The 72,089-nt window shown below is 37.7% G+C and overlaps 1 protein-coding gene and 10 non-coding genes across 11 annotated transcripts; 6 read left to right on the top strand and 5 right to left on the bottom strand.

Annotated features, from left to right (window-relative positions):
• Positions 1-1,602: 1,602 nt before the first annotated feature.
• Positions 1,603-1,684, bottom strand: TRNAL-UAG (transfer RNA leucine (anticodon UAG)). Its single transcript has one exon. It is a non-coding gene; the product is annotated as a tRNA-Leu (tRNA).
• Positions 1,685-19,005: 17,321 nt separating this feature from the next.
• Positions 19,006-24,657, bottom strand: LOC100029586 (olfactory receptor 6S1). Its single transcript, XM_001379260.3, has 2 exons — positions 24,610-24,657; positions 19,006-19,977 (listed from the first exon to the last, which is right to left on the bottom strand). Exons 1-2 carry the CDS (start codon positions 24,655-24,657, stop codon positions 19,006-19,008), a joined length of 1,020 nt encoding a protein of 339 aa, XP_001379297.3.
• A 10,557-nt stretch (positions 24,658-35,214) lies between these two features.
• TRNAL-UAG (transfer RNA leucine (anticodon UAG)) lies at positions 35,215-35,296 on the bottom strand. The gene has a single exon. It is a non-coding gene; the product is annotated as a tRNA-Leu (tRNA).
• A 6,476-nt stretch (positions 35,297-41,772) lies between these two features.
• Positions 41,773-41,862, top strand: TRNAY-GUA (transfer RNA tyrosine (anticodon GUA)). Its single transcript is given in 2 exon segments — positions 41,773-41,809; positions 41,827-41,862. It is a non-coding gene; the product is annotated as a tRNA-Tyr (tRNA).
• A 5,408-nt stretch (positions 41,863-47,270) lies between these two features.
• Positions 47,271-47,352, bottom strand: TRNAL-UAG (transfer RNA leucine (anticodon UAG)). Its single transcript has one exon. It is a non-coding gene; the product is annotated as a tRNA-Leu (tRNA).
• Positions 47,353-47,625: 273 nt separating this feature from the next.
• TRNAP-AGG (transfer RNA proline (anticodon AGG)) lies at positions 47,626-47,697 on the top strand. The gene has a single exon. It is a non-coding gene; the product is annotated as a tRNA-Pro (tRNA).
• A 446-nt stretch (positions 47,698-48,143) lies between these two features.
• TRNAP-UGG (transfer RNA proline (anticodon UGG)) lies at positions 48,144-48,215 on the bottom strand. The gene has a single exon. It is a non-coding gene; the product is annotated as a tRNA-Pro (tRNA).
• Positions 48,216-49,501: 1,286 nt separating this feature from the next.
• On the top strand, positions 49,502-49,583 carry TRNAL-AAG (transfer RNA leucine (anticodon AAG)). The gene has a single exon. It is a non-coding gene; the product is annotated as a tRNA-Leu (tRNA).
• A 939-nt stretch (positions 49,584-50,522) lies between these two features.
• On the top strand, positions 50,523-50,595 carry TRNAT-UGU (transfer RNA threonine (anticodon UGU)). Its single transcript has one exon. It is a non-coding gene; the product is annotated as a tRNA-Thr (tRNA).
• A 393-nt stretch (positions 50,596-50,988) lies between these two features.
• TRNAP-AGG (transfer RNA proline (anticodon AGG)) lies at positions 50,989-51,060 on the top strand. The gene has a single exon. It is a non-coding gene; the product is annotated as a tRNA-Pro (tRNA).
• A 4,554-nt stretch (positions 51,061-55,614) lies between these two features.
• Positions 55,615-55,686, top strand: TRNAP-AGG (transfer RNA proline (anticodon AGG)). The gene has a single exon. It is a non-coding gene; the product is annotated as a tRNA-Pro (tRNA).
• The last annotated feature ends 16,403 nt before the right edge of the window (positions 55,687-72,089 follow it).

Below are 72,089 nucleotides of genomic sequence, written 5' to 3'. Positions count from 1 at the left end.
GAATTCCCAACTCTTTCAAAGGATTAAATATCGCCCATGCCCATGTCTTTTGGGACATGAAATCCTGGTCTGAAGGGATTATATCTGATGTGAAGCATCCTGAGAAATATAGGTTTGCCATTATCTGATAGTCAAAATTTGTTGCCTGAAGGGGAAAGTACCAACATTATATATACTAATTTAGGTTTCTTGTTCTTATTTCCATCATATGAAAGCATATGTGAGATACAACCAGGAGTTAATTAGCTCTTCTGGTAATGTACACCAAACTTTATGGCCTTTAAAATTTTAAATGTGTATTGCTTTTGGATCCTACATAAAGGGAGCTGGTTTGTTTACAAACGTTCCAAATAAAAACAATCAGATCCTAGGTATAATTGAATATGTCAATCATGAATAAGCTAGCTAAGGATGAATATTCAGCTTTGTCAGTTCTTTTGATGCTTTTTGGCTAAAACTGTGGATTCACAAGACACTTTTGGCTTTTCCATCTCCACATTCACTCTTCCTCTGAGAGAAGGGGCCTTATCTGACCAAATGTATTTCAAATGTAAAGTTTTGGGTAAGAGGCTCACAGCTTCCATACTCCAAGGAGCAATGAATGTGATCAAGACAACTTTCATTTGACTCCACACACAAAAACTCTGATGAAAAACACTCATAGAAGTCCACGAACTGATAAAGAAAAATATAAAGGACAAATAATTCCTGAGGACCTCTCAAAGAGAAATTAATCTTTGAAATTCTATGGGATCCCTAGCCCCAGAGTTTCTTTCAGATCCAGTGTCGCCACTGGACTCCTCAAAAGAAGACAAACACACTTTGGAGATGCTGGATAAACCATCACCTTTCTGTTGTATCTGCACAGCACTGGTTTGGGGGACATTAATCCCGACAGATTTAACCTTCCAGCCCTGGGACTGAACTGTCTTGACTGGGAACTGAGTACAAACTTTCTTAAGCAATTTAAAAAGTCAGCTCTGAACAGACCAGATACACCTCTTTAGAGGCCAATCTCCCCCCCCCCTCCCCCCAGGCCATTTGGCTATCAACCTTGTCATCATGTTTTAATCTTCCACTTTCCTCACTGGAAGTGAAAACTGTGCTGCCCCCATCTGCCAAGGAAGTTACATTGCTAAAGTTATCCTTAAAATGCCAAGATTTTATAATCATGAGACCATTCTCCCCGCTCAGCACCTTCTGCCCTTCTGGAGCTGCATATCTTCGGCAACATCTAACACAATTTCTCTGCTTCTGCTTGGATTCTTATTCCTTCTGCGATCTGGGTTTCCCATTAAAAGGAATGAAATAACAACTGATTTTAATTATTTCAAATTGTATTCAGCCTCGCTGGACCCTGCCCTCATCCATGATCTTTCTACACAAACCCTAAGGTCTATTGCTTAACTTTAATCCTTCCTCAACCTTTCTAACATTAACCTGATAACAACTCTAACACTTATATATAGATTATTTTCTTTTTTCTCTGTCCTTGGAGTTCTCCATCCCCTGAAAGAATTATATCTTTACTCACTCAATCCCCAATCATTAAATACCAAGATTTAAAGTACCGATTTAAGAACCTGAAACCAAAACGCTTACTGGCAGCGGTGGGATTCGAACCCACGCCCCCGAAGAGACTGGAGCCTAAATCCAGCGCCTTAGACCGCTCGGCCACGCTACCCCGACATCGCAGTCGTCTATTTTTCTTTGTTCTCTAAGACTAGTCGATTACGTTTTGAGGTAGTAAAAGAGGAAGGACGAAACAAAGAGATCCGCAAAAATTTATTTAGTAAAGAGATCCACTAAAATTTATTCAAAAAATTGTTATGTGTTTATAGAGAGGGGGCGGGGAAGGCAGAATAAGAGGAAAAGAGGGAGAGAAATGAAAGAAGATTCCAGTCAGGAACATTCACAATCATCAGCTGGTGTTTTTGTACCGAGAGGAAAAATCTCAAAGGACACTAGCAAATAAGCCTGACACTACTGCACAGATTAAGAATTTTATCTCTAGCCACATTTTCTTTAACTCCTTAGTTTTGATCTTACGAAAAGAAATCTGTTACTTTGCTCAGTAATGGGGACGACATTACATTTTTTGGTAATCCATCTTACTCTTGGTTTGTTTTCAATGTTGATAATGAACTGAATTGGCTCCCTGATGGAGGAGAGAATGCTGAACCTGGAGTCAGGAAGGTTTGTGTAGAAATTTGACCTCATATATTTCTGAGTTATGGGATTCTGGGCAAGGTACTCATCTTGTCTGACTCTGTTTTCTTACCTATAATAATAATACCTACTTCCCAGGTTTGTTGTTGGGAATCAAATAAAATAAAGGACGTAAAGTGCTTTGCAAGTCTTTGAACACTCTGGGACAAAAAGGGCATCTAATCACTTTTTCAGATGAGAGTCCTTCAAACAATTTAAGACAATAACTACATTCCCCATCCCCTAAGACTACAGGCTAAACAAGTCCAGTTCTTTAAATTAATATTCATCTAAAAATATAAACTACTGCAGGATCCAGCAAGCTAAGGCACATCTATCACTCTCTCCACTGAGTTCATCTCCTCTGCAACAATGCATTTGGTCTAGACATGGCTCAGTTTTGAGTAAGGCTGAACACCCAGAAAAGGAGTCACATTTATATACTTATACTCTGTCTCTTTCTGAGCCACATCTTGTCATCCTGCAAAATTTTTGCTTAAGGTTTTAGCTCATATCTAGAATCAAAAGGGATGGATTGAAAGGTATTCAATTCAAGGACAATATGAATTAAATATAGAGGAGTCATTTTTTCCTACACACAAAAGAAAGGTTAAACACAAAACACTCATGAATACATATTGGCAGGACAATTCAAATGGGTTTCAGTATCTTTTTTTTTAATATATTTTATTTGATCATTTCCAAGCATTATTCATTAAAGACATAGATCATTTTCTTTTCCTCCCCCCCCCCCCACTCCCCATAGCCGACCCTTAAGTCCACTGGGCATTACATGTTTTCTTGATTTGAACCCATTGCTATGTTGATAATATTTGCATTAGAGTGTTCATTTAGAGTCTCTCCTCTGTCATGTCCCCTCAACCGCTGTAGTCAGGCAGTTGCTTTTCCTCGGTGTTTCCACTCCCATAGTTTATCCTTTGCTTATGAATAGTGTTTTTTTCTCCTAGATCCCTGCAAATTGTTCAGGGACATTACACCGCCATTAATGGAGAAGTCCATTACGTTCGATTATACCATAGTGTATTAGTCTCTGTGTACAATGTTCTCCTGGTTCTGCTCCTCTCGCTCTGCATCACTTCCTGAAGGTTGTTCCAGTCTCCATGGAACTCCTCCACTTTATTATTCCTTTTAGCACAATAGTATTCCATCACCAACATATACCACAATTTGCTCAGCCATTCCCCAATTGATGGGCATCCCCTCGTTTTCCAGTTTTGGGCCACCACAAAGAGCGCAGCTATGAATATTTTTGTACAAGTCTTTTTGTCCATTATCTCTTTGGGGTACAGACCCAGCAGTGCTATGGCTGGATCAAAGGGTAGATATTCTTTTGTCGCCCTTTGGGCATAGTTCCAAATTGCCCTCCAGAATGGTTGGATCAATTCACAACTCCACCAGCAATGAATTAATGTCCCTACTTTGCCACATCCCCTCCAGCATTCATTACTTTCCTTTGCTGTTATGTTAGCCAATCTGCTAGGTGTGAGGTGATACCTCAGAGTTGTTTTGATTTGCATCTCTCTGATTATAAGAGATTTAGAACACTTCTTCATGTGCTTATTAATAGTTTTGATTTCTTTGGCTGAGAACTGCCTATCCATGTCCCTTGCCCATTTATCAATTGGAGAATGGCTTGATTTTTTGTACAATTGATTTAGCTCTTTATAAATATGAGTAATTAAACCTTTGTGGGAGGTTTCTATGAAGATTTTTTTCCCCAATTTGTTGTTTCCCTTCTGATTTTAGTTATATTGGTTTTGTTTGTACAAAAGCTTTTTAGTTTGATGTAGTCAAAATTATTTATTTTACATTTTGTGATTCTATGTCTTGCTTGGTATTAAAGCCTTTCCCCTCCCAAAGGTCTGACATGTATACTATTCTGTGTTTACCCAATTTACTTATGGTTTCCTTCTTTATGTTTAAGTCACTCACCCATTTTGAATTTATCTTGGTGTAGGGTGTGAGGTGTTGATCTATTCCTAGTCTCTCCCACACTGTCTTCCAATTTTCCCAACAGTTTTTATCGAATAGTGGATTTTTGTCCCAAAAGCTGGGATCTTTGGGTTTATCGTATACTGTCTTGCTGAGGTCGCTTTCCCCCAGTCTATTCTACTGATCTTCCTTTCTGTTTCTTAGCCAGTACCAAATTGTTTTGATGACTGCTGCTTTGTAATATAGTTTAAGGTCAGGGACTGCAAGGCCCCCATCATATGTGTTTTTTTTTTTTCATTATTTCCCTGGATATCCTTGATCTTTTGTTCTTCCAAATGAACTTGGTTATGTTTTTTTCTAAATCAGTGAAGAAGTATTTTGGTAGTTCAATGGGTATGGCACTAAATAGATAAATAAGTTTGGGTAGGATGGTCATTTTTATTATATTGGCTCGTCCTATCCATGAGCAGTTAATGTTTTTCCAATTGCTCAAGTCTAGTTTTAGTTGTGTGGAGAGTGTTTTGTAGTTGTGTTCATATAGTTCCTGTGTTTGTCTCGGGAGGTAGATTCCTAGGTATTTTATTTTGTCTAAGGTGATTTTGGATGGGATTTCTCTTTCTAGTTCTTGCTGCTGAGCTGTGTTGGAGATATATAGAAAAGCTGAGGATTTATGTGGGTTTATTTTGTATCCTGCAACTTTGCTAAAGTTGTTGATTATTTCAATTAGCTTTTTGGTTGAATCTCTAGGATTCTTTAAGTAGACCATCATGTCATCTGCAAAGAGTGATAACTTGGTCTCCTCCTTGCCTATTTTGATGCCTTCAATTTCTTTTTCTTCTCTAATTGCTACTGCTAGTGTTTCTAGTACAATGTCAAATAGTAGAGGTGATAATGGGCATCCTTGTTTCACTCCTGATCTTATTGGGAATGCATCTAGTTTATCCCCATTGCAGATGATATTAGCTGATGGTTTTAGATATATACTGTTTATTATTTTTAGGAATGACCCTTCTATTCCTATGCTTTCTAGTGTTTTTAATAGGAATGGGTGTTGTATTTTATCAAATGCTTTTTCTGCGTCTATTGAGATAATCATGTGGTTTTTGTTGGTTTGCTTGTTGATGTGGTCAATAACGTGGATGGTTTTCCTAATGTTGAACCAGCCCTGCATCCCTGGTATAAATCCTACTTGATCATGGTGAATGATCCTTCTGATCACTTGCTGGAGTCTTTTTGCTAGTATCCTATTTAAAATTTTTGCATCTATATTCATTAGGGAGATTGGTCTATAGTTTCCTTTCTCTGTTTTTGACCTGCCTGGTTTTGGAATCAGTACCATGTTTGTGTCGTAAAAGGAGTTTGGTAGAACTCCCTCTTTGCTTATTATGTCAAATAGTTTGTATAGTATTGGGATTAACTGTTCTCTGAATGTTTGATAGAATTCACTGGTGAATCCATCAGGCCCTGGGGATTTTTTCTTTAGGAAGTTCTTTGATGGCCTGTTGGATTTCATTTTCTGATATGGGATTATTTAAGAATTCTATTTCCTCTTCTGTTAGTCTAGGCAGTTTGTATTTTTGTATATATTCATCCCTGTCTCCTAAATTGGTGTATTTATTGCCATATAATTGGGCAAAGTAATTTCTAATGATTGCCTTAATTTCCTCTTCATCGGAGGTGCTGTCCCCCTTTTCATCTTTAATGCTGTGAATTTGCTTTTCTTCCTTCCTTTTTTTAATTAGATTGACCAGTACTTTGTCTATTTTGTTTGTTTTTTCAAAGTACCAGCTTCTTGTCTTATTTATTAAATCAATAGTTCTATAACTTTTGATTTTATTAATTTCTCCCTTAATTTTTAGGATTTCTAGTTTGGTTTTCTGATGGGGGTTTTTAATTTGATCGCTTTCGAGTTTTTTCATTTGCATTTCCAATTGATTGATCTCTGCTCTCCCTAGTTTGTTAATATAAGCATTCAGGGATATGAATTTACCTCTGATTACCGCTTTGGCTGCATCCCAAAAGGTTTGAAAGGATGTCTCACCATTGTCATTTTCCTCGATGAAATTATTAATTGTTTCTATGATTTCTTCTTTAACTAAACGGTTCTGGAGTATCATATTGTTTAATTTCCAATTGGTTTTAGATTTGGTTTTCCATGTACCATTACTGATCATTATTTTTATTGCCTTGTGATCTGAGAAGGCTGCATTCATTATTTCTGCTTTTCTGCATTTCTGTGCTACGTTTCTGTGACCTAATGTATGGTCAATTTTTGTGAATATGCCATGTGGTGCTGAGAAGGAGGTGTATTCCTTTTTATCCCTATTTATTTTTCTCCATATGTCTATTAATTCTAATTTTTCTAAGATTTCATTCACTTCTTTTACCTCTTTCTTATTTATTTTTTGATTTGCTTTATCTAAATTTGATAATGGTTGGTTTAAGTCTCCCACTAATATGGTTTTACTGTCTATTTCTTCCTTCAATTCTCCTAGTTTCTCCATTAGAAATTTTGGTGCTATATTATTTGGTGCATACATGTTGATTAATGATATTTCCTCATTGTCTAAAGTCCCTTTTAACAAAATATAATTACCTTCCCTATCCCTTTTGATCAGGTCTATTTTTGCTTTGGCTTTATCAGATATCATGATTACCACTCCTGCCTTCTTCCTGTCAGTTGAGGCCCAGAAGGTCTTACTCCATCCTTTAATTCTGACCTTGTGGGTGTCAACCCGCCTCATGTGTGTTTCTTGAAGACAACATATGGTAGGGTTTTGGATTCTAATCCATTCTGCTATTCATCTACGTTTTATGGGTGAGTTCATCCCATTCACGTTCAAAGTTATGATTGTCATTTGTGGACTCCCTGGCATTTTGATAGCCTTCCCTAATTCTAACCTTTTCTTCTTCAGCTCTACCTTTTAGTCCAGTGATTTACTTTGAATCAGTCCCCTTTGTCCCCTCCCTTGATGTTTCCCTTTTTAGTCCCTCCCTTTTTGCTCCCTCCCCCTCCCCCCTCTCTTTCCTTCCCTTTTTGTTTTCCCTCTCCCCTTCCCCTCATTGGTTTTCCCTTCTCCCTACCCTTGTTGGGTAAGATAGACTTCAAGATCCCAATGGATCTGGATGTTTTTCCCTCTCAGAGTTGATTTCCCTGAGATTAAGGATAGGAGTTTTCTTCCCCTCCCCTTCCCATGTGAATCTTTGTGTGAGAAAGATTATTCTATTTTGTCTTTCTTTACCCCCTATTTATACATTACATTTTCCCCACATGTTAGTATACATAGATTGATATAAATGTAGTCCTTATAGAAGAGAGTTTGAGTAAATGAAGAAGATAACATTTTCCCCCTTTCCTTAATATTTACCTTTTCAGGTATTCCTTGCTCTTTGATTTTCGGTATCAAACTTTCCACAGAGCTCTGGTCTTTTCTTTGCAAAAAGTTGGAAGTCTTCTATTTTGTTGAATGCCCATTCTTTCCCTTGGAAGTATATAGTCAGTTTTGCTGGGTAGCTGATTCTTGGTTGAAGACCCAGCTCTCTTGCCTTTCTGAAGATCATGTTCCATGCCTTACGATCATTCAGAGTAGAACTTGCAAGGTCTTGTGTGACCCTGATTGGCATTCCTTTATATCTAAATTGTCTTTTTCTGGCTTCCTGTAGGATTTTTTCTTTTGTTTGATAGCTTTGGAATTTGGCAATTACATTCCTGGGAGTTGTCTTTTGGGGGTTTAGTGTAGAAGGTGTTCTGTGAGCTCTGTCAGTGGCTGTATTGCCCCCTTGTCTCTGGGCAATTTTCTTTGATTATATCTTGTATCACGATGTCGAGTTTGGTGTTTATTTCTGGCTTTTCTGGAAGTCCAATTATTCTTAAATTATCTCTTCTCCCTCTATTTTCCAGATCTGTCACCTTGTCGGTGAGATATTTTATGTTCTCTTCTAATTTCTTGGTATTTTGGCTTTGCTTTATTAATTCTTGCTCTTTTACACGATCGTTGTCTTCCAGCTGCCTGATTCTGGCCTTTAAAGCCTGGTTTTCCTTTTCAGTTTGGTCACACCGGTTTTGTAGATGCGTGAATTTCTTTTGCATTATTTCCCACTTTTCCTCCCAGAAGGTTTCCATCTTTTTGGTCATTTCTGATTCAAATTCTTCATGGGTTTGTGGAGAGTTTCCATTTCCTTTGGAAGGTTTTGGAGCATTTTCTTGTGTATCGTCTTCTATCTCCTCTGTATTTTGTATTTTGGCTCCATAGAATGTGTCCAAAGTTGCCCCTTTCTTCTTATTTTTCTTGGGATTTTGGGGCTTCTGTGCTTCTGTGGAGTCTGCCATCTCTAAATGGGGAGGATTAGCTTTTCTTATCTCTGTCTGGTGTTCAGAGGCTTTAGTCCTGGGCAGATTGTCGGTTCTATGAGCTTTCCCTAGGTTAAACTGAATATGCCTTCAGGCAATGACTTTCACTGGAACTGGAATGGAAGGATCAGACCAGGGGCCCACACTCTCCCCCAGTTCTCTCTGTTTCCCTGCTGCTAAGGTGCCCCCTCCACTGGGTCGGGTTGCTTTCCGGAAGTTGCCTTCAGAATAGCTGGCCGTGAGGCTGTTTTGTCGGCCCTGAGGGTTGTTGTTGTTTCAGAGGACCCTGCTCTCTGTGGGGGAAGGGGCCACAGCTTCCCAGAGCTCCTAGGGCAGTGACTTTCACTGAGACTTGGATAGAAGGATCCAGCTGGTGAGGCTGTCTTGCCCGCCCTGAGGGTTGCTGTTGTTTCAGAGGACCCTGCTCTCTGAGGGGGAAGGGGCCACAGTTTCCCAGAGCTCCGAGGGCAGTGACTTTCACTGAGACTTGGATAGAAGGATCCAGCTGGTGAGGCTGTCTTGCCCGCCCTGAGGGTTGCTGTTGTTTCAGAGGACCCTGCTCTCTGAGGGGGACGGGGCCACAGTTTCCCAGAGCCTTGGACTCTGCGCTCCTGCCCCTTAGGTCTGAGTGATCTCGGGTTCTGGCTTTTGAGGGGGGCCGTACCTTTTGATCCAGGTCCAGGTCAAGGAGGAGGATTCCCAGGGTCTGTGCTGTTGATCGTTTTGAATTTCGGCGCCTTAGGAACTTATAGTTTGAGATTGGTCGGGAAGGGTTTTCCAGAGATCTGAACTTTAGCTTTCTCTAAGCTGCCATCTTGACTGGAAGTTGGGTTTCAGTATCTTAACTATAGCTATTCTTGTGCTCTCTTGGAAGACTTAAAGATTATTGGAATGAAAAGCAATCTAAGAGACTGAAGAAGAAGAATTCTTACATTTCATCTTGGTTCTATTCTGACTCCCCAACATCCATGTCTTCTGACTAGGCAGATCAGGACTTTGGCTCCTCCTCTTGTCTATGATTATCTGCCCCAATTTAGCAACACTATGAAGTTTGAACCAAGCTAATTAGGGTCTCTCAACCTCCAAAACTTAGAAATCCACCTCCAAGACTGGACATTATCTTGAAACATGTTCAGTCATCTAAACCCATGAAAGAAAAAACAGAGAAGGTAGTCAAGAATTTGAAGTCTTCTGGTTCATCTAGTTGGATATATGCTTTAGCAGTCATATATTCTTGACCCTTTGATAGTCAAGGTAGAGAAAGGGGTGAGCTGTCCTCCCCTTACCTGGGAATCACAGGTGCCACCTAGAAGGTCAAAAGAAGAGAATGAAAGGAGGAATCACCCCCCCCTTTTAATTTTCACTGAGTTATTAGTTCTTCCTCTGCAGTGGTCAATGAAGGATTTCTTTCTTCATGCTCAGATAGCTCTGATAATCTTAGCATATATAGTTGATAGAAAGGAATTAGAGCATTTTAGTATATGCTCTACTCAAGCCCCAGCTTTACTTTTATTTTAGAACATGATCATCATTGACCCTGGAATTGACCTGAATTCAACTAAAATGAGCAAACATTGATCAAAAAACCTACTGTGTGCATAGCATTCTGATAAAGACCGAGAAAGAAACAAAGATTATAGAACCCTTGGGTTCCCAAAGTCTCTTTGGAATATCTTACCAAAATCCTAGTTCTACCATGGTATATACAAAGTGAGTTCAGGATGCTTCCTTGACACTCTTTAGATTTATTTCCTATAAAATTAACACTAAGAAGTAATTTTAGGTATTCTCAACTTTATATATAAATTGCCCAGATTAACAGAGGAAGAAATAGAATACCTAAACAACGCCATATCAGAAAAAGAAATTAAACAAGCCATCAAAGAACTCCCTAAGAAAAAACCCCCAGATCCAGTTGGATTCACAAATGAATTCTATCAAACATTCAAAGAACAACTAATCCCAATATTATACAAACTATTTGACAGAATAAGCAAAGAAGGAGTTCTACCAAATTCCTTTTATGACACAAATATGGTACTGATTCCAAAGCCAGGCAAGTCAAAAACAGAGAAAGAAAACTACAGACCAATCTCCCTAATGAACATAGATGTCATGGTCAGGGTTCAGCCTCACTCGAGACTCCAGGGGTTCCTGACAGGTGGCGAATGATCAGTCAAAAAAATAACAAATGGAAGACAGCTTAATCATTACAGCCATGAGACTACTTTACATCTGATAGCTGCTCTGCCATTCCCAGGCCTGGTGTTTATTTTTATACCCATTTTCTTGGCACACAGATACATTACCTAACACACATGTTCAAAGAGAGATAATTGGAAAAGTGATACATTAACTTTTAACAAATCACTTGATTAACATTCTATATTCTTGTATTGTGATTACAGACAGAATAAAAGGTTATACACAAGATAAATGATTTTGTCACAGGTGGCTTAATTTTCTCATTACCCTGTGAGAAGTTTTGAGCTTACAAACAATCAAGGAAAATTACTTATTGCTTTTAATAAAATAGAATAATTAATCAACAGTTCTTAAAAGACAATTCAGCAATCATATCATTGAGGTTGAGGGGTACTGGGAATACAATTCAAATTTAATATTAGACTGATCATTACTCAGGGTTTACTAGGGAGTTTCCCATTGGCAAGTTACTGGTTTGTGAAGTCGAGTCACTGAGGCATATTGAAGCTTGATGTACTTCTACATTTTGTATGGGCATCTATGATTGATTTGTGTGCTGGCTCCATGAGAATACGTTTCTGTTAGTGGGAAAGTTCTGGGCTTGGCTTGTAGCTGTGGTTTCACTGGGGATCATGTACCTAAGTAAAAGTTAACCCATGATAGTCTTTTGGGATAGGGTTTGAGGGTCTGATCTTTTGGTAATGTTTTAGAGAATTACGGTATACATATTTTGCTCTTGCATTATTCCTTTTGAGAATAAGTGGAACAGTAATCATGTCAATTCATAGGTAAGGGGTATTGTTGAGAGGGGTCGTGTAAGGGGGACTGAGGTGGGCAATCACATCTTGCCAAGGGCCACTCTGTGGCCTCCTTAGCTACCACGCGTGACTCTGTCAAGGTGTCGTGGCCTGATGGCTCCCAGCACATAGATGCAAAAATCTTAAATAGAATGCTAGCAAAAAGACTCCATCAAGTGATCACAAGGGTTATTCATTATGACCAGGTAGGATTTATACAAGGAATGTAAGGATGGTTCAATATTAGGAAAGCCATCCACATAATTGACCATATTAATAAGCAAACTGACCAAATTAATAAGCAAAAATCACATGATTATTTCAATAGATGCAGGAAAAGCCTTTGACAAAATACAACACTCATTCCTATTAAAAACACTAGAAAGCATAGGAATAGAAGGGCCTTTCCTAAAAATAATAAACAGTATAAATCTAAAACCATCAGCAAACATCATTTGCAATGGGGATAAACTAGAAGTCTTCCCAATAAGATCAGAAGTGAAAGAAGGATGCCCATTATCACCTCTATTGTTTAACATTGTACTAGAAACACTAGCAGTAGCAATTGGAGAAGAAAATGAAATTGAAGGTATTAAAATTGGCAATGAGGAGACCAAGCTATCACTCTTTGCAGATGATATGATGGTCTACTTAAAAAACCCTAGAGAATCAACTAAAAAGCTAGTCGAAATGATCAACAACTTTAGCAAAGTTGCAGGATACAAAATAAACCCACATAAGTCATCAGCATTTCTATATATTTCCAAAACATCTCAGCAACAAGAATTATAAAGAGAAATTCCATTTAAAATCATCGTAGACAATATAAAATACTTAAGAATCTATCTGCTGAGTCAAACAGAGGAACTATATGAACATAACTGCAAAACACTATTCACACAATCAAAACTCAGTCTAAACAATTGGAAAAACATTGATTGCTCATGGGTGGGATGAGCTAACATAATAAAAATGACAATCCTACCCAAATTATTTTACTTATTTAGTGCCATACCCATTGAACTACCAAAAAATTGTTTTACTGTATTAGAAAAAACTATAACAACGTTCATTTGGAAGAACAAAAGATCAAGGATATCCAGGGAAATAATAAGAAAAAAATGCAAAGGAAGGTGGCCTTGCAGTCCCAGATCTCAAACTATACTTTAAAGCAGTGGTCATCAAAACAATATGGTACTGGCTAAAAGACAGAAAGGAGGATCCGTGGAATAGACTTGGGGTAAGTGACCTCAGCAAGACAGTCCATGACAAACTCAAAGACCTCAGTTTTTGGGACAAAAATCCACTATTTGATAAAAAAAACTGCTGGGAAAACTGGAAGACAGTATGGGAGAGATTAGGTTTGGATCATCTCACACCCTACACCAAGATAAACTCAGAATGGGTGAATGACTTGAATATAAAGAAGGAAACTATAAGTAAATTAGGTGAACACAGAATAGTATACGTGTCAGATCTTTGGGAAATGAAAGATTTTGAGATCAAGAAAGAGTTAGAAAAAAATCACAAAATATAAAACAAATAATTTTGATTACATAAAATTAAAAAGTTTTTGTACAAACAAAACCAATGCAACCAAAATTAGAAGAGAAGCAACAAATTGGGAAACAATCTTCATAACAAAAACCTCTGATAAAGGTCCAATTACTCAAATTTATCAAGGTCTAAACCAATTGTACAAAAAATCAAGCCATTCTCCAATTGATAAATGGGCAAGGGAAATGTATAGGCAATTTTCAGTTAAAGAAATCAAAACTATTAATAAGCACATGAAAAAGTGTTCTAAATCTCTTATAATCAGAAAGATGCAAATCAAAACAACTCTGAGGTATCACCTCACACCCAGCAGATTGGCTAATATGACAGCAAAGGAAAGTAATGAATGCTGGAAGGGATTTGCGGGACATTAAAGCATTGCTGGTGGAGTTGTGAAGTAATCCAACCTTTCTGGAGGGCAATTTCAAACTATGCCCAAAGGGCACTAAAAGACTGTCTACCTTTGATCCAGCCATAGCACTGCTGGGTTTGTACCCCAAAGAGATAATAAGGAAAAAGACTTGTACAAGAATATTCATAGCTGTGCTCTTTGTGGTGGCAAAAAATTGGAAAATGAGGGGATGCCCTCCAATTGGGGAATGGCTGAACAAATTGTGGTATATAGTAGTGATGGAATACTATTGTGTTCAAAGGAATAATAAACTGGAAGAATTCTATGTGAACTGGAATGACTTCCAGGAATTGATGCAGAGTGAGAGGAGCAGAACCAGGAGAACATTGTACACAGAGACTAATACACTGTGGTACATGTATAATTGAAAATCTTTTCCCTAAAAAAAGAACTACATATCCCAAGAGCCCACTGACTTCCTGTCATTACATACTGTAAAAATTAAATTATATCTCTAATAATAAAAATATTATATTTCATGAGGTTTCTTTAGGATCATTAGAAATCAAGGAATAAAGAGGATACAAAATAAAAACCACATGCCCATGGCTGATTAGCCCATTTCAAATCCCCACACTCAGCTTACTTGATGCATCATTGCAAAGGAAGAGAGTGTGGGAGGTGTTACTGTCAGTTAAATACCAATTATGATCTTGCCAACATGGAGACTCAGGAGAGATTATAGGGAATTCTGGGAAATGCCAAGGACTTCTGGGGATTGAAGTCTAGGGTTCAAAATCTCCATTTATACAGTACTTCCTGTAGAGAGAGGATAAAGAGAGTGGTCATTGAGGCTCTCTCTCTCTCTCTGATGTAGAATCAGCAGTGATGGTGGTGAGTGGGGATGGCTAAAAATGGCTAACCAGCCATGGGCACATGGTTTTTATTTTGTATGCTCTTTATTCCTTGATTTCTAATGATCATTTAATAAACTTAATAAATATAATATTTCTATTATTAGAGATTAAATTTTTAATTTGTACATACAATCAAATGGACTTCTCCATTAGTGGCAATGCAGTGATCCTGAACAACTCAGAGGGATCTACGAGAAAGAACACTATCCACATCCAGAGGAAAAACTGTGGGAGCAGAAATACTGAAGAAAAACAGCTGTTTGATTACATGGGTCATGGGGGAAATGATTGGGAATGTAGACTCTAAATGATCATCCTAGTACAAACATCAACAACATGGAACTAGGTTCTGATCAATGACACATCTAAAACTCAGTGGAATTGTGTCTTGGCTACAGGAAGGGGTGGTGGAGGGGAGGGAGGGAAAGAATACAATTCTTGTAACCAAGGAATAATGTTCTAAATTGACTAAATGCATTAAAAAAAACTAAACTAAAAAAATGGCAGAGCAGACAATGTGCTAAGCCTGGAGTCAGTGACAACCTGAGTTCAATTCCTGCTTCAGAGTCTTATTCGCTGTGATCATAGGCAAGTTACCTACCTAACCTCTATCTGCCTTAGTTTCCTCACCTTTAAAATGCAGATAATTATAGCACCTAAAAGCATAGTACTTGGCACATAGTAGTGCTTAACAAATGCTTCTTTGCTTCCTTCTTTCTCTTGTCTGGTTAAGAATACATCTCCTATCCATAGTTATGAAAAGTGTATGAACTATTTTTTAAAATTCCTATAGGGTTAGAAGGCAAAAGAGAAGTAAAAGGTAGGCAATGGAGGTAAAATGACTTCCCTAGAGTCACATTGCTAGAAAGTATCTGAGGCCACATTTGAACCCAAGTTTCTTCTTTCTCCAATGCAGACTCTCTATCTACTAAACCATCTATAGCTGCCTTGAACTATTTTTTATGGTATAGTATTTAATATTAAGTCCATGTATCTATCTTGAATTTATTGAGAAATAGAGAATAATTCTTGGTTGGTCTAATTTTTGCCTGTGTAGTACTTTTAGAAATCTCAAGCTTCCCCTTCAAATAAAGGTCATCCTTTTAAAATTTATTCTTCCGGTGATGCTATGTTGCTGTAAGTCATGAAATATCAGTTTAAGAAGGTCACCTGAAGGAAATAGAGTTATGCATAAGTGATGAACACAAGATGGTCAATTCACATTGCCAGTAATATGTGAGAAGTGTTATAAATTATGTCAATAAAATATGTGATCAGAAAAGATCTGATCTTGTGGCAAAAATGAGGGAGAACTGGTGGTTAACTTTTGTATTCCATTGGGTTTCATACAATGTTATGAGATCCAGAAGACAGCTACAAAGAGTATGTAGAACAACATGGACAAACTTGCAAAGGATGCGAAGTTGTGTTGCCATCTACATCTTTGGAGGATGTAGCCATGTCAGGGAGATCACGGAACCATTAAAATTTCAAACATTTTACTCTAGATAGGAGCTGTTTCTCTCCCAAAATATCTTGGGTTGTTAATTAAGCTCCCTACTCATATAAATGACTAGATTCAGTATTTTGTTATTTTGGGACCACTGACAAGTGGGAAAAATCTATCTGGATTCCCATCCCACCCCCTAGGAATTACTGAGTTGATTAGTTGACTATTCATTAACCTCAGCAAATATCTGAAGCTCTAGATCTGTCATCGTAGCCTGACTTTTCCCAATACCTCTTTCTCTACCCCTTTGCAGGACTTCCTTGGGTAGGAAGCATTGGGTGTTTATGTGATAAGAATGGAGATTGTAGTATAACAGGAAGGGAAATAAAATCAGCATTCTAACCACATTTTGAAATAGTAAGAGTAAATCCAAGTTAGGACCATCAGGCAAAAAGCTTTTATTAAGCACCTACAATGTTTAAGGCACTATGCTAACTGTTGGAAATAAAATGGGAGGCATAAGATATTCTGTCCTCCCAAGGAGCTCAGAATCTAATGGTGTCGATAACATTCAAATAACCATATGTGACATGGAAATATCTGAAGATTCTTTGATAGGTACTGCTGCCAGTCATAACTCAATATGAAGGAATACTTAACTTAGCATAGTTGCACGGTATCTAAAAATGACCACCAATTGCCAGATAGTTTTCATATGACATATAGCCTCTAATTTCATCAGAAAAAAAGGTTGGATTTTGTGGATGCCAAAAAGGAAAGATTTACATTTCAAAGAAAAACTTGTGAAATTTACAATAAGCTAATGGAAATGAAGGTTTACATGTTAAAGATGGCAGAATGGTAAAAATGACATCTGCTGTAAAAATTTGTAAGTTGATCAACAAATACTGAAAGGTATTATTTTGGAATTTATAACTATCTAGATAATGATTATCATAACTGAGCTAGAGATTCATTTACCCCAAACTGGTTAATCATTTGAGTTAAATTATTGGGGGTCTGAGCTAAATTACACCACAGAGGGAAAGCTTCAGTTATTTACTTAATTTTTGTTACTAACAAAATGACTGTCATGGATTCACAACAAAGGAAATTTAAAACTCTTATGATGTACAAATAAGCTATAAACAGGATAAATAGGACATAATCAATTGAGGGAAGGCACTGGAAAAAAGAGGGATTGGGAAAGACTTTTTATAGATGGTGGATTTTAGATAGGACTTGGAAGGATTCCAAGGGATTCAAAAGATAGAGATGAGGAGGGAGGATATTACAGGCACAGGGGACAGCCAGAGAAAAAGCTCAGATGCAGAATGATTTGTCCATAGGAATGATAAGGAGATCACTGCCACTGTGTCAAAGAGTATATAAAGATGGGAGGTGTAAGGTGCAAGAATACTGCAAGGGTTAGGGGGAGATCGGTTATGAAAGATTTTTGAACATCAAACAGAGGATTTTGTATTTGATGCTGGAGGTGCTAGGGAGTCTCTCTAGTTTATTGCATAGGAAAGAGAATGACATGACTGGACCTGCAAATAAGGAAAATCACTTGGGTGACTGAATGAAAGACAGACTGGATGGTGGCATATAGATCTGGCAGACAGACTAACCAGCAGTTTATTGAATAGTCCAGATGTGAGATAATAAGGGCCTACACCAAAGTGGTATGAATATAAGAGGTCATAAGGGGCTATACTCCAGAGATGTTGCAAAGATGAATCAACAGGCTTCAGCAACAAATTTGATATGAAGGGTGAGAGATAGTGAGGAGCGTAGGATGACACATAGGTTGTAAGTCTGATGGACTAGAAGGATGGTGGGGATCTGGTCAGTAATAGAAAAATTTGGAAAGGGAAAGATTGTGCTTAATAATAGAGAAAAGAAAATGAATTCAGTTATAGACATGTTGAGTTTAATATATCTACTGGTTCAATATATCTGATAGGAAGTTATTTCTATCAACTATTGTTTCCCAGTGATATTCAAACTTTTTCATGTGCCTAGTTTTTGGATAATTTTGAAATCAGTTTACTCACCAAACTCTTTAATTTAATTGTTCTTTTTCTGGAACATCTCTGTGCACTTATTTGTCCATCACTATCTGATAGGTTCTCACTGCTGAATATCATCTTATTTAACTTTCTCTCGGATCAGCCTCTGAATACATTATAGGCATGAGCTCATCTACTCCCCAGCATCCTATGAGGTAGATAGTTGCAAAATTATACAACACAGTTTTTAGAAGGAGCCACAGAAGCTATTATTTATCAAATTCAATTGGCCAGTGTTTTACTCCAGTCAATTAAAAAAAAAATAACAGTATTCATCAGAATTAGTTTAAAAAAAGTCTATCCCCACCCCAACTTAAATAAAAGTAAATATTAATTTAAGAAAAGACAAGAAGGGGAAGTGGCATAATTAAGGAAATAAATCCCAGAGATAAGAAAGCAAAGTCTTTCACCAGAACTTTTGCCCAAGACTAGATGACGAAGGAGTATGGGAACCAAAAGTTGATCAAAAGCTATGGTCCTTAAAATCCTTCAGGGGTCTCAGTCTTCTATGATTACTGGCATTTCTCTAGCACTGTCCCTTGGTTCAGTTTTCTTTACTTCTTTTTCTTACTTTAGGTGTAACAAGCAGGTTTTAAAGGACTCAGACTCAATCTATGCAGACTCCATCCACTGGCATTTCTTCCTATATTCATTAGGTAAAAGATCTTGTAATCTTTGATATCCATGGCAACCTTATTGCCTTTAAGGAGGTCTAATTAATTAATATACTATTATTCATTAATTATCCACAATAAACACATAAATAATAATTAATCAATCAGAATGAGCCCCCAAAGACTGTTAGGAAATCCAGTTGGTATTTGTATTTGGTAACAACAGTGATTTTGGCTTGTGAATTCTTCCTTGAGAAAAGCATAAGAACTAGATACATAATTTTTTGAGATCCTTGCTAGTTCTAAAATTTTGCAACTTATCGCTACTCAAGATGTTAGTAGAATGAAAATAGCTAATGGGAAAGAATTTTCCAAGATCAAAGGACTCTCAGATATGGAAACAAGACTAACTCTCATAAAGTACTAAAATATGCACAGAATGTAGAGGAAAATGCAATTCAGATCTACTCTGTCCTCTGATCCCTTCCCTGTAATTTCATTCTTTTTGTCTAGCCTAGCCCTAAGGACATCAGTGATGCCCAGAACAAGCAGCTAACCCCTTCTTAAGCATATCCCTTAAGGCTTCCTTCACTCTTTCATTTCGAAGGGTATAAATAACAGGGTTCATTAGTGGTGTAACAAATGTGGTCACGACTGTCACTGCCCAGTTTGTGCCAACAGAACTACTTTGTGATGGTCGGACATAGAGAAAGATGGCACTTCCATAGAAAAGTGTAACTGCCATCAAGTGGGAGGTACAGGTGGAAAAGGCTTTCTGTCGACCAGAGGCTGATGGTATTCGAAAGACAGCCAAAACAATGTGACCATAGGAAGTTGCAGTAAGCAGAAGGGAGATCATGATGACCACTGAGGCCAAAGCAAAATCAACCTCTTCCAGTTGCTTGGTATTGGTGCATGCCAGGCGAAGCAGGGGCCCACTGTCACAAAAGAAGTGTTGGATCACCACATCCTGGCCACAAAAAGGAAGCAAGGCCACAACCACTGTAGGACCAAGCACTGGGAGAAGACCCCCTGCCCAGCAAATCAGAGCCAATCGTATGCATATGGCCCCACGCATCAGTATGGGGTATCTCAAGGGATGACAAACAGCAAGGTAACGATCCACAGACATGATAGCCAGTAGAAGGAATTCAGAAGCCCCGAGGCAGAAGTAAAAATAGAATTGAACAATGCAAGCATTGAAAGAGATGGTATGCCGACCTGAAAAGAAGTTAGTCAGCATCTTGGGAATAATCACAGAAGTGATCAGTATCTCTAGACATGACAGGTTCCCCAGGAAAAAGTACATAGGAGTCTGCAGGCGGGGATCAACTCCTACCACACTTATAATCACCATATTGCCCATTAAGGTCAGCAGATACACTAGCAGGAATATTGAACCGAGCTCAGCTTGCATGCTGTGAAGAGTGGGGAAGCCTGCCAGGATGAATTCAGTTACGCCACTGCTCTGATTCCTGCCCATAACCACTGGTTTTCTCACCTGTTGGACAATAGAGAGATAGTCATGGTGAAAGGATACACCTCGTGATACTTACCTATCTCTAACCTCCTCATGTTCTTTCCTCATTGAGAGATTATACTATAACCAGATGGAATTGGTGTCCTCTTTCAACAAATTGGTTGGGATATTTTTTTCAAAGATATTTTATTTTCCCAATTACATCTAATAACAATTTTTAACATGCATTTTCTGAAACTATAAGATCCAAATAGTCTCCCCCCCCCTCATTTCCTTCCCCCATCTTAGAGATGGTAAGTAATTTGATCTGAGTTTTATATATATATATATGTATATATATATACACACACACATATATTTCCTATTGATCACTTTTGTAAAAGAATATGCATATAAAACTAACCCCTCTCCCCCCAAAAAAACTGTAAATAACCCAATGTGTGAAATAGTATGCTTTGATCTGCATCTGGCTCTAACTGTTGTTTCTCTAGAGATAGAGATAGAGATAGAGAAAGAGATAGAGATAGAGATAGAGATAGAGATAGAGATAGGCTTTGTCATAAGCCTTTCAAAATTGTTCACAGTTAATCATGATACAAAATTGCTGTTACTGTATAAAATGTTGTCCTGGTTCTGCTTTCACTCTGGATCAGTTCATGTAGATCTTTCTAGCTTTTTCTAAAATTATCCTGCTTATTGTTTCTTATAGCACAATAGTATTCCATCACCAAATGTACCACAATTTATTCATTCATTCCCCAATTGATGGACATCCACTCAATTTCCAATTTTTTTTTTTGTCACCACAGAAAGAGTTGCTATAAATATTTTTGTCCAAGTATATGATTGGGATATCTTTAAAGAAAAGTTAAAGTCAAGTGCAGAAACCTAAACCTTCAAAGAGCCTCCTTCCTTCACTTTCTGCCCTTCTTATACTATGAAGTTATGTCATTCTTTCAGTGATATAAACTAATTGAAAAACCATCAAATAACCCAGACAAAGCTGAAAACAGGAAAATCCAAAAGTGTTTTTTTTTTTTTGAGGTAGCAATTCAAAATCATTCACTTGACTTAAGTGGGTAGCTAGGTGGTGCAGTGGTTAGAGTGCCGAGTCTAGATTCAAGAAGATTCCTGAGTTCAACTTTAACCTCACACTTACTCCCTGTGTGACCCTGGGAAAGTCACTTAATCCTATTTGCCTCAGTTTCCTCCTCTGTAAAGTGAGCTAGAGAAGGAAATGGCAAGTCACTCTAGTATCTTTGCAAAGAAAACTCCAAATGGGGTCATAAAAGTTGAACATAACTGAACAACCCTAACCCAAGTCAGAACTGGATTATCCCATTGTGCAGGCAGGAGTGACCTTATTCTTCTATCTTGTCTATACTGGTTTAAAATTAAAGGCAATATTTAGTGCCAAACCTACTGAACTACCAAAAAAAATTAGAAAAAAACTTAACAAAGTTCATTTGGAAGAACAAAAGATCAAGGATATCCAGGGAAATAATAAAATTAAAGGCAAAATTTTAAAATGAGATCCTACATATACAGCTTGTTTTTTCCCTTGCTTAGAATTGCCTTAACTGAATCTCAGAATTGGAAAGGACCTCAGAGTCTATGTAGCATAACCTATATTTGACTGAGAATCTTATCTATGATATCTTTAAGAAATATCCATCCAGTCTTTATTTAAGACCTCCCATAAAAGAAAACTCCCTACCTCCTAAAGTTGTCAAAGCTATTTTTGAGCGTCTCTTTTCTAAAAGCATATATATATATATATATATATATATATATATATATATATATATATTCATACTGAGATAACCAAAGTTCCCAGATCTTTAAAAAATTATATTAATAGTAATCTAAATGTGCCTTCCCCTATTTTGTACTACTTATGCTGATTTTTTAAAACTTGGCTGTAGACTTTTTGGCTACCTTTATTATATTTTACCTTATTGTATTTAACTCATTCTTTTAGCCTAGCAAAATCCTTTTGAAACCTGATTTATGTTACTCAGTGTGTTAGTTTTGTGTCACTTGCAATTTTGTTAAGTATACCATTTATGCTTTTATAAAACTCCCTCCACCTCCCTCCCTCCCTCCCTCTCTCTCTCTCTCTCTCTCTCTCTCTCTCTCTCTCTCTCTCTCTCTCTCTCTCTCTCTTCCCTCTCCCTCTCCCTCTCTCCATTCTCACCCCCTCTCACTTGGAGTCAAAGCATGGGAAGAAAGTATCTGAACCAAGATTTAAACCAAAAATTTGAACCCAGGTCTTATGCTAGTTTTTCTGTCCACTAGACCACAAACCATATATTAACAAGTATCTTACCAGGAAATGAAAAGGCTGATGTAAACATCTGGAAGGAACCTTAGATGCCAATCTCCTTCTCCTGCATTTTTAGAGATGAAATGGAAACACAGATTGTGAGAAATAACAGCGGATTTGTAGAGGATCTGAATTCAAGTCTCAATTCTGTCACACATGTAACCATTAATGTTATAAATTACATGTATAACCTTGGGCAAATAATATAATCTTTCTGGGCCTCAGTTTCTTTTTATGCTCATTTAGAAAGTTAGGCTCGACATTACTAAAGCCCTTTTAACTTCTATCCTATGATTTTTTTTGATATTATGAATTTGAAATCTGGAGAGTATATATGTATTGCCCAAGGGCCACAGAAGTAGTAAATAGCAGAGCTTAATTCAAATGTAGACTTTCTCATGTAATAAATTAATATGACATATGAATCCCTGGGGAATCACTGGAAGTCATACTTCATGCTAGTCATACATTCTCCTACGCTGGAGGTCTAACTTTAATGAATTTCAGAAAGGTCATACATGCTCAATTTCTTAATTTGTAAAATGAGGTGGGCTCAATGACCTTTATTGTTCCTTCTAATCTGTCTCTGAACAAAAAGTGATTTGTATCTCTTCCTAAAATCTTAGGCCTCAGGGAAGCAATCCTATCTTTCCTCATTTTCCATATGCTAAAAGGTGGTACTCATTCATTTTGGAGTCACTTTGGGAGACAAGAGGTGACCAGGTCATATCCTTAAAACTAGAGGAGAAATCATATGATTTGCCCAGGAAAAGAGGACACTCAATTCCAAAGTATCTCCAACAGAAGGCAAATCAAACCTGTGATCATTAACAAAGTCAGAAATGAATCCTCTAACCTCTGGGGACCCAATAATAATAATTCTTATTGATATAGCATTTTGAGTGAACCCAAACCCTTTGTTTGTTTGTTTGTTTTATTTTATTTTATTTATTTTAAACCCTTAACTTTGGTCTTGGAACCAATATTGGTTCCAAGACCGAAGTTAAGGGTTTAGGTCAAGTGACTTGCCCAGGGTCACACAGCTGGGAAGTGTCTGAGGCCACATTGAACCTAGGACCTCCCATCTCTAGGCCTGGCTCTCAATCCACTGAGCTACCCAACTGCCCCCAAAATCCTTTATTTATAATACTCCAATGAGGTAGATCTCACTTTGCAGTTGAAGAAGCATGTTAAGTGACTTTAGTAGAATTATTTAAATGTTCAAATTAAGACTTGAATGAAAATCTCTTGAGGCCAGGTCCTCTCTATCTCCTCTATTATCTTCTGTTATTTGAATAGAGTATAGATTCCTTTGATCTAAGAAGTTTCAGTTCTGAGTATAACATTCCCTAAGAAAGATTGCCTACCCCAAGAACTTAATTTTTTTTAAATTATTTACTAATTTATAATATTTTTCCATGGTTACATGATTCATTTTTCCCACCCCTCTTTCTTTCCCCCTCCCAGAGCTGACAAGCAATTCCTCTGGGTTATACATGTATCATTGTTCAAAACCTATTTGCATGTTATTCATATTTGCAGTCGAGTGATCTTTTAATGCCAAAACCCCAATGAACCACATGATTGATCGTATGTTTTTCTTTTGCATTTCTACTCCCACAGTTTCAAGAACTTAATTTTTAAAAAATTATCCTAGCTATTTCAATACTAGTATGCTTATTCATGTATCAAGTGATCTCCAAAATCCTTGTTTCCTTATCTGCCCTACTGTTTCCTTAAGCAAAACCTTGGTTAGTATTGTCACAGGAAAACATAGATTTGCTTATATGATGTTTCTGAGTTGTAAATGATTATAATTAAAGAAGCCTATCAGAGCAGGGGGAATTGTCACCTCTTGCTTGATAAAAAAGACTCTGAGGGGCTTTCATCTCCAGGGTATGAGGGCCTTTGCAACACTGGCCTGTATCTAAATCTGCTGAAATTGCTATAAGGCCAATGTATCCTAATCTATGGTGAGAGATGAATCTAAAGTTCAGTGTTCTCAAGGGGTTCACTTTGGGTGACTAGGTGAAGGGAGGGGAATCTCATTTCCACCAAAAACTCTCTAGAATTCTCTTAAAAGAAGTCACCTTGGTGGAGATGAAGATAGGAATTTTCTATTCCTTCTAGCACTCACTGTCCATTCTTTGTATCATGTCCTTGTCAGGGTCTTATCCCCATGGTTTGCAGCAGGGTTTAGATAATTAAAAAAAAAAAAAAAAGCTTATGCCTACCATGGAGCACTTCTGCATGGGAAAAACAATTAGGAAAAAATAGGGAATGATGTGACCAGGGGTTAACTACCTATTCTTCCTGTACTTTCCTACCTGCGTGTGGTCCAAAGACACTCCTCTTCTGCCTTGTAAACTGAGCATTCTTTCTAATCTTGAGCAGACTGAATCAGACCTGTTCTTTCTAATGGTCGAGAGGTTCACAAGCTAGACAACACCAAACAATTCCAGATCTTATATCTAGAGTTGGAGGGAACCTTAAAGCAAACTTGGCCAAACCTCTCATTTTACAGGTGAGGAAACTGAGGCTTTAGAGAGGTTACATTTCTTACTCAAGATCACACATCTCTCTCCTCTGAGGGTATCTACTAATCTCCATAATATTATCCCAGTTTTTATTATGGGATTTGAGAGAGTGGAAGACATCAATTTAGATTAAACTACCATTGAAATTAGAATATGGTCCAGACACAGGGATCCCATAATTATCTTTACTTGACAAGAGTAACCCTACAAGGCTTAAAAGATCTCAGGTCTCTATTATTTAAAAGATTCAAAGAATAAAGAATATATCTCCACACTCACAGTTTCTTTAAGAAAGTCTCTATTTGAAAGATGTTCCCTTTAGGACCAATTCTTTTGCCTTCAATGACTGGTTTTATGTAGAGTATGCACTGGCTGTGGTCCATTCTTGAGTTTTAATTCCATTCTCTGGTTCCAAGCACTGGAAGGAAGGCAATTAAGGGAGATCTTTGCTTCTGAATAGTTCTTTTTAATGAGAGAATCTTCAATCTATGATAGTAGTGGTTGCTAGTGGAGAGGCTTCCCTCAGAGAACTGGACCACGGGCAGGAGCCCAGAGGACAACAATTCTCTGGAAAGGTGATCCCAGGGGATGAGGGGCTGACACAAAGAAAGAGAAGAACAAGCTCCTGGAAGACAGGGGAATTATACTTCAATGGAAATTTCCCATTTACTGTTCTCATCAAGTCTGAAAAGGGCATTAAGCATACAACAGCATGGTATTCCCTTAGCAATTGCCACATTTCTTAACTCGTCTTGGGCCAAAGAAGTTTCAAAAAATAATATTGGTAGTGAATATAGTTTGAGATTGAGGAGGAGACTATCTACCCATTCTCATCTTCAACACCCCTTTCTCCATGGCATTCTCAAAGTTGAGATATCTGATACACAGAAAGGAACCAAAAAACAAACAAACAAACACCAATATTTTTCCTCTGAGTATTACATGGGATATTTAGACATTGAGGTAAATGAGAGAGGTAGGGGCAGAAATATTACAATGAGAATCTAATCATGAGGAAAATAATTTATCATGTAATAAACAAATATGGAATATGAATGTTTGAGCATGGGGAGTGACTGGAAGTCACACTTTGAGATCTGCTGCATTCAAAACTAAGCTTGAATTAAGTCCAGCAAAATACTATTCCTTCTTAAATACATCATTACAGAGTAGAGAACTATAAATGTATATAGATAAAAAAGAAAGACATTTCTTATTCCACTGACTCTTTGCCATGAAATATGACACTTTAACCTAATCCAGAAATCAACTTGTTAAAAAAAAACCAGAACTGGAAATGAGTACCAATTATTAGTGTTGATCTGTTGAAGGGAAAGGTTATATTTATCCAGACAAGAGGAGAGCAAGGAGAACTCTTTTAGTATTTGAAAAAATAATGGATAAAAATTATTTCATAAGCATTAGTTTACCCAAGCACAATTTTTAAGTCAATGAAGGTATAGATGAAATTAAAAGTCACATAATATAAATAATGCAAAAATGATTTGAGCTTATTGCCAATCAGTTGAACATAAGAATATTATTAATATTTCCAAGCAGAGTGGAATATAAGAGTTCCTCCAAGAAAATAATTGGATCAGAAGGAAAATAGGCTCATATGGCTCCCAGAAATCAATAATCCATTGAATTATAGAAATTTTAGGTTTTATGATGTCTAATTCTACTTACAACAATGACTCACACTGGAAAAGCCACTGCGGTTCCAAGTCTCAATTTTCCCACAATTTCACTCTCAGAGGTCTGTTGTAGGGAGAATTCATATCTGAAAAATAATTACTTTCTTTGCAAATATAAATAATGAAAGTATTTCATGAGCAGATGTAGGAGTTTTGTACCAATAGGATTTTTAAAGTAGTCATAAAGTACATACAAACATAGAGGAAGGTTACTCTCCAGCTTTCTTCAACGTCACTAATTGGGTAAGCTCTCAAACACCATCAGGCCACAAAGAAATTGTTTTACTTGGTAGTTGCATAATTTATCTCTGACTTGATGCTAATTGACAGATGAACTAGCCAGTGATGGGCTTTCAACCACACTGTAGCCCCTCACTTCTATGTTCCTTCCAATCCCACCCTCCCCCACACTTTGGCTAATTCAGCAAAAAGGAAAGTATTAGCAGTATAAAAGTCAATTGTGTTCTAAAAACTTGAGCAGACTTCAGTGAATCTTCAGACTTCAAATGAGTGTCTCCTTTGTCTTCTCATAAGTAGTTTGGGGGATTTCCAGCTGAAACATGGCTATCCTTCAATAAAATTATGTCCTCAAATATCCCACACTCTGGTCTAGTTATAGACCTGGTCCAGAAAATACTTCTTTCATAAAGAAGTTCCTGGATTCTAAGAAATATGTCTAATTCAGATGGAAAAAACATATGAATGTTGGGAATGTTCCCTCTGGAGATAGCATCTAATTCCATGGAGTTAACCAGTCAGTCACTAGGGAATGTCGAGTAACATATGGAGAACTACCACAGAGAAAATCTAGATTCTAATGAGCTGTAAAATCCATCAGGAATCTACGAGACTGAGAACAGCCTGATTTCTGAGCCTCAAAAAAGAAGAACAAAAAAGCAGAAAAGAAAAACAAAAATCCCCAGGAGGTCAGAGACCAGGAGCTAGAGATCATCAGTTCTAATTACATTATTGTTTCCTAGATTAGATACTCAGCAAAGGATGAATTAGTATTGGAAGTAATTTATAATGGAAATTATAACATGATTCATTTTAAAGCACCTACAGGATACAAAGTATTTGATAAATCCTGAGGTAAATGGAAAGAACCTCATGTAACCCACAGTTTGGTAAGGATGTTTGACATATACATAATAATTAAGACAAATGTCACTGGACTTTTGCCTCACCAAGAATGTTTGAGGGTAGGAAAGTCAGGACCACCCTAGGAAAAGTACACAGGACCTTTTCTAACAACATCCAGGGAGATATACAAAACTCAGCAATGAATAGATTATAATTTGAAAGGAAGAAGCAAGTTCCTTAATGATTCCTTAGCAAGAAGAGTGGTTGACCTTAGTAGATATTTAAAGAGGAATTGACCAGCTCTTTTTTCTTCTTTTCCTATCTGTCTACTAGAGCAGGTGTCTCTGTGCCTCTCTTAGCAGCTTAAGGGTGGAGTTGGTGCTATTCCCATACTATCTCAGAAATGGAAAACATCAAAAACATGGCAACTAAATCATATGGGTGGTTTTAAACAAGCCTGAACATGGGACTTGAGACTCAGGCTGCTGTTTGTGTTTTACTTTTTGTTTGAGTATGGATAACTAAATAGTGATCCTGAAATGGGTATGTTTGGACTTGGAAGCAAACTAATGAGTTAGAATGGTCCAGGGATCTTGTCCCCTGCAGTAGATGATTGGTGACAGGGAGATCTTTTACACTGAAGAAAAGAGCCACCAACAGGGGGAGGAAATTCAATCATAGGCTGGGATTGTCACAAGACACAGACCTGTCTGGAATGATTTGGATGTTGGTTGGTTTGTTGTCCTTCATACTTAAAGAGGACAAAAATGACATCATTGGTGACCTTTTAACTGGACCATAAATTGGATTTAAGTGAGGCAGAATTGCACAAGGTTAACAGCTTCACTCTCTCTTCAAGAGACATCAGAGTCCAGTGGTAAGACAAAAGTCAAAACAATTAGTGTTGCCTTAGGCTACAGTAGATGACTTTGGCTTCTTTGATGTTTAACCAAGTCACAAGCCCTCCACAGTGACTGTTTCCTTTTCCTTCATCACTATTGGAACAAATTGTTCTTATCAATCCATTCCTCCAGAAGTCTTTGTGCTTGGGGTAAACACCTCTCACTCACAAATGGGTTTCAAGCCTTCCGTTACCCCTCAATATGGTTTAGCCTACCTGCCAAGACAGTTTACTAGGATGTGGTTATTGTGCTTTCTACAGCTTCTTAGAGTCATAGCTGAGAGCTGGGTGATAGGTTGGCAACAAAGGAGAATGAGCAGCCCTGAAGAGGGCTCAGCAAGCCCTAACACCAGAGGTAGTAGTCTTTCCTGAACACCTGGTATGCCCCTTGAACATTGTAGAGACTAGAGCAAATGTAAAGCTTGTCCCACAAACTGCTTCTTTTCCTAAAGTGTAATTCACCATCTGGGAGAGTATATCAGTTGGTAGGTCACTGTATCCTGGTTTAAGTTTTTGTCGGTTCAAATTTATAATCTTTGTGTTAAGGTATAAATTGTTTCCACCACATCTTACTATTCAGTTGGACTTGGGTTTTCAATAACTCAACAATTGTTCATTGATTCCCCAGCTACTAATATTACCATTGATTGATGCGTAAACTCCAGCATTGGATTCTCACTGCCCCAACTGATAAGGACTTTTCTCTGCCATTGAAGGTGGTGTCTTGAAAATCAGGGAAATTTCTTTTATTGCCTGGGGTTGCTGCATTGATGTAACATTGAAAAGGATTGATTGATAGACACCAAGTTTGTATACTTGGGTTATACCCTTTAGGTCTCCAAAGCAGAGCTACAGTAGAATTTGGATATCCTGGGGGTCAAAGACACACAAAGAGATCTGGGTGGAGATAGATCTTTAGAAGATGGTTCAAGGAACTATTTACTCCAAGGGATACAAATAAAAATGCCATATATATTTCTTTTTTTGATTTGGGAATGGGTTAGAAATGGGAAAAATACAAAAGAATTATGTTGTAAAAGAATGCTAGGTAAGTGAAAAGAAGTACAAGCAAAGACTCTCATGTACTCCCCCCCTCCCAAACAAAGAAAATAGGAGTTGACAGAGAGAAATGGATGGCTTTTCCTTGGGATGTGGAGGAGGTCACGGAAGATTTTATTTAGAAGTACAAGCTGAATTGGTTCTTACAAGAAGAGAAGGTAGTAGAGATTTTAATAGAGATATGGAGTCAGAGGAGGTGAATTTGAATTCTCTCCTTCCCTTCCCACCTTCCCAAGGTGGTGAATAGTCTGATATAGGTTCTACATATACCTTCATGTAATATATATTTCTATATTGCTTATGTCATGTTGGAAGACATAGCATACACACAGTAGAAATCTCATGAAGGAAATGTGGTGGAATTATCATGCTTTGGTCTGCACTCAGATTCCCATAGTTACTTCTTTGGCTGTGGCTAGCATTTGCATCATAAGTCCCTTGTGATTTAATGTTGATCATCATATAATATTTCTGTTATTGTGTACATTGTTCTCCTAGTTTTGTTCACTTCACTTGCATCAGATCATATAAGTCTTTCCAGGTTTTTCTGAATTCATTCTATTCATCATTTCTCGTGATACAATATAACATTACACCCATATACCACAAGTTGCTCAGCTGTTTCCCAAGTGAAGGACAACCTTTCAGTTCCCAATTCTTTGTCACTACAAAAAGAGCTGCTAAAAATATTTTGGTACAAGCAGATCCTTTTCTCTTACCTCTGATCTCTCTGGAACGTAGACTCAGTAGTAGTATTGTTGGGCCAAAGGGCTTGAATAGTTTTTTGGCCCTTTGAGCCTGGCCTCATATTGCTTCCCAGAATGATTGTATTAGTTCACAGTTCCACCAATAGTGTATTAGTATCCCAATTTCCCCACATTCCCTCCAACATTTATCATTTTTCTTTTTGGTCATGTTACCCAGTCTGACAGATATGAGATGGTATCTCAGAGTTATTTGAATATGTATTTCTCTAAACAATAGTGATTTGGAGTATTTTTTCATATAACTATAGATAGTTTTAATTTCTTCTTCTGAGAACTGCTTATTTATATCCTTTGACCATTTTTCATTTGAGGAATGCTAAGAATTTTAAATTCCATGTGCTGATTACCTAATCTATTCCATCAATTCACCACTCTATTTCTTAGCCAGAACCAGATAGTTTTGATGATTTACACTTTATAGTATAGTACAAACTCTGGTACAGCCAGGCCTCCTTCTTTCATATTTTTTTCATTAATTCTTTTTATATTCTTGGACTTTTGTTCTTCCAGATGAACTTTGTTATTTTTCTAGTTCTTTGAACTTATTTTGGGTAATTTGATTGGTATTGCTATGAAAAAGTAAATTAATTTATGTATGATTGTCATTTTTCCTCTATTGGCTCAGCCAATAAGTGATTAATGTTTTCCCAATTGTTTAGGTCTGACTTTATTTGTGTGAAGTATTTTGTAATTGTGTTCATATAGTTGCTAGGTTATTTTGGTAGGTATGCTCCCAGACACTTTATATTGTCTAGAGTTGTTTTGAATGGAATTTCCTTTTTATCTTTTGCTGTTGGGTTTTGTTGATGATAAATAGAAATGTTTATGATTTTGAAGGTTTATTTTTGTATCCTGAAACTTTGCTGGTTGTTAATTATTTCTATTTGTTTTTTAATTGATTCTCTAGGATTCTCTATGTATATTTATCTTATCATCTGCAAAGAGTGATAACTTTGTTTCTTCATTGCCTATTTTAATTCCTTCAATTTCTTTTTCTGCTCTTATTGGTACAGTAAGCAGTTTTAGTACAATATTAAGTAATAGTGGTGAGCATCCTTGATTTACCCCTGATCTTATTGGAAAGGATTTTAGTTTATCCCCCTTATAAATAATGCTTGTTGATGGTTTTTAGATAGATGCCATTTATCACTTTAAAGAAGGTTCCATTTATTCCACTCTTTTCTAATGTTTTTTTATAAAGAATGGATATTGTATTATGTAAAATGCTTTTCCTGCATCTATTAAAATAATCACATGGTTTCTGTAGGTTTTGTTATTGATGTAGTTCATTATGCTGATGACTTTCCTAATATTGAACCACTCCTGCATTAATGGTATAAAACTCATCTGATTGTGGAATATGATTCTTTTGAAATAATGTTGTAATCTTATTGCTAGTATTTTATTTTAAAATTTTACATCAATGTTCACTAGGGACACTGGTCTATAAGATTTCTTTCTTTGTTTTAGCTCTTCCTAGTTTAGATATCACTTATGTCATGAACAGTATTTGGAAGGATTTCCTCTTTTCTTATTTTTATAAATAGTTTATGTCATATTGGAGTTAGTTGTTTTTAGAAAGTTTGATAGAATTTACTTGTGAGGCCATCTAGCTCTGGGGTCTATTTCATAAGTAGTTCTTTGATGGTTTGTTCAATTTCTTTTTCCTGTGATAAGGTTGTTTAAGTATTCTATTTCCTGATTTGTTAATCAGGATAGTTTGTATTCTTTTAAGTATTCATCTATTTCACTTAGATTGTTATATTTATTGGCATATAGTTGGGCAAAATAATTTCCAATAATTGCCTTAATTTCTTCTTCTCTGGCTATGATTTAGCCTTTTTCATTTTTGATACTGGTAATGTGATTTTCTTAATCAAGTTAACCATTGGTTTGTTTTTTCATAAAACCAAGTCTTTGTCTTTTATTAGTTCAATGGTTTTCTTACTTTCAGTTTAATTACTAACTCCTTGAATTTTCAAAATTTCCAATTTAGTGTTTAATTGGGGATTTTTAATTTGTCCTTTTCTGTTTTTTTAATTGAATGCCCAATTCATTCATCTGTTTTTTTCTTTCTATTATTGATATAAGCATTTAGATAGACAAACATTTTCTTCATAGTATCTCTTTGACTATATCCCATAAATTTTGATGTGTTGTCTCCAGCAAATAACATATGTCATTATAGAAATAATTTTGACCTTGAGAAATCTCAGAAAAGATTCATTGATCCCCAGGGCTTTAATGGCCTAGGCCTGAGTCTTAAGGGAGAGAGAGTCAGTCTTTATCACTCACCACAAGATTGTCCCAAGCAAGCTCCAGTCCTTCACTAAAACCCTCAACTCCTGAACTGAGTTCAGAGACCCTCCTCTGAACTCCTAAACTCCTCCAATTCAGCTTCCAAACTGAACTAAAAACAAACTGAACTGTATTCTCCTTTTAAAGAAATTTTCTCATGTCACCTCCCCTAAATTTTCACATCTACCAATCACAGTAGACGCTTTTCCCCAGAACTGTCCATTCTTAGTTCTCACCACTCTTTAATTCTCACCTTCTGAGTACTTCAAGATGAGTCTCACTCATCTTCTGAGTACTTCACACCTCTTTTGTTAAACTTGCCTTTTGTAAGTTGCTTGACCTTTAGTGATTAATTTAACCTTTATAGGTAGTTAGCACATTTTTGTATTAGATATAAAAATAGACCTAGCTTAAAGATTCTAGCTTTACTATAAGTATGAGTTAGGGACTTTTCATTGTTCAATCAGGAGTTTACAACTTTATCTTCCCCTAAGGCACTGTCTGAGCAGGGTGGAATAATTTTAAAGTTCTCAATATATTCCTGACCAAGTACCTCCATTGTAGAGAATGGGGAATAGCTTAATCAAATCTTCTGAAGTAGAGTCTGAGTAAATTTTAAGATTCACAACCTGAGAGAACATTTAATCTGTTGCTTTTGATTTTGAAATTGAGGTTCACAAAGGAGATAGAACCTATCCAGTGTCACACAGAAAATTAATGGTAAAGCTAGGACTAAAGCCTAGGAATTCTGACTCCAATATGCTTTCTTCCTTTCTTATTAGAATATGCTTTTTAATAAATCCTTAACAAAGATCAAATAAAGTGGACCTTTTACATATACATATAGAATTGAAAAGGGTTGTACATGAAATCTATATTACATATATTTGACTTTTTAATATATTCAACATGTTACTTTTAAGTTGTCCTGCTTATCTGTGGCCTTTTTGTTTTTTACTGTGAATTTCTAAAAATACCTCAATGACCTGTTTTTCTTTACTTCTTTTTCTTTTTCTTTGGCTACTTCATCCCTAGTCTCCCTTTCTCTTCCACTCTTATCCTTATATTAAGGAAAAAGCAAAAAAAAAAAATAGCATCACCAAACAAAACAAATTTCCACATTGGTTATATGTTTTTGTGTGTATTTTGAGCTTAAATCTCACTCTCTGTGTATCTGCCTGTTCTTCTCATCTGTTTAATCTATCTACGACATTCCTCAGACTCCAAATTAAGAGCTGTTTCCGGTATGAGTTGGGCTAGTGATCCCTGAAGTCCTTTCCAAAGAATGAAAAAAAAAATGCATATGAACTATATAATTTTATAAGCAAACTACATTAAGTTATAACACAATTCACTTTAAATATAATGGACATTGTTGCTAGGACCTAAAAATATTAAAGCAGATAGATTTACTTTTTTTTTAACCAGAGACAATGTATTAGCAATCACTTTACTGTGTTTTCTTACTTGATTTTCCAGTGGTTATTTTGTTGCTTTTTTTGTTTTATCCTTTTGTGTTATTGTATCCTTTTGGTTTGCTTTTCTTTTTGTTAGTGTTTATGTTCTTTGGGTTAAAACAATTTATCTATTTAAGAAAATATAATCAAAGGAAAACTAAAAGCAAGCACTCAGCTGTTCAGCAAAAGGCTGACACGGAGACTAGTGCCTACTTATAGCAGTTTAACTGTCTGTGGTATATGATAACACTGCCTAAATGACAGAAATGATGTTATCATCTATTTAAGGCTTGTAGATTTTACCTTCATAACATCTTAACCAGATTCTACCTCTATCCCCTCAATTGCCAACACACTGGTACAAATCCTCATCACTTCTATACTAGACTATTGCAAAAGCCTGCTGGCGGTCTACCTGCCTCTAATCTCCTCCTCACTCCAGTCCACACTTCATTTAGCTGTGGAATGTGATCTTCCTAAAGCACAGGTCCAGCCTTCCCATACTCAATAAATTCCAATGGCTCCCTATTGCTTCTAGGATCAAATATAAAATTTTCTGTTTCAAGTTCAAAGTCCCTGCCCTCCACTCATCTTTTAGGTCCCTTTGCACCTTACATACTCTCCCACACAGGGCTCCCACTATACTTTGAGATCCAGTGATTGCTGGCCTCCTTGCTTTTCCATGAACAGGACACTCTACCTCTTATCTCTGGCATTTTCACTGGTTGTTTCCCAGGCCTGGAATGCTCTACCTACCCAAAACCCACCTTCTACAGGAAGTCCACCTTGTTGATTATCTTCGATTTATCCTTCATATATCTTGTTTTTACGTTGTCTCGCTGAGACAGGGGGCTTTTTACATTTTTATATTACATTAAAGACCAGGGACTGCTTTTTACATTTCTCTGTATCCTCAATTTAGCACATTTGCCTGACATGCTGTTTATAAGTTTGACCCTTAAACGGCCTAAAATAACGCCTTCTACACGCTCTGTTGAAAAAGTTAACACATTTATGTAATTAACACCAGCAGACTTCCGTTTTCTTTCAAAGACGTATTTATATATATTCACAAAGTAACAAGGAAATTTTTAAACAGTAAATTTGCTTTTAAAGTAAAAAACAGAATCTCATGGCAGCGGTGGGATTCGAACCCACGCCTCCGAAGAGACTGGAGCCTAAATCCAGCGCCTTAGACCGCTCGGCCACGCTACCTCTGCTGATTCCTTCCGGCATCCGTCTTTATCTCCTTGTTTGAGGGCAATTCATCGAGTGGCTTTTCTCTAGGATTCTATTTTCTAAACGGAAAGAAAACCAAGATTCTTCTTCCGTCCTTCATTTAAGGCCGCTTTCGTCTCAAATGACAGGATCGCCTGCAGTTTCCTAACTCCGGCCTTTCCTGGGACGCGGCTCCAGTCAAAGATTCCACCACCTCACCGCCCCAGAATGAATGAGTTCGAGACCAAGGAGCCCGCGGGAATAAAGGGTCTACGGACCAGTCCAGAGGGAGAGGGGAATAAGGGATACCCACCTAGCACCCAACAACTACGTCCTCTCTTTACCCAGATTCGCATTTGAGAATCTAGAGGATCCCGGAATGGGTATGGAGCTGAGCCGGACCTTGGGGCAATGAGAGGACCACTCTCTTAAATATAAAATATAAACTCCTCTGTAAAATATTTCACACTATGCCCTTTACCCCCACCCCCCACCCCCCCCCCCACCCCCCCATCTTTCTGCCTAATTGGACATGACTACTTCTGCAATCCTGGGATCTCTGGCCTTCTCTCAATTGCTCTTTCACGACTTTCCCATTTCCTGTCTCTTAGGCTTTAATTGACTGTCCCCCACTCCTGGAATGCAACCCCCCCTTTTTTCCCCCACTTCAAAGACTTATTTTTCTTTAAGATGCAGCTCAAGTACCATATAGGCTTTCCTGACCTCCTCTCCCCATTGATAATGCTTTGATAATTGATAATTCCCAACATGCTTTTTATTTAATTATATTGTGTAGATTTATATTTATGTTGTATTTCGTTTTCCATAAACACGTTGTCTCTCTATTAAAATGTAAGATCTTGGAGAGTAGGGATTGTTTCAGTGTTTTTTGATTAATTGGTTGATTGATTGATAGGGAAAGTCTGATTGATAGGGAAAGTCTGACCCTTTCGAGTGATAATTCTGGGGAGGGGAGGGGAGGAGAGGGAGGGGAAGAAAGAAAGGAAGAAAGGAAGAAAGGAAGAAAGGAAGAAAGGAAGAAAGGAAGAAAGGAAGAAAGGAAGAAAGAAAGAAAGAAAGAAAGAAAGAAAGAAAGAAAGAAAGAAAGAAAGAAAGAAAGAAAGAAAGAAAGAAAGAAAGAAAGAAAGAAAGAAAGGAAGAAAGAAGAAGGAAGAAAGAAAGAAAGAAAGAAAGAAGAAAGAAAGAAAGAAAGAAAGAAAGAAAGAAAGAAAAGAAAGAAAGAAAGAAAGAAAGAAAGAAAGAAGAAAGAAAGAAAGAAAGAAAGAAGGGAGGGAGGGAGGGAAGGAGGGAGGGAGGGAGGGAAGGAGGGAAGGAGGGAAGGAGGGAAGGAGGGAAGGAAGGAAGAAGGAAGGAAGGAAGGAAGGAAGGAAGGAAGGAAGGAAGGAAGGAAGGAAGGAAGGAAGGAAGGAAGGAAGGAAGGAAGGAAGGAAGGAAGGAAGGAAGGAAGGAAGGAAGGAATTTTGTAACCTGGTCAAAGGCTTGATGAAAAACTTCGTTTGTCTAGTTGCTGACTTCTGAGAGCCACGTGGGAAAAACTTAGGGCATAATCGATTCCTGTTTTAGACTCAAGTCCAGGCTATTTCATTGTTTCAGCTTTCTGTTCCTACCCTGTAGATGTACTCACCCACAGCAACAAGGAAATGTATCCTTCCTTTGCTGTCTTGGCTAAGCGAAGCAGAAGTCTGAAATGTGAGTTGTTTCTAAAGCAAATGTTTCCAAGGGTATTCCCCCCACACCCAACAAGCCAGATTTATTCTTAACAGAATAGTACTGATACTATATATACTGATATATATACTGATAGTACCAACATTGACCATTGATTGTATTTTAACAATTTGTGGCTTCTCTTTGTTGACTTGATTTATTTTGTAGGAAAAATCATGTAACTTGTTTACCTCTACTTTCTTCACATGACTTCTTAAATCTTCCATGTTTCCCTGAATTCTTCATATTTGTCATTCTTTACAGTATAATATATTAGTTCATTATAGTTATACACCATAATTTTTTCATTCCCTAAAATAAATAAACAAATAAACAAACAAATAAAAAAAAGGACATGTTTCCATAGCACCTAATTAAAATCCAATTCCTCTGATTTTACATACACACCAGCCTCTACAATGCTGTACTGAGACTCTAAGCAAGAGAGCAATTGCTTAGGAAGATAGTCCAGGGTAAGACTGTTTTGAAATCCAAGCAAAGGGAAGGTTGTGATAGGTCTCTTATACATATAACAAATGAATGGGCTGGGTTAGACTTTGAATTGAACAGCATCAGTCATTTCTTCCTCTAATCAAGGAATCTCAGAATTGGAAGGGGCCCCCAAGGGACTTAAGTAGATTTTCCTTCCTGAAAATCTATTTCTTTGCCGTGCAGTTAAGGCATTCGGCATATAATCTGAAGAGTTTAAATTTCACAGCAGTCAATCATAACTTTTGTTAAAAGTTTCTTTTTCTGATATTGAGGAGGATGTGGAAATGGCCTTAAAGATATAGCCCTAATACTCAGGATAACAGCAAAATGGAAAGGCCAGGCCTTTTACTTCTCCATAGCATTACTTCAGTATTTTTTATGTAATACTGGGAATCCTGTGTATGATGATCCTTTGCTCTCAGTAAGAGTTAAAATGCCCAAGAAAATGACCTTCTCTCAGGCAAAGGCTAGACTCTCAGACCTTGGAATTTGGGAATACTTGTGAAGCAAATCCTAACCTGGTGCTGCCCGATAAACCTCCCTTTTCTTACTTAAAAAAGGGTGGGGGGAACAAATATCAATAAAGAAAATAAAGGAAGAAAGGTAGCAAGAGTGGCTAGATTATACCAATCAAATGCAGAGGAGTCTTGTGTTTGAGGTGACAAGATTTTGAGAGCATTGAGAGATGAATTCTTGAGATATTTTAAATAAGACACCAAAGGCTTACAACTTATTAATAAAAAACAACAAGCATTTATATGCTATTTTCAATTTTGCAAAACATTCTTATATATATTATCTCATTTGATATTTGCCACAATGCTATGAGGTAGGTGCTATTATTACCCCCACTTCACAGATAAGATAAACTGACTTTGCCCATGGTCTCATAGTTAGTGGTAAAGCAGAATTCAGACTCACATCTTCTATTTACTATGCTACCTAGCTGCCACTGCTTCTTCTTCTCCATTTCCCAGACCCACCAAAACCCCAACTCTGAAAAAGGCTACATCTTTGAGGACAAGTAAATGGAAATTTTTTAAGAATACAAAATGGCTCTACATTTGTGACTAAAAATACATTTGATTTACACTGATGTACCCTGCATTCCACTGTCTCCCTCAATTATCCACAATTCCTTGAAAGATAAAACAACAAAGATGACTTTCTTCTTCTACCTTCTGATTGTGATAAATAAGGAAAGATTAATGAAATGGGGATATTTATGCTTACCAAATAAATTTTCCAATAATATGGAGATTATGTCCAAATAGAAGAAAGGTGAATGGGGGATTTCTTTCAGGTCCTCCTGTGTGTAGATGCCATTGGGTTGATCTAGTAATCACTCCAAATAGTTTGGCCTCGCTATCTACAATGGATAAACCAAACACCTGAAAAATTGTTCTGTTTTTCAGACTTTAACACAGTTAGATGAAGCACCTAGATAGATGGTGTGAAGATTGAATTTAGCTCTCCCCTGAGTGTAACAATGAAGGTACTTATCTCTGCCTTGACAGTCGTGATAGGGAAAGGATGTTTTTTGCAACAAACTGAGTGGTGCATACATCAGAGTGATTGACAAGAACATGTCACTCACCACTCAGTTTGTTGCAAAAACATCCTTTCCCTATCACACAGTGAAGATAAAATTGTAATCCCCTGTCTATTTTTATATTTTAATCCTCAAAGTGTTAACTCAGTATTTAAAGTAGATCCACCCATTTTAACCACAAAAAGGTGTTAACTAACTACAAAAGGTGTGACGCCCATTTCATACATTGAGTGGCAGTCTGCTGTTAGATGAAAAAATTTAGGGGAGGTGACACAAGAGAAAAAGGTCTTTAAATAAAGGAAACAGAGGCACACAAGGAGGGATGAAGAATGAAAAATAGAGTCACTTGGAAGAGAGACTGGAAGACAGACACTCAGACTTGGAGTGAAGACTCTTGGCTGTGGAACTGGACCCATGGAGGAGCTCTTGCAGGAGACCTCAGACTGCTTCCTTTTAGATGGTCACCGTGGTGAGTGTAAAGGCTGACTTACTTCCTTGCCCTTTCTGGAGGTGTGAACCTCAGAGAAAGGTCCATTGTCTTGAGACTCCTTTCCCCTGGCAAGGGCCTTAGAATTTTCTAACTGGCTCAGAGGAAGCTGGAGCTTTATACCTCTCTCTCTCTCCCCTTTTCTCTCTTCTTTACTATCTTCCCTCTATTGTAAAACTACCATAAATTTCATTTTACTTTAGTAATTCATTTTGGAATTTAGAAATGAAATCCCTGGTGACCATCAGTTAAATAATTCAGTCCAACCACTTATTAATATATTCAAATCCAACCATATAAATCTAACAATGGTCCATCTATTTGTATATATATCTTGGAAATATACTGTACATTCAATGTTGAGCTGAGTCCAGGATTGAAGAACTTCCTGGATTGATTTTGGGAACTTTTTCAGTGCTTTTAATGACCTTCAAACTTACATCTCACCATGGGATACTACTGGCCACTAGCCTGCCATTGAACAATTAGAAACAGACCCTAGGCCCATGCTCATGCCAGCAGTTAATGAATTATATTTATATCAGAGTGTCCTTTGGGAAATACCAATCTGTCTATCATCCTCAGAGTTGATAATCTCCCTCTTCTACCTTCAACCCTTTTGTGTGTAGCATTGATCTCTTCATTAATTGAAGGACTTAATCTGGGTTCATTTATCCATTTTGTCTCTTAAAGTTTGTGCCCAAACTACCTTAAACCAATTCTAGTTCCCATGAGAATTTTGGTGGACCCTTATCAGAGTATGATATGGCAGGATTAATGACACAAACATGGTTTAATTAATTGTTATTACAACAAATAAGCAAAAGGAATAAAGTCCAGCATATTCTGGCAGTTAACTGCCCTACGGGTTGTGAGCCTGAGCATTCCCCTCAAACTTAGACAGCTCCTAACCAGTCTAAAGATAAGTCCTCAGATTAGGAGTTTAAGGAAAGATACAATTCAAATACTGGACCATAATCTACCCATGGCTGCATCCATAGAATGCTACTAAAAGCGCCCCAATGCTAGAGTTCTTTGTGTATTTTTTTTCTACTCAAAGTTTATTTGGGTCCAATCCATGAATGGAATTTAACACAGTAATTCCTCTTTCCAGCCACTTTTTCTTGCTCACCTTTCTTATTGACTGCAACTTCCGATATGATCCCTTGGCTGTGTCCAAAACAGAAGTGATTATTTTCCCCTTCAGAATCCACTCTTCTTTGCTTCTCTGGTTCTATTGATGTCACCATCATCCTTCTAGTGGCCCAAGTTCACAACTTCAGTCACCCTCAGACCTTCCCTCTCCTTTGCCCTCCCTCATATTGAATCAATTGTCAAGTTTGGCAATCTTTCTAATTGGTCCCTTTCTCTCCTCACAAGGCCACTACCCTAGTTCTGTTCTTCATCACCTTTCTCCTGGACTATTGTAGTAACAACCTTCTAATTGATCTCCATGCCAAATGATGATATTACTAAGGCTCAGGTCCTAGACCATGTTAGTCTCTTGCTCAAGAAACTCTAGGGGCTTATTATTACCTCTATGATCAAACACCTACTTCTTTGTGTAGTGGATCTTTAACAATGTGGAACTGAACCCTTTGGGTGTGACTGACCTCTGAAGGCAAACGGGAAGGATATTGGAGACTGATTCAGTCTTTCTCCCTTCAAGCCCCGGAGGAACAGGGTGCTACCTGCAGAACTTTGCTGTCTCCTGGCATCTTTATTGGGTTCCAGGGAGCCAAAAAGTCCCGTTTCAGGATAAGTAGTGGCAGTTTGGGGAAGAGGGAGAACTGACAGAAACTAGCCAGCTATGGGAGGTTCCTAAGGCCACAAGATTTGGAAGCAGAAAATTTAGAAACGTCTGCAGTCATGAGATTACGGAGCTAATTATCCTTGATGAAATCCTAGGAGTCATTTAGTCTAACCTCATTTTACAGATGAGGAAATGTTCAAGACCCAGAAATGTTCAACGACTTACCCACGATCTCCTATTTACAGGAGAGGTGTTCTCTGGGTTTGAGAAATCTGCTGAGCCCCTAAAGGACTCTCATACCTGGCAGCAATCTTCCCTGCTGTCTTTGGCCTGAGATTTCAATAGTGAAATCTTGGGAGGCTTAAGATCAACACAAAAATTCATGCAACAGTACTGACGAGACAAACATGTAACCGCGACAGTGAGCAGAAAATTCTGTGCTAGAGACACGTTAACGGCGCCCTTCGATAGCTCAGCTGGTAGAGCGGAGGACTGTAGTGTGTGCTTCTGTAGGAATCCTTAGGTCGCTGGTTCGATTCCGGCTCGAAGGAGGCGTTACAAATTTTTCTTGTATTTATTTGCCATAAACACAATGCCAAATGAATACTTTCTTTGAGGTTTTATTATTGTTTCTCTTTTTCCGGTAAAATATTTAAATTTTCATGGAGACACTCAGAACCTCCTTTGTGAGAATGCATTTTCTAGATGGCTGGCCAGGATTAGGCATCTAACCTCATTGAAGGAAGGTGTCATTTAGGTTTGTTTCTTTTTAAATCCCAGTACTTAACACAGACCCTGACATCCAGAAACTTAATACAATTTCAAATTGTTTGATTAATTATGGGCCTCGAAAATTCCATATTCTAACCAAACAGATTTTCTACAAATACACTTTTCTTTTAATCCTTCTTTCTGTTTCTTCATATAATTCTTGCTGTTTTCCTTCCTCATTGGAATCATCTAGGTTCAGAGTTTGAATGAATATATTCTACAAGTATCCACTCACTTTCCACCAGAAAACTGGGACCCAGAAATTTATGTGACATCCAAAATCAGTCAGTATGTGGAAAAAATAGAATTTGAAATCTGGTTTTATAATTCCAGATTTAGCACACTTTCCACATACCAATTTCAATAAGCATTTAAGTGCCATATATGAGTCAGACATTGTGTTATGAGCTAGATATGCACAAAGTAAAACAGTCCCTGCCTCAAGGAATTTACAGCCTTTGTCTCTTTTTTAAAATTTTCTTTTAAATCACCTGACTTTTCATGTACTCTTTCCTTACTTAGAAAAGCTATCCCTTGTAACAAAGATAACTTACTTTCTCACAGTGTGGTGAAGAAACAACCGGCATTCATAAAATTAAACACAAAAATTTTATGAAGAAATTGCAGAGGAATGGCACAGACCTAATAAGGGTAGATTCTTGACAATGGAGAGAGTATTGTAGGCAGCACAATGAAAGGATTGGGGAAATGATATATGGGAATGGGAAAAAGGAGAAACACCAGATGAATGGGCCTGTCATGGATGTGTATGAGAGAGTACCAAGTGTTAGTAAAAAGGATCTGGGGCCTAAGCAGCCTACAATCTACACAAGCCTACAAGAATCAGAAAATGTTCACAGAGAAATTATCAAACTGTAGGTTGTCATGTCCTTCACTTAAGAACAAAGATAATGCTGATGTGATTATCAATCCATTAGAAATATGGGGAAAGGGATGAGAGTGTATCCACTCAGAGGAAGCAGAACAATTTCTCAGTCCCTGGTCCTTGTTGGTGAAAGCAGGAATCCCCAAGAGCTCAGGGATTATACAATAAAAGAATTATTCCAGCAGAGAGAGTTTGTTGAAGGATTTTTTTCTAATCAAAATTATATTACTGATATATAGATATGAGACATATAATTACATTATTTGAAAGTTTGATTATATAAATTTCTTTCATACTTGTGCATTTTTAAATAACCTTTTGTTTTAGGATTAATTCTAAGACAGAAGAGAGGCAAGGGCTTGGCAATTGGGGTTAAGTAATTTGTCCAGGGTCACAGAGCCAGAAAATGTCTGATTCTAGATTGAACCATGGTCCTCCAACTCCAGCAGAGGCACTCCATCCACTGTGCTACCTAGCTACCTCAACTCATTTGGTGAATTTTTTATATCAACTTTTAAACTTTAATTTCAACCAGATTAGGCACTTTGATTTCTAATCAGAGCAGGTACTGCTAGCAATACAGATTCTGGATAACACGTTTTCTGACCAGTAGATCCTTAGGGGCAGCCCTCTTTCTTGGTCATTCTCACTTTCCTAATCTATTTCCATCATATTTTAAAAAATATTTTATTTTTCTCAATTACAATTTGGACATTTGTTTTTTAATTTTTTGAGTTCCAAATTCTCTTTCTCCCTTACCTCCTTCCCTCTCCCTTCATTGAGAAGGCACAAAATTTGATATAGGTTAAACAGGTGCAGTCATGTAAGACTTATTCATAACATAACTATTATGTAAATATAACAGACCCCCCCCCCAAAAAGAAAGAAAGTAAACTAATAGTATGCTTCAATCTGCATTCAGACTCTTTTTGTTCTTTCTCTGGAGATGCATAGCATTTTTCATCATAAATCTTTCAGAATTGTATTTTATCTTTACATTACTGAGAATAACTGTCATTCACAGTTGATCATTGTATTGCTGTTGCTTTATACAATGTTCTCCTGGTTCTGCTCACTTCACTTTGCATCAATTTATGTAAATCTTTCCAGGTTTTTCTGAAATTATCCTGGTCATTTCTTATGGCACAATAGTATTCCATCACAATCACATGTCCCACAGTTCTCAGCCATTCTCCAGTTAACAGACATATCCTCAATTTCAAATTCTTTATCACCACAAAAAGAGTTGCTATAAATATTTTTCTACAAATAGGTTCTTTTTCCCCTTTTTAAAAAATATACCCTTGGGATATAGATCTAGTAATGGTATTTTGGGGTCAAAGGCTAAGCAGTTTTATAGCCCTTTGGGCATAGTTCCAAATTGCTCTACAGAATGGTTGGATCAGTTCACAATTTCATCAACAGGGTATTAGTATCCCAATTTTCCCATATCTCCCCCAACATGTATCATTTTCCTATTCTGTCATATTAACCAATGTATCATGTGTGAGATAATACCTCAGAATTGTTTTAATGTTCATTTCTCTAATCAATAGTGATTTAGAACATTGTTGCATATGACTATAGATAGCTTTGATTTCTTCTGAAAATTGCTTATTCATATACTTTGGCCATTTATCAACTGAGGAATGACTCGTATTCTTGTAAAGTTGACTCCATTCTCTAAATATTTGAGAAATTAGGCCTTTATCAAAGAAAGTTGTTGTAAATTCCATCCCTCCATCCTCACCCTCCATTTTCTGCTTTTTTTCTAATCTTGGTTGTTTTGTTTTTGTTTGTGCAAAAATCTTTTTAATTTGATGTAATCAAAATGATCAAGGGTAGATTCTTGAAAAGTTTTTATACAACTTTTGAAGACAGTAGAGGTTGTGGATTGGTGGTAAATTCTAGAAAAGGTAGTCCATTTAGGTATGTGTTGGTGGGGGGGGGGGTACTTGGGGGTCAGGACAGATTACTCAAGCCAAAGAAGGCAAGAATGAACCAGATCTATGTCACAAAAAGACTGAATTTCTTAGAACAGGGGGATGATGCTTTAAAAAAAATGATGAGCAAAGAATCATTGATGGGTTTGTGAAAGGCCTTGAATACTAGGCTGAGAAAGTTAAAGAAACAAGAAGTGAGTCTTCAGAAAAGAAAGGCGATTCTTCAGAAACTCAAATTGTCTTTTAGATAGCAAATGGTGAGAAGAAATGATTATTTACAAAGGAGAATAAAGACGACATAGTAGAGATAAACAGTGATTAAATAAGGGAAATTGACATAAGCACTGAATGTATGAGAAGCTAAGAACAGAAGGAAGGAAGGTGGGATTATCATGGCACCAAGTCAATTCATGCACAAAAATATAACAGATATAGAAATAGAATGGAAGACAGAGCTCCAGGTTCTCGTTTTGTCTTGGGGATTCCTAAATCTTAGTGTATTTTTGGGTTTACAACTTCTTTAGGGAAATATTTTTCTGATTTAGTTCCCTGGAATCATGTTTGTCAGTTTTAAATTTATGATCTGCAGAAATGAATTGCTAAAATAGAAACTCAGATCCCTGGAAAATGAAGTGTTCAAGAAAAAAGAATCATGTTTGTCAACATTACATTTTTGATCTATTGAAATGAGTTGCTGAAATAGACTTGGTTCTCTGGGTACCTACTGTCACCCAGTGATAATTAAGTCTACTAGATGGAAAGAAAATTGTATAATATGGACAATGAGAAATGCCAGGAGTCTTCCTCCTGGCTTCAGTTTGGCCTTGTGGAAAACATCTAAAGAGGATTTCTGCGTGGAGATCCTTAAAATTCAACTTTTATTTAGGTAATTTGTTGCCTAAATGGATAGAATCAAAGGCATGTTTGTGGTTCCCTCTTCCCACTTTTATGTGACATAATTCTAGCAATACTGGCAACAGCAATAAAAGAAAAGAAAAAAATTGAAAGATAAATATGAGTGAAGAGGAGACAAAATGATTGCTATTTGCACATGATATAATGTTCTCACAGGAAATCCCAGATAGAAAAGTAATTAATTGAGGCAATTAAGAACTCAAGTAATGATTTTTTAAATGAAAGAATTATTAAAATGGACAATTGAGACAATCAGTGTAATATATGACTTGAGGAAGGTTCCAAGGCAGGATCATGTAATGGTATATTTAGGCTCTCTAAGCTATGCCAAGTTTAGAAGACTTTATCCTTCAAGTGTTTATTATTCTAGGAGAAAGGAATAATTAAAATAGAAATAAAACTTTTTATTGGCATATAATATGAAAAGATGCAACTAAAAACTGGGGAACTAACTAAAAATGTAATACAAGGTTCTTCCTTCCTTCCTTCCTTCCTTCCTTCCTTCCTTCCTTCCTTCCTTCCTTCCTTCCTTCCTTCCTTCCTTCCTTCCTTCCTTCCTTCCTTCCTTCCTTCCTTCCTTCCTTCCTTCCTTCCTTCCTTCCTTCCTTCCTTCCTTCCTTCCTTCCTTCCTTCTTAGAATTGATACTCTGTATCAGTTTCATGGTAGAAGAGTAGTAAGAGCTAGGCAACTTAGGTTAAGTGACTTGCCCAGGGTCACATGGGTAGGAAATATCTGAGGCCAGATAGGCCTACTTCTTTGTGAAATATTTTTTAGAACAAGAGTGCTTTTTGACTTCGAACCTGTGACGAGTGAGAAATTTTAATCCAACAACACTAAGGCAGTTGTAGAGTTCAATACTTAATGAATGGAATGGTACAGCAAATACTGAGTGATTTGCAAATGAATTGACCTTTCTAATTCCCAGTGATATTCTCCAAAGATGTTACCAAACTGATCACTAGTCCATACATATAAAATGTATAGTCAAGGTTCTGTATAATTATTCTTTTTTTTTTTCAGTTTCAAAAATGATCTTTCTCCAAAGGATATGATTAGTTCAAAGGTCATCTCAAGTTGGGTGGTATCTCCACTTTATCAGACGGGCACATTTGGCAGAAGGAAATGGTCATGTGAATTGAAGGTATTTTAAAAAACAAAACAGATTAAGTTTATAACCATTAAGAATATTTTGACAAAGCAATAATTATGTGCTTTTCCGACTTAATTTTGGAAGCCAATTGTGTAAAATTTGAAAGGCTTTGGTTTTTATAAGCTCTTTTTTTACTACTGTTTGCTATAATTTCCTTTATTGGGCAACTTTGGGATAGCTCAGATTATTCATAATACAAGGAGATAAGGGCTTAAATAATAGTTGATTCCTTTAGGAAAATTATAAATGTAGTGATTTACAGGTTTTTCTGAGAAAAATGAAAACAATCTTATTGGCAGCGGTGGGATTCGAACCCACGCCTCCGAAGAGACTGGAGCCTAAATCCAGCGCCTTAGACCGCTCGGCCACACTACCAAGTACACGTAGAATTTTCATACCTAATTTCTTCAGGAAAAGGTTTTCTTCCTTCTATTGAAGATGTAGAGATTGAAGGTTTTATTGTTCAAATGATACCGATATTTGTTGGGTTCTTGGCCGGAAGCTACGGCAGAAGTTAAAGCCAGTCCCCATTCAGAGGCTTTTCGGTTTTTCTTTGAACTAGAAAAGAACAAGAATTTTTAAAAACGCAACTGTTTTCATTGTAAGTAGTTATGCTAGAGGAAGAGAGAGAAGAAGTTACTTTGTATCGGCTCGTTGGTCTAGGGGTATGATTCTCGCTTAGGGTGCGAGAGGTCCCGGGTTCAAATCCCGGACGAGCCCATTTTGTTGACTGGGCCTTGGAAGCAAGATCAAAAGGGACAGGACTAATTCTCAGACACCCTGCTGTGAGTCACCTGAACGTTCGCAACCAGGTGTACAAGAAAACCAGTGTTGTATGGCGGATTCTTACTCTCCACTATCACTATTCTTCCACCCCCAGCAATACACAAATACGTAAACTAGCGGTTTTAGGGCCAGGGACCCGAACAAGGGCGAAGTTCCCAGGTACAAGGGTGGGTGTAGTCCAGATTCCAGAGGTGGGTAGGAGAAAAAAGGTTGAAAATAAGGTACGGGGAATTATTTGCATAGTCCTTTGGGAAATTAGAAGTAAACCCCACCTGTTCCTGCCTTGATGGTCCCAATAATAGCACAGAACGGATGTCAGGGATCGATTGTTGAGAGATTACATCCGGGATCAAATCTCCTTAGGAGGTTAAAAAGCAAAAGGGCTCGTCCGGGATTTGAACCCGGGACCTCTCGCACCCAAAGCGAGAATCATACCCCTAGACCAACGAGCCTGTTAGAAAAGAGATGTGCTGAACTCTGCTCTGTGTTCTGTAGAGCTGTCCATTTGCTGCTTTTCTAGACTGACGTTTAGTTCCTATTTTTGAGATTCCCAAATAAATACTTGTTTTCTTTCCTTGACCTTTTCTTCCCCTCCTTCAAGCACCATTCTCACTTCCCCAGGAAAGGCAAGTCTTTTGCTTCTGGTTACATTCCTAGGGAGAAGAGAGGAATTGGAAAGGAAGGGAGCGGGGCGCGAAGAACGAGTCATCCGGGAAGGAGGAAAGAGTAGAAAGAAGGAGAAGGGAGGGGGCAGGGAAAGGAAGTACAGGGAGGGAGAGAGACCCGAGTGACCTAAAAAGAAGCTAGAAAGTTATTTTTGCTGACTCTCAGGAGCTTGACTGGAACTTATTTCTACAAGAAAACAGCTCGCATGCCCCCAAGGGTTCTTTCTAGCTGACCCACAATAATGGGGGTCTCTTTTGTGCCTTGGGAGGGCAAGACTGACTTCTGGAACCCTCAGACTGGGAGCTGGGCAACTTCTCCCAGATGCCACGTCAGCCTTGTCCGTTTAATCTTCAAAGGGTCTTTTGCGCCACCCTCTGGCACAGTATTATTACTCCGTCTTTTGGCATCACTCCTGCCCCAAACCAACATGCAAGAACCAGACTCGTAGATTACAGGAAAATAATCACAGCCCATAGACTCTTTAAATCACGGGTTCTTAATCTGGGGCCACAGCAGGCTCTGCGGATAGATTTCAGAGGGTCTGTGAACATGGACGGGAAAATACACATTTATATAGAATTATATGCCGTTATTAGAATTATATAAATTTAATCATAAAAGTCATATATATTTATGAATACATATTTGTGTGTGTATGTGTATCAAGTTTTCAGGCCCGGTGAAATCTATCCACGGACCCTGCTATCTAGCTATGTGTGTACATATATGCACATGGATGAGTACACTTATCGACATATAACATACATGAAATTTTACTAGCTTCTCATTTATATTGAGCATATGTAATATACAGCATACATACACCTATGTATGCAAGTCTTTCTTTTCACTGATCTCTCATACTGCCAGAAGAGTTGAAGGGACGCAGCACGGTAAGAACGCCTGCTTTAAACCAAGGGAACTGGAAACGTGAACTCCTCTGGATTTCACCTCTTATCACAGAGTTATCAATAACGACAGACTAAAATCAATGACTCACAGAATGACTGTGACTAACAGGAAAAGATCAGTGCACCTCGCATGAAAAGCACACCACGCGGCTGTCGTAAGTGGTAGCGTGGCCGAGCGGTCTAAGGCGCTGGATTAAGGCTCCAGTCTCTTCGGGGGCGTGGGTTCGAATCCCACCGCTGCCATGTTTTTGGCCCATGGTTCCTAAATAAGTGCATAAATGTCTACAGTTGTTGGTGATTTGCCTGACTTTTTTGGATGTCAAGCCAAGAGTAACTTCTCCAGAATGGGCAAAATGGAAAAACAAAAAGACAAAGAAACTGATAGAGTAACCTCCAAGGCAAAGAAAGAGCCTGACGTATCTTGAAATTTCTACTTAACGTTTCTTGAGCCTTTGTATTAATAAGCAAATTCCAATTTAGCAAATATTTCTTAAGCACCTATTTTGCGCAGGGCGCTGGGTATAGAAAGAGATAAAATTGGACACCACTCTTGTTTTTGAGAATCTTACAATCTAATAACTACTGTATACATTAAATCAACAAAAGACAGCACATCCAGAGAATGTGTCCTGACTCCCTCAGAGCTAGTTTCTAATAATATTCTACAGACATCAAATTCATTCGGAAAATGTTTATTCCTCTCCCTATGGCCTCCTTCCCTATCTTTCAGTTCTAGACCTTATTGGTCTCCCCCAAGTCTCTGGAGAGATACGGAAAAGGGTAGAGGAGAGAGAATGAGGATACACCCAATGAAATAGAAGCACTTTCCCATTTTTCACTCAGTTCCCTTACCAAAAAGCTCTCTCGGAGGGTGATTATTGTTCCATAACGACTGAAATTTATTTTCTATCCGTTTTCCTTAGAAAATTTGTCTTAACATTTTCTAGGGACAAGATAATAGGGCCTGGGATGAACGAACAGAAACTGCCTCTTTGAAGAATTCCTAGAGAAAGTTTAGAAATGTTTTTATTTAAAGAGGAAGAAGTTGGCTAAATTGTAGGTTTCAGTCTCAAAGGCAAGAATCTAGTTTACTCGTTATTTTTTATCTTCATAAAATTTACTAGTTGTCTATTTTCCTGCAAAGCTTACAAAGAGGAGAAGAGAGGAACTTGTTTCCATGGAGGCTCCATAGCTCAGGGGTTAGAGCACTGGTCTTGTAAACCAGGGGTCGCGAGTTCAAATCTCGCTGGGGCCTCGTGAATGTTTTTTAAATTGGAAATGCTGGTTTCTCTTTGTATTCTCAAAAATGACAAAAGCGGAGGGCTGATGAAAGCGAAAATAAAATTGTCCGCCTCTGCTCTACGGATTCCAGTCATTCCTGCAGCCTTCATTTACTAAGGAGTCCGAAAGCTTCAGACCTGGACTTGGAGCGCTCTCGCCACAGGATATGTTGAGTACACGACAGATTGTGGGCTGCGGCCTTCCTTCCTTGGCACTAGGAAAAGGCAAAAGAGAAATCGCTTCCTTCGAGATCGTAAACAAAGGAGAATTCCAGCCAGCAGGCGGCACTAAAATATCTTCCTGCTTTGGAAACAAACTCTGACGTATGCGTAGGCCTTGAAGTGAACTTTAAAAAGTTTTCTTGTGTGGCTCGTTGGTCTAGGGGTATGATTCTCGCTTAGGGTGCGAGAGGTCCCGGGTTCAAATCCCGGACGAGCCCAATTTTGTATGTGTTAAAATAGAAACCTTGAGGGGCTCAAGCAATCTACTTCTTTCCCCGCCCTCCCTGAATGGCATGTTGATGATGTTACAGACCCCAGAGAATTTCTTGAATTATTGTTGTTGCCAACGTTTTGTACTGAAGTCTCAGTTCTTGCCTGTTAGTACAAATCTGTCACCTAACTAGCATGTGTGGCCTTTGACAGAAATTCCTCTGGGTGCTTCTACTTCAGATTGCCATGTGGTGATCTAAGATTCCCATCGTTATTTACAAGTTGTCTCCCTCATTAGGAGACCTCCTTGACGCCTACGACCCTTTCTTTGTAATTTCCGCAGCACAGCACAACATAGCCCAGTACCTTGCATGTAATGTTTAGTAAACGTTTGCTAACTGACGGTGTTTCTTAATTGTTTGTTGAGGAGAGCGATTGAAATGCTTAACTTGATTACTCCAACGTGGTTGTTGGCAAGATCCAATGGGAGTTAACACTTTCCTGTTACTCAGATGCTACTCTAGATGTGTGCTTTGGGTAACCGCAAGAACTGGAAATTAAAGTCGAGTTGAACCTCATACAGTGAACATGAAAGGTCAGTTCAAAACAAGGTCCTCCAAACTTAAATAGATGATATACATATATGTAGGGTTTACGGAAACATTGAGATTTTGAGCAACTTTCTTCAAATATCTTTCCTTGAATCAGCACCATAGTTGGAATTAGGGCTTCTGGGATTCCTCTACCAGCCACTTAGAACGAAATCTAGTACATAGTAGACAATAAATACTGACTGACCCCTGCTAGCTACGCATTGCATAAGGGCAAAAATATGGATGGTGGTAAGTCTTGATAGGCCCAAGTCCCCTTTCCCCCCTTTTCCTGTTAGACTCCCCTTCCCCTATATTTGCTGGAATTCCAGAACAAAGCAGTTGTTCCACTCCACAGGTCACTTTCCATACTGTGATCCGACAGATCCATGATAGATTAAAGTTCTGATCCTATACTACCCGTACCATGTTAGCAACCATACAATCATGGGAACCAGCTACTTACTACCCTGAAACAGACAACGGGACAAGTCCCAGGTTACCTAAGCCCTGCACACCTAACTTTCACAAACCCATAAAACCCTCTAATAGAAGCTCTTTGCTAACTCTCAGCTTTGAGTCTCTCCCCTTTGTCTTTATCATGCCTGATAAAACTTGCTTTATTGCCCCACTCTGGTCTCATATTGCCTCCTGTGTAGCATCCCCATTAGTCAGATCTGACATTGTTTTATTCTTAATGTTGGATCCCCCAGACTGAAAACTTTTCTGTGCTTTTCACTTTATCTCCTATAGACTGCAAGCTTCCTTGGGTCCAAGAACTTTTTTTTTTCTTGATCTTCCTGTCCTCAGACCTAATATAATGCTTGACATATAATTTATATTTAATAAATCTTTTCTGAATAAATGTTGAATGAAGGCCACTGTGAAGATGATAGCTTATTCTCATAAATCTGTTGCAAAGGATGAGGAAATAAATGATTCTATGAACAACATCATAAAATCCTACTGAATCAATATGTATTTTAATACTTGGTGACTTCAATGAAAAGATTAGCATGGGTGAAAAGGGGAAGAAAATGAAATCTATTGGGAAGAGATGACTGGAGAAAGAAACAACAGAGTACAAAAATAAACTCCTTAGAAACTTCATGCTATATGTTATAATTTACTTCTTCAAGAATATTTTTTTAAAGTACTGGACAAGATGAACATTGAATAGTATGACACAAATGAAGTTGGGCACATCTTAGAGAGGAGATGATTCACAATTGATATGGGAATTATTTTGAAAACAACAATTTATGTACCTTGGAATTGTGTAACCCTGATTTAATGGGGGGAATATAAAAACAGATTAAATTAGAAAAAGAAATAAAAGCAAAACATTTAAAGTGTAATTAAAATACTTAAAGTAAGTGGATGAAAGAACAGACTTGGATACATAGTAGCAAAATTTTAAGTTTAACAAATAAAAGTGAATTCTACAAGGAGGCCAAAAGTGCTTAGAAAATGTCTCTACTAACAAATATTTCATCTCTTGTCAAGATATGAAAGTAAAAAGAAACACCAGTATATAAACTAATTTGTGATATCTTACAGAGGAGGGTAGTAGAAGACTGTAAACATTTTTTTTTTTGGAAAGCAGTAAAAAATGGGGAGGAAAAAGTCCATTTTATAGGAAATAAAGGGAGATGCAGAGGTAAAATTGACATGACTTGGCAACTGATGGAATGTTGGAAAGATATCCATTAAAGATGAGAAAAGGTTAATGATAAACTAAGGTTTCAAATTTTGGAGGCTAGGAATAGTGGCTTCCTCAACAGAGAGAGGAATATTGTAAGAAGGGAGAGATTAGTAAAGGACAGGTGGGATACATGATAGAAAGATAATGAATTGGGAAATGAGATGAGAGGAAAAGAGAATAAGTTGGGGGTAGGGAGGATGGAGCAAATTATTTTATACCTATGTTCTATGAAGTTCCAAATCTTTTTCTCAGGTTGGGAATAATGAAGATGAAAGGAGAAGGAATCAAATTAGCTACAAGCATGGATCACTCTGCTCCAAAATGGCTTTGCAGTTTCTGTCTTTCTTATTTCAATCCTAGTGTGATCTAATTTAAGATGTGCTCCCTAAACAACACAAACAATCCAACTACAAAGTCCATGAATTTGGATTTTCCAGGGCTCTCTGCACTCACTCTGACAATGCTATAGCTCATAATTCCTCAACTCCAAACCTGAAACAGTTCTAAGCAACTAGTTGTCATGATACCCATAGTTCTATATTGCTGGGGATCTAAATACTCTCCACTGCCAGGACTCCCAGTCCCTTTCCATAAGCCTGCCGGTTACACCAGTTACACTGGTGTCTAGATAAAAACTTAAGATGACTGTGAGGGTTACAGACTCATAACTCTTGGGCCCAGATATGCCCAAAGAGTTGAGATTTTGTCTGTATGAAAGTAGTCTCTATAAATCTTCATTATTGTTCCATCGTGTCCAATTCTACAGGACTCCATTTTAGGTTTTAAGATATTGGAGTGGTTTGTTATTTCCTTCTTCAGCTTATTTTATAGATGGGAAAATAGGCAAACAGGGTTAAAGTGTTTTTTGCCCAGGGTCTGAGGTTATATTCAAAATCAAATTTTCCCTACTCCAGGCCCTGGTCTAGCCTGTGCCACCTAGCTGTAAATCTTAGTGGATAGTTTAATGGGTGATTAAAGTTTTCTGATTTACTTACAGAGAATTTGACATCTTTTCTGAGAAGCTTGAAAAGTCTCTACTTTCAGTATGGCGATATACGCCATTGTTTCAGCTCCTCTAAAACAGCCTGTAAGAATACAGTGAGAATTGCAAACCACAGTAAGAATAGACCTTTGAGAGTTGGTTCTAATAATTGCTAAACCCCAAGTAGGCTTAAATAGTAATGACTCTAAAACCTAACAAGATGGGATTTGAGGTCAAACTCTCAAGCATTTTGGATGCTTTGATCAAGTGCCTTTAATCCCTCAGCCACAGTACCATCTAGAGTTCCATAGTCTAATTCTTTGCACATATACTTACCTCTCTGACTAGGCTTCTATTTCGTTTTGTTTCACACTCACAACTACACAGTAGCTTTCATATAGAGACAACTGGGACCAACTGAAAGAGTTCATGTTGGAGGGTTGACAGAATTCAGAATGTCCTGTTAGAAAAAGAGCAAGGACAGTGCCCAGGGAAGCTGGTAGGGAGGTGGGAGAGAAGAAAGTGTGTGAGAAGGAAATCTCTCCCCATTGGTCTGGGATGTATTCTAACTCCAACCCAATTGAAAATAAAAAGGGAACAGACTAAAAACAAGGCATTTGGCAGCACAGAAGTCTGGAGACTCTTTCCCTTAGTGAAGCAGAGGACCTCAAACTTTGAAAGGTCCTGAATATCTTAGTCCTCCATTCTTCTGGCCTTCAGATGGAAAGGAAAACTTCCAGAAACGCTTGCGTACCCTTCCCTCTCTTTTCCCAATATCGCCTTTCTCATCAAAGATCTTTTCTCCCCAAAATAAACTCTCCATAATATTGGATGGTGCGTGTAGTCCAGACCCTCAAGATGCCAAAGGTCTGCTCTTTTCATGGCTGGTACGTTGCAGAACTAAGAGATACACTGACAATAATCGCGTTCCCCCACTGTTCTCATAGGTTGGCCTAGCATAATTTGTTTGACAAGATCTCTGTTTGAGGGATTATTCCAAAACCGTTCCATCTACATTTTTATTCCTCCCCGAAACTATAAAAATGAGCACCGGGGAGAGGAGGGGGCGAGGAGGAGAAAGGTGGCAGAGGGCGGAAAGAATAGGAAAGTTTATGAACGCAAAAAATTTCTGAATGCTTGGTTGTGTGGAGTGAAATCGTAGAGATTAATTTTGTCCGGTAGGTGGCTCCCGATCCCCAACTCTTACAAAATGTTAAGTCAGAAAAGTTTGACGTGGCTGGAAACTTTTGTCTGAACTCAATATATCCTGAAGACCCGTCCCCATGGCTCGTTGGTCTAGGGGTATGATTCTCGCTTAGGGTGCGAGAGGTCCCGGGTTCAAATCCCGGACGAGCCCTGTTTTTGCACAACCCCTATATACAGTATTAGGTATCAGTAATCCTAGACAGAAAGCTCTCAAGTATTTCTAACTTCCCATATTACAAGGAAAAAAGAAAAACTTCTTTCCCAAGCTGTTGTGTTGTGTTGTGTTGTGTTGTGTTGTGTCTTTGAATCTCAAACTATTGATGTACTGTAACATCTACATGTACTCAGATTTTTTTTTTAATTAAGTGCTACGAACAAAAAAAAAAGACAAGGAAAACTCATATTCTACAATATTTAATATATATGGCCCAAGAAGCAAAATGCTCTAATTCACTAAACTTTAGTTTGCATACATAAAACACCTAGCATATTCAAGCCATTATGATGGGTTCTGGAGACCCAGAAAGCAAAAATAAATCTGTCCCTATCCTCTAAGAGTTTACATTCTTTGGGGCAGAAATATACAACTTGTTTTCACGTTTGTCTATTTTTTTTATATTATAGGTTTGATCTATTTTAGGTTCCAAACTTTGCTGCCAGCACAAGTACACAAATGATAGAAGGTAAATGGTGTCCCAAAAGTCTTAGTGCAATTTGAGTTTTTTAATAGCTTGTACTGTGTATACTCTATACAATACATTTTTTTAAACCGATATCTTCTATCTTAGAATCAATACTGTATATTTGTTCCAAAACAGAAAGAGAGATAAGGGCTAGACACGGAGGGTTAATTGATTTGCCCAGGCCACACAGCTAAGAAGTATCAGAGGTCAAATATGAACCTAGGACCTCCTATCTCGACCCCTGATTTCAATCCACTGAGCCACATAGCATCCCCCTTATTCAATATTTTTTATATAAAGTCATTTTCTACAGACATGACAAAATTTCTTTGCCTTCCAAGTCCTTTATCCTTGTGCTGGTAACTACTATTGTCAAGATGAAACCATTCATAAAGGCTGTTTAGGGAAGTATGAAAGGACAGACAAGTATTTGTGGTTCCTTATAACTTTTCATATTCCTCCATCCTGTATAAGATACTATGAAGAAAGCTAAGGAAACACTGTATATTTATTTGCTATCTCTCTTGGGGAAATTGAGCTCCTTCTTAGACTAACAAAATTTTAACTTTGCAATCTATGATTTTAGGAAGAAGTCTATTTCTATATGTGGTAGTGGCTTAGGGGCAGCATATATGAGTGAGTACCACATACTTACACACATACACACACACACACAGGATAGGAGGCAAGAATTTTCTGCATTTTCTATTGGTCCCTATTGTCCAAGAAGCCAGCAGCTGTTCTCTTTGGAACACTAAACTGAGAATGCGATAGGACCTTGTCTTTGAAGAGATGATTAAAAGTTCCCACAAAATATCACAAGCAAACTTCATTGATTACTTTAAAAAAACAAAAACAAAAAAAACTTCTCTTCAGATGTCCTGATATAGAAGTTAGCTTTGAGCTATGGGCCCATCTCTGAGGATGAAGGAATCTACATCTCACAGGGAATGATGGGAGTTTTTCACCTTCACAACGGTACTTGCTTGCTGAGTTTTGGTGTAACCCAGAAATGGGCATTCACTCAGTGAGTGATGAAGTGGAGGGGTAAACACATAGAAAAACAGACACAGTAGGAGTCAGTGTTGTAATAGGATCTCTGAGCTCAAGTCAGGCCCTGTCGGTCAAAGAAAAGACTGGGGGGAGGGGAGGGATTAAAATCAAAAGTGATATTAGCTGCAAAGGGAAATGAAGTGGGGACAGCAATGAAGGACCTTTTAAATATTTTTATGTGTACATTTTTTAACATTTAAAAATAAATTCTTCACAATGTTGGATGCCACACATGGCACAGACCCTCAAGATACCAAAGTTCTGTTCCTTTCACAACTGACACATTGCAGAACTAAGAAATGCACAAACAATAATCATGTTCCCTCAGTATTCTAAAAAGTTGGCCTAACATAATTTGTTTGACAAGATCTCTGTTCCCCTAATGCCCAAGAGGGTAGTTGGAGAGTTGGGGGGGGGGATGTTAAAAGACTGAGCCTCTTCTGGAACTCTGATTAGAGGGGAGATATTTGGAAGATTTTTAAATAGAATTTGGCTTTCTTTCCCTAAGGAAGATAAATTGTTTCTAAGTCTTAGAAATATGCTAAGTTCCCTCTTCTTCTCAGCCACAATGTTTCTTTATAAAAGAGTTACAACTGAGCTCAACGTCAAAGACTTTCTGTTCTACAGAAAACAAAGGAAGGATACAATATAACATTTTCCCTTTCAGCTTTCTAGTTCTCTTTATCTTTAATTCTTTCTGTCTCTCTCTGAATATCATTGATTGTCCCTTGAAAAAACAGGCCTGGGATCTTTATAACAAAAAAACTCGGACAGAGGTCTAATTACTCAAATATATAATGAGCTAAAGCAATTGTACAAAAAAAATCAAGCCATTCTCAATTGATAAACTAGCAAGGGACATGAATAGGCAATTTTCAGATAAAGAAATCAAAACTATCAATACATGAAAAAATGTTCTAAATCTCCTATAATCAGAGAAATGCAAATCAAAACAACTCTGAGGTATCACATCACACCTAGCAGATTAGCTACATGACAGCAAAGGAAAGTAAGGAATGCTGTAGGGGATGTGGCAACATTGGGACATTAATGCATTGCTGGTGGAGTTGTGAATTGATCCAACCATTCCAGCAATTTGGAACTATGCCTAAAGGGCACTAAAAGACTGTCTGTCCTTTGATCCAGCCATAGCACTGCTGGGTTTATACCCCAAAGAGATCATGGGGAAAAAGACTTGTAGAAAAATATTTATAGCTGCACTCTTTGTAATGGCAAAAAAAAAAAGGAAAACAAAGGGATGCCCTTCAATTGGCAAATGGCTGAACAAATTGTGGTATATGTTGGTGATGGAATACTATTGTGCTAAAAGGAATAATAAAGTGGAGGAATTCCATGGGGACTGGAACAACCTCCAGGAAGTGATGCAGAGTGAGAGGAGCAGAACCAGGAGAACATTGTACACAGAGACATACTCTGTGGTACAATCGAATGTAATGGACTTCTCTACTAGCAGTAATGCAATGATCCAGGACCATTCTGAGGGACTTATGAGAAGGGATGCTATCCAACCAGCGAAAGAACTGTGGGAATAGAAACACAGAAGAAAAACAATTGCTTGATCACATGAGTCTATGGGGATATGATTGGGGATATAGACTCTAAATGATCACCATAGTAGAAATATTAACAATATGGAAAGAGGTTTTGATCAAGGACACATCTAAAACCCAGTGAAATTGTATGTCAGATATGGGAAGGGGGTGGGGGGAGGAGAGGGAAAGAACATGAATCATATAACTATGGAAAAATATTCTAAATTGATTAAATAAATTTTTTCAATTAAAAAAAAAAGAAAAGAAAAAAACAGGCCTTGGCAGAGATCTTCTTGAAGTATCCTTGGGCCCTATACAAACTGGGACCTGCCAGTTTATCATTGTAGTCAATGTTTGGGAAAGATCAGGAAGATAACCCATCCATTGGAGATAACAAGGAAGAAAAAAAGTATAATAAGATTTGAAGGACAGTTTACTAACTGGTACTAATTTAATCTGTGTTAAGTCCAATATTTTATGGCATTAAAGATCATTAAATTGTAGGAGTTGGCTGAGAGAATCTGACCTATCTGAATGGTGAGGGTGAGTGCAAGGCAGCAAGGGGAACTCTTTGCAACAAATGAATAAGGTGGGAGAGGGAACAAACATTTAAGTACCAAATATGTGCTAGGCACTGTGCAAAGCACCTTACTGATATTATCTCATTTAAAGATGAGAACATAGTGTTACACTTGGGAATTGCTGAAATATTGTGTGGGGGTATATGATGCCCAGAGAACTTAGATTCTCTTTATTCTTCCAAATGGGCAAGTTGTGAAGTAGTTGGGAATTTTTCAAAACAAATATTTTCTAAATACCTACTGTATGCAGAGTTCTGTACCCTTAGGCATTGCAAGAGATGCTAAGCTTAAGTACATCATAATCTCTATTCTCTTAGAGTTTATGATCTAGTAGAGGATTGAAAAAAATTATTACACAATGTTCTATCATAAGTACATCAAAGGAGTATAAAAGAAAGTGCTAATTAAAATGTCTAGAGGTTGGAATCAAGGCTGGTGTCATGAAGGAAGCAATCTTTAAATTGGCCTGTAATCAGCTCATAGGCCCATAGTTGAAGAACTCAAAGGGACCTCAGAAGCCATTCGATCCAACTTATTCATTTTACAGATAAGAAAACTGAGACTCAATAAGTTAACTGACTTCTTCAAGGTCACACAAGTCGTTAATATCTAAGAATCTTGCTCTCCAACCTGTGGGTGCTATTCCCCCCACCTCTCTTCCCACGTACTCTGTAAATAAATGTCAGTAAAATTTCCAGAGTCCTCTTCTTCTTCTCAGTTACTGCTTTTTTTTTCTCTCAAAGTACTCAAATCACCAGTTGGTTTTCAGTTTTCATGCTTCTGTTTATGTAGAGGACAGATAGAGATGTATATATATTTGGACCAGCAGGATAGAATTGTATTCTAGATGACTTGAAAATCAGGAAAAGATAGATAATATGCTTATTAAATATTTGCTAAGTGCCAGGCATTGTACTTAGCACCAGGGATACAAATATAAGCAAATAAGACAGTTTCTGTCCTCATGACACTTACCTTTTAATGAGAAAAGATAGCATGTAAAAGGAAGGACCCACAGAGAGACAACAGGAAGAGAAAATGGCCAGGAAGTGGTGTTAAGGCCAGATTTCCAGCAAGACAAGGCTAAAACTTACCTCGATAGAGCTGAAGGACCAAAGGACTGACTTCAAGATTGTTATTTTTGCTTGGAGGAGGTATAAGAAGGAGGAGAGAAGATGAAGATTTTGGCAGGTATTCTGGTACAGAGAAGTTTAGGAAGTGGATTTTAAACTTGATGTAGTGATAAGTGGCTGGGAGCCATCCGATCACGACGCCTTGACAGAGTCACAGGTGGTAGCTGGGGAGACCACAGAGTGGTCTTTGGCGAGATGTGATTGCCTACCCAACCCCCTTTTACATGACTTCTTTCATCAATGCCCCTTACCTATGAATTGACATGATTAGTATTCCCCCTAGTCTCAAAAGAAATAATGCAAGAGCAAAACACCTGAACCCTAATTCTCCAAAACATCACCAAAAGACCAGAACCTTAAACCCAATCCCAAAAAGACTATCATGGGTTAACTTTTACTTAGGTACATAATTCCCAGCAAAACCGCAGCTACAGGCCAAGCCAAAAACTTTCCCACATACAGAAGCCTATTCTCATAAAGTCAATACATAAATCAATCATAGAGGCCCAGGCAATAAGTATAAGTACATCAAGCTTCAGTATGCCTCAGTGACTCGATCACACAAATCAGTAACTCCCTAGAAGCCACCAATCTAAATTTGAATTGTGTTCCCAGACCCCTCAGCCTCCATGATATGATTGTTGAATTGTCTTCTAAGAACTGCTGATTAATTATTCCATTTTATTAAAAGGAATACATAATTTTCCTTGATTGTTTGTAAGCTCAAAACTTCTCACAGGGTAATGAGAAAATTAATCCACCTGTGACAAAAATCATTTATCTTGTGTGCAACCTTTATTCTGTCTGTAATCACAATACAAGAATAAAGAATATTAATCAAGTGATTTGTTAAAAGTTGATGTATCACTTTTCCAATTATCTCTCTTTGATTTTGTGTATATGCATGCCAAGAGAATGGGTATAAAAATAAAGATCAGACATCAGGAAAGTGGAGCAGCTGTCAGATGCAAAGCAATCCCATGGCTGTTATGATTAAGCTGTCTTCCGTGTTAGATTTTAAATGGTTGAGGTCGTAAACTGTAGTGAGTTAAAATGGTGGAAGATATAAAGATATAAATTGTGATAGATATAAGAGAGGGTGAGTAAATTTGACCCCAGAAAATATGTTTCACTACAGTGTCTTGGTTTTTAAATCAAATATAAGGTGGTCGCCAAGGAAATATTCCCAATTATTCAAACACCCAAGTCAACTGGGTTTTATAGAGATTTTAATTAATACAAATGTGGAATTAAAGAAAAGAGAGAAAGAGAGAAAAAGGAAATAAGTATGAAGGGCCTTAAGCCAACATGGCCTAGACCTGAGTCTTAGAGAGAGATCAGTCAGTCAGTCTTTTAACACTCACTACAAGGTCTGCCTAAGCAAGGATTCTAGTGATACCAGGCCAGCATCATCTCAGCTGCTTTCACAAGCTCCCTCCTCCATCTGAATGTTTCAGAATCAGTCCTTCCTCAATCTGAATGTTTCAGAATGAGTCCTCCTCAATCTGAATGTTTCAGAATTGACCTCCAGCTCTTCTCTGAGCTCTTATTTTTAAGGGCAAAATCTCCTATGTCACCTCCCCTAAGTTCTTCCATCTACCAATCACTGTAGATGTTTTCCAAAAGACAGTCCATTTTGAATTCACAGCTGAGTAGATTAATCTCTTTAGTAAGTCAGAAAAAAATGTTGCTGTGTCGACTAATTTCATTAAGAGAAAACCTCTGAGTAAGTTTTCACCTTTTAGATCTAAGTAGTTTACAAGTTGCCCCACCTTTATAGGCACCTAGCATCCCATTGTATCAATTCCAAAAACAGGCATGGCTCAAAGAACTCCTTTCCTTTATAAGTATGGTTTTCAAGTACTTTCATTGTTTAGCAAGGAGTTTTCTGCCCTAAAGCAGTCTTAAGTAGGGGTGGAGTAGGGATACTCCCATAGCAAGGAGTTTTCACATTCAAGTAGAGTTCTCACTATCTGGTAGGGAATTATTTCAAGTAGGGAATTGGAGGATTCCTCAATGTTTGTTATTTTTGTTGACTGATAGTTCGCCATCAGTCAGGATACCCTGGAGTCTCGGGCAAGGGTGGACTTTGCCCGTGACAATAAGTATATAGGCAGAGAGGCGATGTGAAGGAATTCAGCAAGTAGATGACTCTATGAGGGCCATTCCAATCATCAGAGAAGGAAAAACTCTCCTCTTATGATGATTCTGTATCTCCTTACTTTCAGGTCTTAAAGGGAGTTTTGTGAAAAGGACTAGAGGTGGGTTACCTCCTTAATTGAATGGCTACTTCTAGGTTGATGGTTGAACTTTTCTCTGTTGGCCATGCAACTCTCTAAAGATACTTTTACTGTTCCCCTTCTCCTGGAGAGGAGCCTACAGGAAGGAAACTCATGAGACTTTGGAGGAATGATTTCCATTTGATAAGACTGAGTCACTCCATGTTAAGGATATTTATATAAGTTTAGGAAGATGAAGAAGGGGAAGGCTTGACTATGATGGCAGTTTAGAGGAGAAGGATGATAGGCAAATAACTAGGAGGAAAGAAAGTCTATGAGATCTTAATCTTAATTTAGAACTCTAAGGAGGAAAGATGAGATGACACAGGAGGAAGATCATAAATTGGATTTATTAGTTAATCTCTAGTGAATAAAAATCATCTTTCCCTCCTCTATTTTGGGAATTTTTCAGATTATATTCTTAGATAGAGAAAATGTGATTACCACTTGGAAAACTAGAAAATAATGAGACCCTAACAGAAAGACCCTAGCAAAGGAAAAAGAACCCTGTAAGAGGGGAAATTATGAGACTGGTCTTAAATTAGTAATTTTATTAAATCAGAAGTAGAAGGGGGAAAAGATAGAAAAATAGGAGAGAAATATATAGGTTACTTTCTATTTTGTGGCCACCATTAGGGCCCCTTAGCCATACTCACAGGGAAGTTCAGCCAGCAACAAACACAAAAGAGAAGAGAGTGAAATCTGCTCTTGCCTCAGTTTATCAAAATTTTTCTACACCTACTAACTCTCATGCATCACTCCTCTGGAGTCAACTGTGGCTTTCTATTTTGCCTGGGCCACCCATGGAGGCAGTCCAGGGAACATCCATCCTGTCCCCTGTCTAGTGGTCTCTTGAATCTATTGCTGCCTTTTTCCAACTGCCGTTCTGTCCTCATGACCCAATCCACTCAATGATTTCCTTCATACAGCCCTAAAATAATACATTGCCATTGGACAATAATAACACCCAAATGCAAACTCTACATCATTATGTGCATGGGATATCTATTTATTTTTGCAATTTTTTTCTCATAGAGTTTACAATCTATTAGAGAATTAAGAAAAAAATATTACACAATGTTCCATCATAAGTACATTAGAGGGGTATAAAGCAAAGTGCTAATTAAAGTATCTAGAGGATAGGAATCAAGGTTGGCATCATGAAGGGAGCAATCTTGAAATTAAACTGGGTTGGTTTTCTTGTTAGTTTGTTTTTGCAATTTGCAAGAGCCGTGACATTAAAGCATACAATATCATAAGTAGATGAGAATTTTATATACACTAATAGGATTTCCAAGAAAAAGGAAGCCAATGAAGACTGAAGTAATCAGGGAAGATTTCATAGAGGAGATGACACAAAGCTGAATCATGAACAATGAAGAGGGTTTAAGTGGAGAGAGAAGAGACGAATATTTCAGGTGAGAAGAATGGTATGAATCAAGCCATGGAAGAAAGAATAAGTAAAGCTTGTGTGGAGTGGGGGAATCACATCTACTGCCTTGATTAGGTGTCTGGTACAAGCTGAGACAGTTGGGGTGAGACTATATTAAGGGTGCCTTAAAGAAAAAATCCTTTCACTCTCTGACTCTAAGTAAAAATCAGGCCAAAATAGAATCTGGGGTTGGGGGCTGGGGATCTCTACCAGATTAAGCTTCATATGTAAGGGACTCTGGCTGCTTTGGAGAAATCATTGTTCATTCTAGGATCTATGTTTTGTTTTCTCCTTTTAATAAAGTTTTCTTCTATCATCTTGAGATAAGAGAAATGCTCATTTCCATAGAGTACCTCTGACAATGTCTTTCCATTATGTGGGAAACTTGGGAACCTACTTTCAGGAAAGTTGTTATAATATGTCGGAGAAGTGCCTCAAAGATAGTTGAGTATGCATTGACAGTCTGCAACTGGCAATCTACTAACCACATGGTTAGGAAAAAAGCCTTTTCAATAGGCTTCGGAACTGTAGACCAGACCTTCAGTCTTTTCTTTTGGCTGCTCTGCTTTTGGTAAGACTCTTTCACTGACACTGAAAGGCAAAGCTGTAAGGGGAAAGATGTAGCCCCCAGTAGTGAGAGTGGACCCTAGTAAAATTAAAGTCATGGTCTGGCCAGAATCACTCCTCAGCAGAGGCTGCCCAAACCCTTCCTTTCCAACCCTTCCTCTGTTGTACTTGGTAATAACTGGCTGTTCTTGACAAACCCACTGAAGCAAATATTTCCCTGAGAATCTGGGCTGGATGGTTACATATTTACCTGTGATTTATTATCCTATAGAAAACCCTGTCTAAGCTTCGGTGAGGTAAACAAAGTCATTGTACTAAGATTGTAAATCATTACTAACCATTGTCCATGTAAAAAGATAACCAAATCCTTTAATTTGTGTATCATTGCCCTATATAACACTTGCTGTGACCAATAAACTTGTCACTTGCTTGCCATCAGCCCTCCTGAGTCCTTCTGCATTCTTACCCCTGGGGACCCCTAACTAGGTGGTCCTGACAGAAAGGCATTGGGTCCTCTTCACTCAGGTTGACATGTGGCCTTATGAAAATGGACCTTAGTCCTTTTTCTCACAGTTTATTCTTTTCCATTTTACATAAAGGGCATTAATCTGGAGCTCTAAACATGTGAGTTTTCAAAAGTCAGAAAAACTGTCATCCAAGAGATTTGGCTTTGCAGCCATTTCATCATTAATGCTTTAAGGACCAAGGAATGATATTCAGGAGTCACAGTTGATGCCCAGCCTGATAGAAGCCATGACAAGGACTCATCCAGCAGTTTTGCCCATCTGAACATAAACTTGGTGGGACTAATGTAATGTAGAAAATCTGATAAGTCTGAACCCCCTATCCTCAAAGACTTAGGTGGTACAAGGGAAAGTATCCCTTTAAGGTGATGGAGGGGACATATTTATGCCATTTGTTCTTTATGTAACTTCAAAGTGAATTTCCCTTTGTAAAAGTTAATTTGTTTAAAGTAGATAAATGGAATTGGGGTGTTTACTGATATCAGAAGTGAGGGCAATACAATTGGTGGATGGAGTTGTTGGAAGTGGAGAAGAGACACCTCCAACCATCAGGGTATCCCTAGAACTCAGAGGGGCAGATAGAGCAACCACCTGGCTCAGGGAGATTGAGTCAGAGTATATTTGCCACTTTGAGTACTGCATTACCTTGAGTAAGATGTTCCTCTCTAGATCAAAGGGCTTAGTTACACGTTTAGGGGAGCTTCTTTTTAGACAGTTCATTATTTTCATCCATTTGGATCTAGAGAACTTTTGCATTTGGCTCTCTCCCAGAGGCAGACAGCCCTTTACTACCACTCAATTTTGTTTGTTTGTTTGTTTTTAAAACATGGAACTACATTTTATTTACATAATAAAAGACACAGAAAGGAATTATGTCTGAGCCCAAAAAAAGTGAAGAAACATTACTCATCTTATGGATCATTCATTCTCCAGAGAACTGTACTATTCCTGGACTTCCGGGTAATCATGGCTGCAATCTAGACGCCACACGCTTCCTCTCCCTGGCACCGAACGAAATAGACTACATCAAAGGAGCATAAAATCACCTTTGGAGGAACAGAAGGACTCCCCAGTACCCCACAGAGGCAAAGGTACGTGGGGCTTGAACATTTCCACACTAAAATAAGAAGGAAAAGCTTGCACAGAAAAGTGAACTGAGCCGCCCTTCCCCCACCCCACCTCCCCCACTAAACCAGAGTGAGCTACCTGAGTGCTCACCGGGACAGCGAGTGAGTGGGGAACGTCTCTGTCTGGGGGGGGGGGCACTCCAGGGTCCTTGGGATCTGGGGACTGCCAGGAAAAAATGTCTCAGGGCAGTTTCACTGGAGAATCCAGCGCTTCAGCGGAGCTGTACTTGGGGCGGCTGTGCTGAACATCTCCGCGGAGCTAAACAACAGGGGCGGACCATGCGTTGATTATCTGGGCGGAGCTGAACACCTGGGCAGTGTGGCTGTGATCAGGGACCCAGCACTCTAAGAAACCTCGGAGGCTGGGAAGAACTAGTCTGAAGCAACCTAAATTCACAGAAAAACCACCCATATAACCCAGATCCCAGACCAAAAAGGAAAGGGGAATAAAACCACCAAAGGGATGGCTCACATGGCCCAAAATCAAGCCTCCAGGAAGAAAGGGAAAAAAGTGACTATTGAAAACTTTTATGGTGGAAGTACCCAAGGAAAAGAGGAGAATGAGGAGAAAATCCAAAAAAATTCAGAACACGCCTCCCAAAATGGAAACTATCAACAAGCTCTGGAAGATCTCAAACTGGAACTTATCCAAAAGATGGAAACCTGGAAAGAAAAATGGGAGAAAGAGATCAGCTGTCTGACAGATAAGAATGTTCAATTGGAAAAAGAACTTGAAGCATCCAATAGAAGGGCAGACAAGGCTGAAAAGCAAAACCAGTCCCTAACGACCAGAATTAAGTACCTCAAAGAAAGCGAGATGATAAAACAGCAAGAATCAATAAAGCAAACCCAAAAAATTAATGAATTAGAAGAAAACATAAAATATCTCACTGAGAAGGTCACAGATCTGGAAAACAGAGGGAGACGAGAAAATCTACGAATTATCGGTCTCCCAGAAAAACCAGAGGTAAACAATAAATTTGATACTATTCTACAGGAGATTATAAAAGAAAATTGCCCTCACGTTCTGGAGCAAGGGGGCAAAATAGAAATAGAAAGGATTCATAGAACACCTTCTATACTAAATCCCCAAAAGACAACCCCTAGGAATGTAATTGCCAAATTCAAGAGCTTCCAAGTAAAGGAGAAAATCCTACAAGAAGCCAAGAAGAAGAGCTTCAGATATAAGGGGGCTCCCATAAGGATCACACACGACTTAGCGGCTAACACACTAAGAGACCGCAAAGCATGGAACACGATATTTAAAAAGGCAAGAGAGCTGGGTCTCCAACCAAGAATCAACTACCCAGCAAAACTGACTATATACTTCCAGGGGAAAGTATGGGCATTCAACAAAATAGAAGATTTCCAAGCATTTGCTAAGAAAAGACCAGAGCTCTGTGGAAAGTTCGATATCCAAGCACAGAAAGCAAGAGAAACATGAAAAGGTAAATATGAAAGAAAGGGAAAAGGAGATAAATCTTATCTTTTTCTTTAAGTCAAACTCTCTTCTATAAGGACTACATTTACATCAAATTATATATATTAATATGTGGGGAAAATGTTTTGTGTAACTCTCATAAATTGTATCATCATAAGAGTAGTTAGAAGAAACATGCATAGGGAAAGATTAGGGCATTAAGAAGATTTGGGGAAAGTTGGGGCAAAGAAAGGAAAAGGGAGGGGGGAACCGCGATAATACTAAGATTAACTTCAAGAAATAGGGGGGGACTCAATAGAATAATCTTTCCCATATAAAGATACACATGGGAAGGGGAGGGGAAGAACTCTCATATGAAGAAGGAGAGGAAGAGAGCGTGAAGTGGAATTACTTAAACCCTACTCTCAGTGAAATCAAATCTGAGAGGGAAGAACATCTAGATCCAGTGGGATCCTGAATTCTATCTTATCCATTAGGGCAAGAAAGAAAGGAAAATCAAGGAGGGGAAGAGGGGAGGGAGTACAAAAAGGGAGGGAAGGAGAGGGGGGAGGGGAAGGGAGCATAAAAAGGGAGGGGCTAGAAAGGGAAGCATCTCAAGGGAGGGGGACTAGGGGGACTGACCTAAAGTAAATCACTGGTTCAAAAGGAGAAAGCTAAAGAAGAAAGGTCAGAACTAGGGGAAGATATCAAAATGCCAGCGAATCCACAAATAACAATCATAACTTTGAACGTGAATGGGATGAACTCACCCATAAAACGTAGACAAATAGTAGATTGGATTAGAACCCAAAACCCTACCATATGTTGTCTTCAAGAAACACATATGAGACGGGTTGACACTCACAAGGTTAGAATTAAAGGTTGGAGAACTGTACTATTCCTGTAACTTTTAATATTCCCTAGCTGAGGCACAGCAAGGAGAGCATTGGGGCAGGTGAGAGAATACCCCTTAGTTCTCCAGATGAGTGTTTGTCATTGCAAAACTCCTTTGTTGCCCTCTTATTTGGTCCTGGTTGGTAATTTACTCTTTCACGAACTTGTTCTAGAGCCCAGGTTTTCAAAGGATGTACTGAGATGCTGGAATTTGCTCTCAGTGTTCCCCAGATTCTCTAGCCCCAAGTCCCAGCTGCTGTTTGTCAAGGCAGAGGAAAACCAAGGGCTAGATAATGGGTCAGGAGGATTGACAGTCCAAAGAACATTTGCTATCAGTTTAAACAAACATGCAGCATGCTGTTACTCCTCAGAGCAAATGAAAAAAAAAAAAGCTTTGAAGGGAGAAATTTTAGTTTAACTATTTCAGGGTAGAAGTGTTGAATCACAACCTTCCCCAGCTACTAAACCAGATTAAAATGTAATTGGGAATTATTTAACAAAATAAACAAAAGTACAATAAAACATAGATAACTACATTTTAAAGCTAAGCTATTATACAGGTTATAGGGATTTTTATGTATCAATCAGGGATTATTTCTATTTGAGTTTTACACCATTGCTTTGGAGTCTGGAAATGAGCTCAAGTGGAGAGTAATCAGAAAGTCAAGTTGTGAAAAAAAATTTGGTACCTTTGTTCATCTGCACAGGTGGAAAGTTTTTCAGAATCCAACCAAGATTCAGAAGAGGATATTTCTGTCTCTGTGAAAATACACTGTGGCAACCATGGGGATCAGTTGGATTCTCTCTCTCCAATACCCTCCTTCCTTTTCCCCTCAACTAGTTAAAATACTCAAAGACCTCAAAGTAAGAAAATTCTGTAGCTGATGTCTTTGAGAACTAGAAAATCTGAATATTGCCAATATTCCGTGATATTGATTAGGTATTCTTTGACAATGCAGGTCTGAAGTAAATGGAAATGATTTTTTTTCCATCCCTCAATGGGTCTTTAACTTCCTAGGTATTATTATACAAGAACAAAGTTTCTTATGCCCTTAACTTTCTTCCACTGTCAACATTACTCATATATATATATATATATATATACATATATATATAATATAAAAATACCTTCTTTTTAAATTATGAAAATAAATTAATACAGTATTTTATTACATAATAAATATATATCTACTTATATGGGGGCATATAGACACATATATGCCCATACACATATCATCTATCCATATTTAACCTCTGCACATAGTGGCATATATTTCAGGTACATCTATTATTTATCCTTTCTCTGTCTCTATCTCCCTCTTTCTTTTTCTGTATGTCTCCCTATCCCTCTCATATACACACACACATACCCCTTCCATCTCTATTATTCTGTTGAATCCTTGCAGTCTACAACCATGCAATATTTCCCAAAAAATTTCACTTAATCTTACCATCCCATTAGACTATGGTCTTTTTTATTTTCTTTATTTTGCTGCCAAATCTTAGAATGAATATGTCTATATGTGACCAACTTTCTCAATATTTAATCATTTCTCATTCCTTTGCAATCTAGTTTCTATTAGCATTGACTTAAACTATCTTCTATAAAGTCAGCAGTGATCTTTTCACGGACAAATCTGATTTCTTTTTCTCAGTCTTCATTCTCCTCAACTTTATGTTATTTTTGATATTGCTAACCATACCATATATATAGATCATTTTTCTTCCCTTGGTTTCTGTGCCATTGATTTTCACCCCCTTCTATTCTTCTTCCTACCTGTCTAAATATATATTCTTAGTTTCTTTTGTCATGACATCATCCATCTATCATTAACATAACTTTCCCCTTGGTCTTTTATCTTCTCTGTCTCTATTCTTTCCTTTGATGAATTAATCTTTTCAAATGGGATCAAGTATAATTTCTATGCCAATAATTTGGTTAGATGATTAGTTCCATTTTGGTTTCAATTGGAAATAGACTCTATATGTGTGTGTATGTGCATTGCATATACATATATATGGAAATAGGCATTATGTATGGAAATAAACATTTAACATATATGTGTATGTATATGTATATATGATGCCTATTTTCAGTAGATGCTTCAAAACCAAAATGGAGCTGATAATCTTCCCCCTTAAGATTCCTTTTATTTGTGGTTTGGAATAAACATTCTTTGAAAATCACCCCTTCTTAAAATTCCTTTATTTTTGTTAAGTATACTACCCACTTCCTAAATTTACCACTTGTAATTTTCCTACCTGACTCCTAAATCAAATCAGTTGTCGTATCATTTTTATCATATCATAAGGGGTTTTTTTTAGTTCAAATTCATGTTCTTTTTATTATATCACACTGATCTTCAATGTTAAAGGCTCTATGGTATGAAATTTTCATTAATATGCACAGGATCAAATAGTTAGAACTGCACAGGATCAAATATTTAGAACTGGGACTTATCCAGGATCACACGACTAGTATGTATCTGAGGAAGGATTTGAATCCAGGACTTTCTGATTCCAAGTCTTTTCCTAGTTCCAAGCCTCCTGTCATAATTTACCTTTCCATTAACTGGTACCATCAACCTTTTAATTAGGATAGAACAGTAAACTTTTGTTCTACATAAAAATTATAATGCTCAGTCTCTCATTTTCCACCAGCTAATAGCTACAATATATACTATATGGATTTGGAATCAGAGGTTCTGACCTGGGTTCAGGACTTGGTTCTGCTTATAACTAGCTGCATGATCTTTAATCTTTCTGGTTTTCTGTTTCCTCATCTCTAAGGGCTCTTTATATTTTTTTTCAATTATTTACTTATAGAATTTGGGAAGTAATAAGGGTCATTAAAAGTTTTCTAATACAATTCCCCTCATTTTCACATTCTTCTTTTTCCAAATATTAAGATCTAACAAAGTAATAATAAGGAGAGGGAAAGAGTAAAACATAGAGGTAAGGCCAGAAAGACCCACATGAAGAAAGAAATTGGGGGAGGGGGGTTATAATATTTTAAAAAAGCAAAACCTAATGAGTATTTGAAAAAAAGAGTTAAATGAATTTATAGAAAGATGGGGCAAGGTAAGTAGGGAGTAGGGAAGGATGAGTGGTGTTTTGAAATCAGAACCCTTGGGTTAGTTCTATAACTTTATCTATAGTACCATTCTTTTCTCTCTGTTGTGTCTCCTTATGCTATGTCCATCACTGAGCTCCTATTCCCATGTTTTCTGTTGTATCTTTCTCTTAAAAAAAAAAACAACAACAGTAAAACTTATTTTATCATTGCTATTACTAGGATGTAGAATTTT

The sequence above is a fragment of the Monodelphis domestica genome, chromosome 1 (genome assembly GCF_027887165.1).
Source record: "Monodelphis domestica isolate mMonDom1 chromosome 1, mMonDom1.pri, whole genome shotgun sequence".
Lineage (NCBI taxonomy): Eukaryota > Metazoa > Chordata > Mammalia > Didelphimorphia > Didelphidae > Monodelphis > Monodelphis domestica.
Note: the sequence above shows the minus strand (reverse complement) of the source record. Positions and strands in the feature narration are given on the sequence as shown.

Bases quoted from the DNA above. Each gene is read 5' to 3' on its own strand.
- LOC100029586 (XM_001379260.3), bottom strand. From the start codon at position 24,657: ATGCTCAGTTTACAAGGCAGAAGAGGAGTGTCTTTGGACCACACGCAG. The intron at 19,978-24,609 runs GTAGGAAAGTAC...ATTGTCCAACAG, and splicing joins TGTCTTTGGACCACACGCAG to GTGAGAAAACCAGTGGTTAT.